The sequence below is a fragment of the Leptonotus elevatus genome, chromosome 19 (genome assembly GCF_054856555.1).
Source record: "Leptonotus elevatus isolate MCC_2025b chromosome 19, RoL_Lele_1.0, whole genome shotgun sequence".
Lineage (NCBI taxonomy): Eukaryota > Metazoa > Chordata > Actinopteri > Syngnathiformes > Syngnathidae > Leptonotus > Leptonotus elevatus.
In genome coordinates, this window is record NC_141257.1 from 12207283 (window position 1) to 12279170 (window position 71888).

The window sequence follows — 71888 nt, forward strand, 5'->3', positions numbered from 1 at the left end:
TTGACACTGAGCTAAAGATGGGAAAAATTCCAACAAAATGAGCTAAAATTCATATCAATCGGTTAACGTATGCGCGCGCAGCGTGTCTTTGAAAAAGGTGCTTGATGTGTGATTTTGTCTTTCCTTTTCCCATTCATTCCTATGGGACTTTTATTTGGGAGTTTTTTGGGAATAGCATCGCCATGGTAACTGGGAATTCTTAGAAAAATAATGCCGCACCGAGTCAGATCGAGCCGCATCGTTTGATACTTCATTTGTCCCGGTGCGATGTACGGTACGGGCTACATTCTTGCGGAAAAAACTGTGGAAGATTAAAAAATAAGAAAAAAATAAGAATAAAAAAAATAAACCCTTTTTCTAGGATAGTAATATGTGCCTGCTTGCTCCGCAAGCAGCAGCTTCGCTGCTGCTTGCTCCGCTTAGCAGGCCCATAATAAACCCTTTTCTAGGGTGGATAGTAATATGTGCCTGCTTGCTCCGCAAGCAGCAGCTTCGCTGCTGCTTGCTCCGCTTAGCAGGCCCATAATAAACCCCTTTTCTAGGATAGTAATATGTGCCTGCTTGCTCCGCAAGCAGCAGCTTCGCTGCTGCTTGCTCCGCTTAGCAGGCCCATAATAAACCCTTTTTCTAGGGTGGATAGTAATATGTGCCTGCTTGCTCCGCAAGCAGCAGCTTCGCTGCTGCTTGCTCCGCTTAGCAGGCCCATAATAATATACACTTTTCTAGGGTGGATAGTAATATGTGCCTGCTTGCTCCGCAAGCAGCAGCTTCGCTGCTGCTTGCTCCGCTTAGCAGGCCCATAATAAACCCAGTTTTTCTAGGATAGTTTTCTGTTAATCTGACTGAAGAACAATCTCGGTGGTATGAGATGGCGGAACCACCTGGTGAATCTGTGCTGGCATGGCATCTTCATATTTCACTGATGGTGTCATCCCAGCACACGGCAAAAGATTTGGGTCCATTTGTCCTGGCCTGCACAAGAGCAACGGATTGGCAACATTCTATACATACAGATTTACTATATTCCAAATCTCTTGATGCTTATTGGATTAAATCTGATTTGTTTATTTCCATGTCTGTTTTAGAACATCAGCTTTTGGACCGACATCATGGACGAGAGACATCTGACAGCGAGCTTGCTGGTGACATGTTACAATCCTTGCCTGCTGCACTGTGGTCTACTGACCCGACTGATGTGGGCCTGTGTAAAGTTGCTCCAGTAACTTTTGAATTAAAACCCGACTCCGTTTGGGTGCCGCAGTACCCAATGAAAAATGAAGGGCGACTTGGCATCTCAGTAACAATTGATGGTTTGCCAAAAGCAGGGGTTCTTTGTAAAATTGATCGGTCTAGCTACAATACTCCTATTCTCCCAGTAGTAAAGAAAAATACTGGTGAATTTCGTATGGTGCATGATCTCAGAGCTATTAATGCTAAAGTTTTGACACCAGCACTCCCGGTGCCAAATCCGCATTCTGCGCTGTCACAAATTACTCCATTGCATACGCATTTTACCTGCATTGATCTTGCAAATGCATTTTTTTGCATCCCTCTTGACCTGTCTGTGCAGAAGTATTTTGCATTTACGTGGAATAATGAGTGTTACTCCTACACCCGGCTTCCTCAGTGTTTTGTGTTGTCTCCTGGAGTTTTCAACGCTTCCCTTCAACAGCTGCTGTCACCTCTCCAACTTCCTCCTGATGTTCTTTTAGTGCAGTATGTGGATGATCTACTCCTAGCTGCACCATCCGAGGAGTCCTGCCTTCACGCTACACAGCTCCTTTTGAGCCACCTGGCTTCGGTGGGTTTGAAGTGCTCCAAAGGCAAATTCCAAATTGCCCGACCTCATTCCTGGGTCGACTTATCGAGGCATGGAACAGGTATTTCTCCATCACACAAAGATGACATTTTGCACCATCCCAAACCGACAAATGTTAAACAAATGTTGGCTTTTCTGGGTCTGTGCAACTATTCCAGACATCATGTTCCAGATTTCGCGGAACTGACTCATTCTCTCAGACAATTAGTGAATGAAAAAGGAACGAGAAACCTGTCACATAATCTTAATTGGACTCCAGCTGCTGAGAACTCTTTTGTTCTGCTGAAACAGTTTTTGTCATCAGCTGCGGCTCTTGTCGTCCCTGATTACACTAAAATGTTCTTCCTGGATGTTTCTGAAAAATCCATCAGTGTTTCGGCTGTTCTTTTTCAGAAGGGGGAAAATGGTAATAGACATGTTTGCCTTTATGCATCAACACCTCTTGAAAAATATGAACAACGTCATCCTCTGTGTGCAGCTTTTGCTTCAAAGAACAGAAATAGTGGCTGTGACAACGGCATTAAAAATAGCAAAAGATAAGATTGTGAACATTTACACGGTTATGCGTATGTAGTGATACATACAGCCATAAAAGAATGGCAATGAAATGACTTCATGACTGCTTCAGGGACGCCTATCAAACACCATCAAGACATCTTTGATTTGAAAGACGCCTTACTACTGCCTAAAGCAGTAGCTGTGATAAAATGTAAAGGACATTCAAAAAATAATGATTTTGTGTCAGTAGGAAATGATTCGGCAGACAAGGCGGCAAAACAAGCAGCGGGTTACAGCCCAACATTACAATTGATGGTGAGTGAAGGTGAATTAGGACAAGAAATAACCACAGAAACAATTAAGCTGTGGCAGGAGAAGGCCAGTCCGGAAGAACAAAGTGTGTGGCTGTCAAAAGGAGGTCAAAAGGATGGAGCAGGTATATGGCAGAAACAAGGTAAATATATCCCATCGCAGAAACAATTAAAAAAACTGATTTCTGAAGCCCATGGACTGTGCCATGTTGGTACAGAGGAAATATTGAGACGACTGCGCAATTGCTGGCATCCTTACATGAGACAAATTGTTAAAAGTGAACTGCAGGACTGCAGTGTTTGCAATAAATTTAACAGTATGCCTACATCTAAACCTACTCCGGGCACTCACGATCCAGAAGTGACTGCCCCGGGACAGGTAATTTCAATGGATTTTACTGACATGATAAGACCAGTGGAAGGATACCGATAATTGTTGTTAATTGTGGACTCCTTTTCCAGATGGCCTGAGGCATATCAATGCAAATCTGAAACAGCAGAGGTCGTGGTAAAACATTTGATTAATCATTACATACCATCACATGGGTTTCCCAGAAAAATTAGATCAGACAATGGAACGCATTTCAAAAACAAACATCTACAGGAAGTAGAAAAAGCATCGGGGCCAAGACATACATTCGGGTCAGTTTATCATCCCCAATCCCAAAGACAGGTTGAGCGAATGAATAGAAATATTAAAGAAAAATTTGCTTAAGCACTGGCCTCGTCAAATTTGAATTGGCTACAAGCTCTTCCTATTGCATTAATGAATGTGTGAATGTCACTAAACTCAGCCAAAGGCCGGACTCCGTTTGAAGGTCACAAAAACAGACCATTTCCGGCTCCTGTTGCACCGCTGGGTGAGTCGCACATTGCAGGACCTCCAGTACTCAAACAGTTAGCATCTATGTTCTCCAAGCTAACAAAAAAGTGTCCAGATGCGCCTTTAGAAATAAATGATTGTGAATATGTGTGGTTAAAAGTGACTAAAAGAAAATGGTCTGCTCCTAGATGGACCGGACCCCACAAGGTCACGGAGAGAACGTCTTGTGCAGTGCGCTTGCATAAAAAGGGGGACACCTGGTACCACATCTCGTCTACCAGGCCCGCCGGATCCGCCTCTGGCTCAGCGATCCCACCACCTGCGGACCAACGGACGACCCGACCTGAGGGCCACGTCTGCTGATCCAGTGATCCAGTGCCCGGTTGTCAAGCTGCCGTTTCAGAGGACATCATTCAACGGAGATTGAGTCAAGTGCCCTTTTTCTGGGCATCATTCCACGAAGAGTCACATTTGCGGGCAGAATAATCCCGGTGACCAATCCTTGCATCCCTGGCAGTTGACCAGGATCCTGACAAAAAACTAACACGCCACTCTTTTCATTCAACAAAGAACTTCATCACGAGATGGCTTCGAGGCGGTAACACATCTCCAAACGCTGTTACATCACGACACTTTTTCTCATGTTGATGTTGATGCTGATATGGTATTTCTGTAACCCCCTTGCTCCAACTTTGAGCGTAACTGCAACACATCGTATTAAGCGAGGTATTGATTCTCCACGCATTCCCTGGATCATATCCTGGACTTATGATAACTCAATTGCTGTGATAGTGGCTCCAAACACAAACACCTCTGTTAAAATTCCAATTAAATCTTTGAAGGGATTTAGGAGAGGGAAGCAGACAAAAGGGGGGGACTGGGTGAAATACTGGTGGTGTTTGACAGGACATTTACGGCGAGACTGGAGTGCTTTGATAACCACCCAGAACGGACGATACTGGCCTCCGGGAACTAGCGAGGAGGCAATTTTCTTTAGCAAAAGGATAACATTGCGTAAAATGGGAGGTTGACTCGATTTGACCTTTGCTCTTCCTGATGGAAATATATGGCCGCCTAATGCAACTCTATATAACACCTCCTGTTTTGGGCTATTGTTATGGGCATGGTTTTCCGGACCTGATCCATATTTTCCCATTTTTGTTTGTGTAAATAAGACTATGAGTAAGTTAGAACAACCAAAAATGACTAAATACACGATGGAAACCGGGGTAGAGGCTGTCAGCGTACCGATTGATGGTGTAGTTGAGTGGTTCCGTGTTATGACAGGATTGTCCGGCAGCAGTAACAATTGGCTACTGCTGGCTCGTGCCTCTGAAAAAAACTGTGTGGTATGCGTGGGACCACGACCTTTACTGAGAGTAATCCCTGCTAATATAGAGGATCACTGTGTAATGGAACTTATGAATAAGACTGTCCCCGATGTCAAATGCTCTCAATGGGATAAGGTGTATCCCCTCGTAAATTGGCAGACAACTAAACCAATATTTTCAAAAAAAGTTGCGAATGGTAATTTTTCATGTATTAAAGTGACGGGTACTGGAGAACAATTGGGAGAACTAAATCACATCACTCACTGCATTTCGGCAATAGATGTGGGACAAAAGTTCCAACCGCGATCCAGGGCGGATATTTGGTGGTGGTGTGGTGATAGCAGAATATTTGATAAGTTGCCTTTGAATACAAGAGGATATTGTGCTCTCATCACCCTCCTCCTGCCAGTACAAATCTACCCCACCTCTGTTGATAACCTTCTACAAATGATTGATAATTGGGAACCAAAATCTCCTCCTCCTTTTCAGAGAACCAAACGGTATTCTTGGCAAGAGCAGAATGTCCCCACCTACATTGATGCAATTGGAGTACCAAGAGGTGTGCCAGATGAGTACATATTAATTAAAATCGAATTGCACTAGATATGTTGCTGGCAGAAAAGGGCGGAGTTTGCTCAATGTTTGGAGATCAGTGTTGCACTTTTATTCCTAACAACACTGCACCAGATGGAAGTTTAACCATTGCAATTGAAGGACTGCGGACACTCAATAAGAAAATGAAAGAGCATTCCGGTGTGGATACTTCTGTATGGGATAATTGGATGGAAGTATTTGGGCGCTATAAAGCTTTAGTTTCCTCAATTTTGATATCTGTTGCTGTTTCCGCTGCTTTGTTAACCACGTGCGGGTGTTGCTGTATTCCATGTATTCGTTCTCTTTGCCAAAGAATTATTACCACTGCTATTGAAAAACAGGACGTACAAAATAAGTCGTCTTATATGATGGTTGATTCTGCTAACCCATTCATGCCCACTATTGCATCCAATGTGGGGGATGAAGATCCTGCTGGTATTTTCCTCGAAAAAAGAAAAAAAGTTTAAATGTTTATTGTGGGCTTTTTCGAGCCCAATTGAAGGAATGTTAACATTGTGAAAATATTTTACTGTTTCAATTTATATCTTAACCGTTTTGATTTTAGTTAGAGCTGTGTAAGAAAACAGTTTATTCAATTTTACTCATGTATAGTGCCTTTGTTTAGTCCCTGGGAAAGAAATGTCTAATAAGGTTTCTGTTCTTATCTAAAGGAGTATATGTCTGAAAATGTACGCAGAGTTCTGTCCATAAATTATCCGGTCCGGAAATCCGGACTTGATCTCAACTTTGAGTTTTATTTCAACACGCAAGAAAACAGAGAACGTTTTCTATCACTAGCCACCACAAAAAAAGGAGACGCGTTTTGTTAGCGACTAATTGGCTCAGCAGACGCCAAGTGTGAAAATAGAGTGTCGCCGATATCGTGAATATGTGTGCTGCAACGAACGTGACGTGCGAAAAAGAGCTTTGTGGAGCACAGGAGGTGAACGAGCGACAACGTCAGCTGCTGGACGCTGTGTGCAAGCAACCTTGTGTCTCTTGTGTCCCGCAGACGTCTGTGAAATATATCTTTGTCCTGAGCGGCAGGAGTCAGACTTCCCTGGCGTGAAAGAGGAGGACAAACTGGAGCCTCTGCAGGTTAAAGAAGAGGAGCAGCCACACCCTCCCAACATAAATAAAGAGGAGCAGCTGCCACTATACATTAAAGAGGAGGAGGAGGAGGAGGAGGAGGAGGAGGAGGAGTTCACAGAGTTGCCTGGGACTGATGTCCATTTGAAGACTAAAGATGAATGTCTATATGAAAACAACAAAGGGGCGGAGCCTTCAAGCAGCAGCTCAAGACAACTGATAACAACTGAAGATGATGAGGACCACCGTGGAGGATCACAAGCAGACAGCCGGTTAGCTCTAATGTCAGATGCTGAAGACGCGTCACACTCTTCTCACACTGATGGCGAACAGTCTGACGGTGACGTGACATGTCACACTGGCAGCAAATGTTGGAAATGTTCTCTATGTAAACAAACTTTTGGCAGCAACTTTCATTTGAGAAGACATATGATTTGCCACACTGGTGAAAAACCTTTTCCCTGCTCAGTTTGTGGCCGACGTTTCTCTTGCAAATCAAGCTTAAAAGTTCACACAAGAACCCACACTGGAGAGAAGCCGTTTGCTTGCTCAATTTGTGGTCACAAGTTTGCTCGCAAGGGACACTTAAGCACACACACAAAAACCCACACTGGAGAGAAGCCTTTTGCTTGCTCGGTTTGTGGTCAATGTTTTACTCGAAAAGGAACCTTAAAAACACACACAAGAACCCACACTGGAGAGAAGCCTTTTGCTTGCTCGGTTTGTGGTCAATGTTTTACTCTGAAAGGACACTTTAAAATGCACATGATAACCCACACTGAAGAGAAACCTTTTCCCTGCTCAGTTTGTGGCCGACGTTTCTCTTACAAAGCAAGCTTAAAAGTGCACACAAGAACCCACACTGGAGAGAAGCCTTTTGCTTGCTCGGTTTGTGGTCAATGTTTTACTCAAAAAGAACACTTAAAAGTGCACACAAGAACCCACACTGGAGAGAAGCCTTTTGCTTGCTCAATGTGTGGTCAATGTTTTACTCTAAAAGGACACTTTATAATGCACACGATAACCCACACTGGAGAGAAACCTTTTCCCTGCTCAGTTTGTGGCCGACGTTTCTCTTACAAAGCAAGCTTAAAAGTGCACACAAGAACCCACACTGGAGAAAAGCCTTTTGCGTGCTCGGTTTGTGGTCAATGTTTTACTCTAAAAGGACACTTAAAAATGCACACAAGAACCCACACTGGAGAGAAGCCTTTTGCCTGCTCCGTTTGTGGTCAATGTTTTACTCTAAAAGGACACTTAAAAATGCACACAAGAACCCACACTGGAGAGAAGCCTTTTGCCTGCTCCGTTTGTGGTCAATGTTTTACTCTAAAAGGACACTTAAAAATGCACACAAGAACCCACACTGGAGAGAAGCCTTTTGCCTGCTCAGTTTGTGGCCAATGTTTCTCTCACAAAATAAGCTTAAAAGCGCACACAATAACCCACACTGGAGAGAAGCCTTTTGCCTGCTCAGTTTGTGGCCAATGTTTTACTCAAAAAGGACACTTAAAAATGCACACAAGAATCCACACTGGAGAGAAGCCTTTTGCTTGCTCGGTTTGTGGTCAATGTTTTACTCAAAAAGGACACTTAAAAATGCACACAATAACCCACACTGGAGAGAAGCCTTTTGCTTGCTCAGTTTGTGGTCACAAGTTTGCTCGCAAGGGAGACTTAAGCCAACACACAATAACCCACACTGGAGAGAAGCCTTTTGCCTGCTCAGTTTGTGGTCAAATATATTCAAGTAATGCCAAAGCTAAGAGGCACAGGTGTGCTGGTGAGAATAGCCGTGATTAATGAAGCTTGATATGAACTCATTTATGCATTGACTTTTAAAATGGTGCAGAAATCCTGTCTACCGCTGAATGAACGAAGGATCTGTGTACTTGCATTGTATATTGTATGTGTCTTGACTTAACCCTGTTATAAGCGTATATTTTTCTTCATGTGCTGGGTCTGCTACAGACATCAGTGATCATGGCCCTCCATGCCTCTCTGTCATCCGTTTCCCTAATAAATTCGCTAATAGGGTTCTTCTTCCGTGTTGCAAAGTTATTTAAGTTGTCTGTATATTTTGCCGCCTTCTGTTTTTTTTACTCCACATATCTTGCCACGTTTAATTTGTTTTGCCATGATATTCTTTGCAAAAATATACCTATAGTAGGCTGCAATTACTTTGTATAGGGGCAAACAATTCTTTAAATGATTCACACAGCAAACAATCATATTTCTTCACGGCAGCCACTAAACTCTGACAAAGCCAGACTAGAAGCCGGCCACTTTGAAATTGCACTTTGCCCGATAAAACCTTTTAAAAAATAGATACAAGTTATAATTTGCTAAAAAGAGTAAATAAGTAAAAGGCCAATTAAATACATCTAGTCAGGGGGCTCAACAGTGACACAGAGCTCCTTATTGGGCACTCCTACCGCTGTACAGGTACTACACGAGTTTCTTATTCGTCCAAATGCAGATTTAATATGTCTCTTTTGTTCTCCTGGTAAATTTATCGTTCAGCGTGATATTTTTGTATATTATAAAATTTTGATTTTCCCCGGACATGAGATTTGTCCAACTGGAGTTGCCGTAGGTTTCACGTGACGATGATACTCCCTTCCAGGCCGCTTTTGCATAGACACGCACGCTGTCGGGCTTCACTAAATGATTCTTCTTGATCTCGGACTGAATGGACTTAAACCTCGACACTGTGCGTGTGTCGCTACTTTATAGAAGTCAAACATATTGTTAGAAATCATTCTTTAGATTTCCTGCATGTTCAAAATAAAACTCAAAGTTGAGATCTCGTGAAGAAGTTTTCTGGCCAGCTTTTATTATTCAGAAATTTCCAAGCCACTTTGGATCCTTGCTCAATCAGCAGTGACCACAAAGTGTGCCTGTCGCTCTCTGCTCCTCCACACTTATACAAAAACAGTGATTAGGAAGAATACCCCCCCACCCCCCCCCGTTCATCTTGTCCTGTCAGCAGAGTGAAATACACAACTTAGAATCCTACACCAGTTCCTATCTCAGTCCACTCCAGATGTGGGTAAACAATTGGATCCCCGGCACCTCCTTGCACCAGGAAATTTATGCACAGACCTCTGCTTATACTTTCAAACATCCACTCATTTAGATAAATCAGAAACCTTACTTTCCCAGGGAAGAGAACAAAGACTATAGATTGACTAACATATATGAATTGTCTTATTATTACACAGCTCTAACTAATATCAAAAACGGTTAAAATATAAATTGAAACAGAAAAACAATGTTAATAATCTAACATTCCCTCATTTGGGCTCTACAGAGCCCAACACATTTTAACATTTTTTCCCTTTCTTTTTCAAAAGAAAATACCAACTGGATCTTCATAATCGCAAACGGCAACGCAACATTAAGCAATGGTTGTGTGGGGGAAGTAGTTATCATTAAAACATCCCTTCAGCAGGAGAGGAGGTAGTTTAGCAGTCATATGGCATTAAAGAACAATTTGATACATTAAAAGATTTTTTAGTGGAATAAGCATTGCATGTGTGAGGCTTAACACAAAATGTTGTTGTTCAAGAAAGAGTGTCGCAATGTATCGGCAGATGCGTTCCCACTCTGAAGCCATCTTGTGATGAAGTTCTTTGTTGAATGAAAAGAGTGTCGTGTTAGTTTTTTTTTCTTTAAGAACCTCAGGGTCGACTGCCCAAGGTCCTTCGATTTGTCACCGGGATTATTCTGCCCGCAAATGTGACTCTTCGTGGAATGATTGCCCAGGAAAAGGCACTTGACTCGATCTCCGTTGCATGATGTCCTCATAGGGGCATCTGGACACTGGATCAGTAGATGTTGTTTTCCCAGTCGGGGGTGGTGAGATTGATGATCATCAGGTGGTGAGATTGCTGAGCCTGGGACGTTTCCGGCAGCCTTGTCTCCCCGTCCTTTGAACTCCGGATAACCTCTCCCTCACCTCCTGAGAGCCCAGTTCTCCTGAGTGCAGAACATTTTCATTTAGTCTCTCATAAACTCACATAAATTTTATTTGGAGAAAAAAACCCTCACTGTTTTTGTTAGTTGGGATTAGTAAATGTTATTTGATTACGATCCGTAGGTCCTGCGCTGTTGGAACAGGAATATATATTCTTGTGACATTGAAATAGAGCCCAGTCTTTGATTGAGTTGAATGACATCCACCCATTCATTAATACAACAGACAGAGCTTGTAAATATTTATTTTTCAAATGGGTTTCATATAATAGTAGGTAATGTTTTACCACGATATTTACTGTTCTAAATTTGCATGAATGTGCCTTTAACCATCCTGAAAGGAATAATTTTACGAGCATATCATATGACCTCAACCCAGAACCTCGCGACCGGCCGGACCGTGAACATCCTGGGGAGAGACTCATATATATTCATATCATATATAATCTTTTGCAAACACTGGGCTCCAAACATTACATTCTTCAATTGTTTCTGAGATAAAAGATATCATATAATATAATTACCTTCATTTGGCGATATGCTTCATCTTTTGTCTCCTCTGCCCAAACTTACTTTGTTTCTGTGCATGACTTGATTTCCTCCTGTAGATTTCTCACTTTCAGACTGTGGATTATCACTTCAAAACCTTTTCATTTTTTAATCTACTAATTCGTCTACATTAATTAATTTCTTAAACATGAACTTTCCTGTGTTCACTCACCCTCCTTTTGACAAAGATGAACACTGATCTATTCAAACACGTATGGTATATTAAAGGGAGGACACACCAAGACTCCGTAGCTCATAAATAAGGAATACCAGACTATAGCTTTCCGCAAAAGACGTCGTAAATAACACAACCCTCTAAATCAGGCGATTGTGAGGTAAACGAGAGAGCTGCAGGTCACTGCAACAAAAATGAGCACAAGCAGATACAATTTGAGACACTGGTATGTGAGCACTTTGGGGTCATGAAAAAATAGAGGTAACCACATTAATCTAATTCAGGATACGAATTACACAAAACCTACAAATATCTACCTTCTCAACGAGTAAAACAAACGTTTTATAATCAAAAGCAAAAAATAAATAAAAAATAAAAATACTCCTAGATTTAACCCGTGGGCGTTATTTTTTTTGGATTAAATTCTTGTAATTGTTGCCAAAATCTGGCATTTCCTTTGAAGTGTGATAACTTAGTCATTTATGAATATTTTTTTCACTTTCAACCGCTCAAAATGTTCACTGGCATCAGACCTATCTATACATATATAGTTAAAAAAAACATTTTTTTTAATGCCCTCTATGGACAATAATAGCAGTATTATGCTAACAGCAAAATTAACTATGCTGTATATACATGTAAAATAAAGGTCTAATTTGAATATTTTATGACATATTTAGAGGCTTGAATAAGTCCATAAGTCATAACAATATAATTTTTTTATGCATGCCCAGTTTTTCACAATGGCATTTTTCTGAATAGCACAAAACTCTATACATATATAGTTTTTTTTTTTTTTTTTTTTAATGCCCCCTATGGACAATAATAGCAGTATTATGCTAATATCAAGACTAACTATGCTGTATATATATATAAAATAAAAGACTAATTTGAATATTTCATATGACATAGTTAGAGGCTCAAACAAGGTCATAAATCATAACAATAAATTTTTTTTATGCATGCCCAGTTTTTACACAATGGCATTTTTCAAAACTCTTGTAATTTTGCCAAAATCAGGCATTTCCTTTGAAGTGAGATAACTTAAGTCATTTATGAATATTTTTTTCACTTTCAACCGCTCAAAATGTTCAGTGGCATCAGACCTATCTACACATATATAATTTTTATTCTTTTTTATTTTTTTAATGCCCCCTATGGACAACAATAGCAGTATTATGCTAATAGCAAGACTAACTATGCTGTATATATATATAAAATAAAATAATAATTTGAATATTTCATATGACATAGTTAGAGGCTCAAACAAGTCCATAAGTCATAACAATAGATTTTTTTTATGCATGCATTTTGTATTCATTAATTAGCCTTTGGCGCCACCTAGTGGATTTTTGTGTTAACACTCTCAACACACAAATTCCTCTATTTTCATGTTTATGACTCGTCAAAGAAAAGATTGCATCAGTAATCACGTAAAATGCATTATAACACATCAGGTTTACAGCATATCAAAAACTGTGATTTATAATGGGAGTCAATGAGCCAAAATCGGGCATTATTACAACAATTTAGTGTGAATCTCTCCCTCCTGTTTGGTAATAATTATAAATTACAGCATGGCGCCAATTTGAACTTCTACATTTTTAAACAATCCTGGTAAAATGTCAGGTCCCTAGTGTATTTTTTTTCAAATGCTTTTTCTTTGATAAAAAACAGAAAAACAGAAAAAAGCCAGAAAATGGACAAATAATGCCCACGGGTTAAGCAAACTAAAAATTATTCTCAAACTGCTAATCAACCTCACCTCTTGTACAGATTAGCAGGGCTTGTAAAAACAGAGGAAAAAAATATCTCTGGGATTCATAAATCACAGTGCTGTGAAAAAAAATCTAAAATTAACCAACAAACTCGCTGTTATTTGTTAAATTCCCATTGTACCAATTCAGAAACTGATTCTCTCAAGAAAATAGGTAACAATTTAGTAGGCTAAACCTAATAATAAAATAGAGTAATGAACTCTTTGACTGCCATAAACGTTATAAAACGTTTAGCATAAACCTAGGGAAGGGCGCCGAGGACGTTAAAAGACGTCCCCTATGTTTTTTTTTTTTTTTTTCAAAAACGGGTGCAGGAAAGCCTTGGGCAGCTGTGCTGAAAGAATCAGGCTGATCTGATTAGTCAAAGACTCGTTTTGGCCCCTAGAGGGCAGCGATGACTCTCTTTGCACAAGGTTGGATGGGCCGCCCACCGTGGGCGTCAGTAGAAGACGTGAGGCGGAGCTAGAGTGTTGAGGAGACAATGGCTGATCCAAGCCACAATGGCTTGACCAAGCAACCGGTTACAAGCAGCTCAGCTTGAGCATTTTTTTCAAAGACGGAAAGCATCAATCAATACTAAAAAGCGCATTGATGTCAACGATGATGATGACAACGAGCTCTACGCCAAAGTTGGAAGCTTTGGCGTGACTGTTATGAACACGTAGTAAGCCTCACGGCTAAGCGCGGCTAGCGCGGCTAGCACTGCTAAGGCCGGAAAACGCGCACAATAGCCGGCCGGGTACTTCTACACAATCGGACATTCGATCGGGCGATGGAGAGTTGGCATCGACCAATGCAGATTGATGATGATGATGAAGATGACTCTACGCCAACGTGACTGTTATGAACACGTAGTAAGCCCCACCGGCAAAGCGCGGCTAGCGCGGCTAGCGCTGCTAAGGCCGGAAAACGCGGAGCTGCACAAGCGGACATTCGATCGGACAATGAAGAGTACCCCGAGTCCAATGCATATTCATCGGAGGAGCGGGTACAGTCTGATCACGGAGAAGACACTGTTTCTGGACTACGATGCCACCATGAATGGAGTGGATGAAATGGATCAGAACATCTACCACTCGGTATAGCAACTGAAGGACACGGGGAAGCGAGACGTAACACCACCGTAACGTAACCGTAGCATGATCCTGATATTAGACTTGATGACACACTGCAGTATATACTTGCTATTCCCCGGAAAAAAACGGCCGGCAAGAAACGCGAAGAGGCAATCTGTTGTGCAAATGCTGTTGCGTCTCTTTGCACGCAGGAGAGTGTTACAAAAAGAAAAACTGTCGTTGAAACATCCACATATTTGTAAATAGCACCACAGTTGCACACATTTGTAAATAGTTTGCCAAATTGTTGTCAAATTGTTACACTGTTGAATGTAAATAAACGTATTTTGCTATCAAAAAACACTTTTTCATTCTTGGTGGTAGTGTTTTATAGAAGTAAAGCACTATTTAGGTGTTTGTGGCATCATTCATGGACAAAAAGAAGTGTCAAATTCACTAGAATGCATGAAATAATATCGTTTCACTAAAAGCTTGATTTCTCCGTATTTTGGTCCAACACGGGCGAAATTGGGTCAAACTAACCATTTTCTATTGTTGATTACTAAAGAACGGAATAAGGTAGAAACAAACTCTTTTTTTCTGATGAAAGATGAAAGTCCAATCTTTCATTTGGTAGTACGTGTGTTTCCATAGTCCAAACAGAACATTTTCTGTGGACCTTGAAAATCAGTCAAAATGCTTAAATCGGCTGGCACTGGCGGCATCCCTTTTCTGAAAACGTCTGGCAGTCAAAGAGTTAAGATTGAAATAAATTTTCCCAATCATCCCATTTCAAATTCACATGTCGTTTTCAATTTCCTGAAATACCTTGCTATAGATCACATTTCCCCATCCAACACATTAAAAATGCCTTGCATACAACCAGTGTAGCATATCAATGATCGAAGAGTCGCATCCCAGTCGGACCACCAGCTTTTAGTAGTCAATGTTCAGTCCTGGCCAGCAGGTGGCAGGGCGGCGGATGTCAGGCAATGTTCAAAGCAGGCATTGAGACATTCACTGGAGTCAAAACAGCCGTAGGGGAGATGTCTCTGTAATGAAGCTTGCACACAGTCACTGGGCATTGTGGAATTTGAGCACCATGTTAGTCTGTAGGCACAGGGAAATGACTTTGCTGCGGCGTGAAGCTCTTTGACCTCTGCCATGTCCACCCAGACGCTGGAGGTTGCTGTCTGCAATCGTGGACCCGATGACACATTTCGGCCCTCCCAGGCGCTCACCTGACCAATGAATGCACCCGCCTGATCCAATGCACTTCAAATGACAGACTGAGGAAGATGGGATCATAGCAAGATAGTTCACTTCCTGCTTCCTCAAAAATGTTTCAACTATACCATAGCTTGTTTTTTGGGAATGCCCTTCAAAATAGCCACTAGAAATACTTGCAAATACAACGTATCAGCAGCTGGGGCGCATCCCGTTCGCAGATTGTCATCAAACCCCCATCTGCTTTGGAACTTAAGCATCAGTTTCTGAAATGACACACTCAGAGAAAAAACAAATATTAAAAATCATTATTATTATTTCGACTTCAAAAACATTTATAACTTCTCATTCAACTATCTTAAATCTAGCCACAGCTGTACAGATGTAGGTATAATTATGTTAACTCAATATAGCTCAATACAAAATGCTATTATTCTCTCATTATTCTTTATTCATTTGCCCAGAAAAGAGAAAGTTAACAAGTTTATTTTCTGTATCAAAAGTAGTATACTGTAAAAGACTTTCTATCCAGTCACTAAAAAAAAAACGAATCTAATATTCTTCTACAAGAACTCAGCAATATCCTTCAAATACCGTTTTATTTTTTTATTATTATTATTTTTTTTATCATTCTTCTCTTACCCTAAAAAAGAGAAAAACTTACATCACGAGGACACATACTCTAACCCCCATCTCATACACACACAGCCCCACCCCTCTTTTTTCTTCTGTTTTTTAGAGACAGGGGGGGAGCGGAAAAAGAAAAAATCTTAGCATTATCACATCGCAAAACCTATTTTACTACATTCCCATTCGAAAAACAAACGCCATAATCACACCAGTCTTAACTACTCAAAACAACACCAAACATACAGTCAAAGATATTGAAGAAAAACAAATAAAATATCCATACGCACATTTCTCACTCACAATCACAACCCACCAGGGTTGCCCCCAGCTTTGGTATCTAGGTCACACACGGTTACTCAACAAGTCTCCCAAACTCTCAAACTTTTGCAAGCACATACGCACACACACTTCATTCATTTAAAAATAATAAACGAGTTTGTTCTGCCAATTCGTCGTCTGCAAATCTTGCAGCATTTGAACCACAGTTTTTTACGGTGATTCAGTAAACGGGTTAATAGCTTCAAACAAATCTCCCGTGAGCGGCTAAACATATACATGCGGAGCCGTTATATTAGCATCAAAATCAGCCACTGTATCATCACCAGCTTCTATCAAATTCCCCCGAGCGATTTTAACGGAACTGCCCAAAGCCAACATTCTAGCATTTCTCATCATTCGATCCACTTTTTTACACTTTCGTCCGACTCTTCTACCATTCAAAGAAAATACAAAAGTCCCTTGTACCATTTAGTCCAGCGACAGCCATTCATTCAAACAATTAATAGTTTTTTTTCGTCGACGTTTTTTTGGCATGGCTCCGACTGCAACCTCGGAAGCATTCTTAACTTGTGCATCCAAGAATAAGTTCCCACTATGAACCGGAAGCACTTTTAGGTCAAACCATTCGGTGTCGTGGTCAAAACCGCCCTCCATTATTTATTTTAATTATTCACCACTACAGTTAATATTCTATTCAAGTCGTATTAATATTTATCAATGCAGTGACGTCTCACTTGTAGTAAGATAGTTCAATGGGTTAAATTTATTCGACAACGTTAACAATTTCACAAGAACAACACAGACGCCCACAAAAACGTACACAGACAACAGACCTTGAACATACATAAATAACGAATCACGTGATCTCTCGATCGAACAAACAGCGGTACAAACCCAATCCCCGCTGCGTCAACCTGTCCAACCTCAATACTGCATAATTTATACAGGGCGCGCATATTTAAATTAACTCATCACGTGCTAGCGGACTCTTATCAGAGGTAAAATTAAACACTCTCGAGCGGTCCTGACCCAAAGAACTGTTAAAAAAACAGACGCGCCTACCATAACCTCTAGAATCCTTAGTGGAAGAAAAAATCTCCACGTCACTCCGTAGCCCTATCAAAATTCATAAAATAACCGTTATGGTCTAGCGATTTCTTCATAACGGGACGGAATAAAACAAAATAAAAACCGCTACTTCAACCTGTGATCCAAAAATGGCTTCTTCAGCCGCACATAACCTTCCCGGGCCAGCACTTCCGTCACCTACTGCTCCACCCCACGTACGTGGACAGTTCAATGTCGTGGTAAAAATCCCAAATCAAGGACTCTGTCCCTCTGTTAATTGAATGACATCAAACTACAACTTGTTCACACAGACCTCATGTAAAAATTTAGAAGACGAAATTCAGTTGCAGCGGACCCAAACAGACAGAACTTCCCTACGTGGATAAAAGTCTCCACCTACCGTAATTATTTATTTAGGCCTAGAAGTTCCGCCCGTAAGTGAACGCCGCAGCTTGTAAATCGTCAAAAACGTCGGGGTCACCATTTGTTAGAAATCATTCTTTAGATTTCCTGCGTGTTCAAAATAAAACTCAAAGTTGAGATCTCGTGAAGAAGTTTTCTGGCCAGCTTTTATTATTCGGAAATTTCCAAGCCACTTTGGATCCTTGCTCAATCAGCAGTGACCACAAAGTGTGCCTCTCGCTTTCTGCTCCTCCACACTTATACAAAAACAGTGATTAGGAAGAAAACTCCCCCCCTGTCATCTTGTCCTGTCAGCAGAGTGAAATACACAACTTAGAATCCTACACCAGTTCCTATCTCAGTCCACTCCAGATGTGGGTAAACAATTGGATCCCCGGCACCTCCTTGCACCAGGAAATTTATGGACAGACCTCTGCTTGCATTTTCAAACATCCCCTCATTTAGATAAATCAGAAACCTTACTTTCCCAGGGAAGAGAACAAAGACTATAGATTGACTAACATATGAATTAACTGTTGTCTTATTATTACACAGCTCTAACTAATATCAAAAACGGTTAAAATATAAATTGAAACAGAAAAACAATGTTAATAATCTAACAATATTTACTACATTTCGTGTCTGCTTACATTGGTATCAGGCGGTGCTCGTCAACATCTCTCGGCCCGGTTTAGCTTAGCTTTGCTTAGCTTGCTAGCCACCAAAAAAAAAAAAGGAGACGCGTTTTGTTAGCGATTCATTGGCTCAGCAGACGCCAAGTGTGAGCATAGAGTGTCGCCGATATCGTGAATATGTGTGCTGCAACGAACGTGACGTGCGAAAAAGAGCTTTGTGGAGCACAGGAGGTGAATGAGCGACAACGTCAGCTGCTGGACGCTGTGTGCAAGCAGCCTCGTGTTGTGTTGAACAGAGCAGGTTTGTCGCTTGCTTAATCAATACTTTTCAACAATATGTATGTATTTATTTTGAGAGGAATCTTCATCCGGCCACTTTGTTACCTTACGTTTACAGTTTTTGTCTGTCGCTTTGGTACTTTACTTAGATCTTAATTGAATTTCTCAGAACTGCTTTTTTAAATTTTCACATCGCTGTCACTTGTACACAGCACTAAGCAATTGCTCCTTTTTTTTTAACAAGCTGAGGCAAATCAGTTGTTTCTACACACATACATACATGTACGTTTTCCCGCTCACGTGGCCCATGTGATAATCTTAAATATAAAATACATAACCTCACAATAAAGTGAATTTACCAAACCTTGTTTCTCTTGTGTCCCGCAGGCGGCGGTGAAATATATCTTTGTCCTGAGCGGCAGGCAGGAGTCAGACTTCCCTGGCGTGAAAGAGGAGGACAATCTGGAGCCTCTGCAGGTTAAAGAAGAGGAGCAGCCACATCCTCCCAACATAAATAAAGAGGGGCAGCTGCCACTATACATTAAAGAGGAGGAGGAGGAGTTCACAGAGTTGCCCGGGACTGATGTCCATTTGAAGACTAAAGATGAATGTCTATATGAAAACAACAAAGGGGCGGAGCCTTCAAGCAGCAGCTCAAGACAACTGATAACAACTGAAGATGATGAGGACCACCGTGGAGGATCACAAGCAGACAGCCGGTTAGCTCTAATGTCAGATGCTGAAGACGCGTCACACTCTTCTCACACTGATGGCGAACAGTCTGACGGTGACGTGACATGTCACACTGGCAGCAAACGTTGGAAATGTTCTCTATGTAAACAAACTTTTAGCAGCAACTTTCATTTGAGAAGACATATGATTAGCCACACTAGTGAAAAACCGTTTGCTTGCTCGGTTTGTGGTCACAAGTTTGCTCACAAGGGACACTTAAACAAACACACAAGAACCCACACCGGAGAGAAGCCTTTTGCTTGCTCAGTTTGTGGTCAAATATATTCAAGTAATGCCAAAGCAAAGAGGCACAGGTGTGCTGGTGAGAATAGCCGTGATTAATGAAGCTTGATATGAACTCATTTATGGATCGACTTAAAATGGTGCTATATGCGTATATTTTTTCTTCATGTGCCGGGTCTGCTACAGACATCAGTGATCATGGCCCTCCATGCCTCTCTGTCATCCGTTTCCCTAATAAATTCGCTAATAGGGTTCTTTTTCCGTGTTGCAAAGTTATTTAAGTTGTCTGTATATTTTGCCGCCTTCTGTTTTTTTTACTCCACATTTCTTGCCACGTTTAATTTGTTTTGCCATGATATTCTTTGCAAAAATATACCTATAGTAGGCTGCAATTACTTTGTATAGGGGCAAACAATTCTTTAAATGATTCACACAGCAAACAATAATATTTCTCCTCGGCAGCCACTAAACTCTGACAGAGCCAGACTAGATGCCGGCCACTTCGAAATAGCACTTTGCCCGATTAAACCTTTTGAAAAATAGATACAAGTTATAATTTGCTAAAAAGAGTAAATAAGCAAAAGGCCAATTAAATACGTCTGGTCAGGGGACTCAACAGTGACACAGAGCTCCTTATTGGGCACTCCTACCGCTGTACACGTACTACACGTGTTTCTTATTTGTCCAAATGCAGATTTAATATGTCTCTTTTGTTCTCCTGGAAAAAATATATCTTTCGGCGTGACATTTTTTGTATATTATTATCTTTTGTTTTTTACCGGACATGAGATTTGTCCAACTGGAGTTGCCGTAGGTTTCACGTGACGACGATACTTCCTTCCAGGCCACTTTGGCGTAGACACACACGCTTTCGCGCTTCGCTATATAATCCTTCTTGATTTCTGACTGAATGGACTTAAACATCGACACTGTGCGTGCGTCGCTACTTTAGAGAAGTCAAAAATAATTACTACATTTCGTGTCTGGTTACATTCGTATCAGGCGGTGCTCGTCGACATCTCTCGGCCCTGTTTAGCTTTTTTTAGCTTTGCTTAGCTTAGCTTGCTAGCCACCACAAAAAAAAGGAGACGCGTTTTGTTAGCGACTAATAGGCTCAGCAGACGCCAAGTGTGAGCATAGAGTGTCGCCGATATCGTGAATATGTGTGCTGCAACGAACGTGACGTGCGAAAAAGAGCTTTGTGGAGCACAGGAGGAGAATGAGCGACAACGTCAGCTGCTGGACGCTGTGTGCAAGCAGCCTCGTGTTGTGTTGAACAGAGCAGGTTTGTCGCTTGCTTAATCAATACTTTTCAACAATATGTATGTATTCATTTATTTTGAGAGGAATCTTCATCCGGCCACTTTGTTACCTTACGTTTACAGTTTTTGTCTGTCGCTTTGGTACTTTACTTAGATCTTAATTGAATTTATCAAAACTGCTTTTTTAAAATTTCACATCGCTGTCACTTGTACACAGCACTAAGCAATTGCTCCTTTTTTTTAACAAGCTGAGGCAAATCAGTTGTTTCTACACATATACACACACACGTACGTTTTCCCGGCTTTGTTATTATTGCGCTCGTGTGGCCCATGTGATACTCTTAAATATAAAATACATAACCCCACAATAAAGTAAATTTACCAAACCTTGTGTCTCTTGTGTCCCGCAGACGTCTGTGAAATATATCTTTGTCCTGAGCGGCAGGAATCAGACTTCCCTGGCGTGAAAGAGGAGGACAACCTGGAGCCTCTGCAGGTTAAAGAAGAGGAGCAGCCACACCCTCCCAACATAAATAAAGAGGAGCAGCTGCCACTATACATTAAAGAGGAGGAGGAGGAGGAGGAGGAGGAGGAGGAGGAGGAGTTCACAGAGTTGCCCGGGACTGATGTCCATTTGAAGACTAAAGATGAATGTCTATATGAAAACAACAAATGGGCGAAGCCTTCAAGCAGCAGCTCAAGACAACTGATAACAACTGAAGATGATGAGGACCACCGTGGAGGATCACAAGCAGACAGCCGGTTAGCTCTAATGTCAGATGCTGAAGACGCGTCACACTCTTCTCACACTGATGGCGAACAGTCTGACGGTGACGTGACATGTCACACTGGCAGCAAACGTTGGAAATGTTCTCTATGTAAACAAACTTTTGGCAGCAACCTTCATTTGAGAAGACATATGATTTGCCACACTTGTGAAAAACCTTTTCCCTGCTCAGTTTGTGGCCGACGTTTCTCTTACAAAGGAAGCCTAAAAGTGCACCAAAGAACCCACACTGGAGAGAAGCCTTTTGCGTGCTCGGTTTGTGGTCAATGTTTTACTCTAAAAGGACACTTAAAAATGCACACAATAACCCACACTGGAGAGAAACCTTTTCCCTGCTCAGTTTGTGGCCGACGTTTCTCTTACAAAATAAGTTTAAAAGTGCACACAAGAACCCACACTGGAGAGAAGCCTTTTGCTTGCTCGGTTTGTGGTCACAAGTTTGCTCACAAGGGACACTTAAGCAGACACACAAGAACCCACACTGGAGAGAAGCCTTTTGCCTGCTCCGTTTGTGGTCAATGTTTTACTCAAAAAGGAAGCTTAAAAACGCACTCAAGAACCCACACTGGAGAGAAGGCTTTTGCTTGCTCGGTTTGTGGTCAATGTTTTACTCAAAAAGGACACCTAAAAATGCACACAACAACCCACACTGGAGAGAAGCCTTTTGCTTGCTCGGTTTGTGGTCAGTGTTTTACTCAAAAAGGACACTTACAAAGGCACACAACAACCCACACTGGAGAGAAGCCCTTTGCTTGCTCGGTTTGTGGTCAATGTTTTACTCAAAAAGGAATCTTAAAAATGCACACAACAACCCACACTGGAGAGAAGCCTTTTGCTTGCTCAGTTTGTGGTCACAAGTTTGCTCACAAGGGAAACTTAAACAAACACACAAGAACACACACTGGAGAGAAGCCTTTTGCTTGCTCGGTTTGTGGTCAATGTTTTACTCAAAAAGAACACTTAAAAATGCACACAACAACCCACACTGGAGAGAAGCCTTTTGCCTGCTCCGTTTGTGGTCAATGTTTTACTCAAAAAGGAAGCTTAAAAACGCACTCAAGAACCCACACTGGAGAGAAGCCTTTTGCTTGCTCGGTTTGTGGTCAAAATTTCTCTGACAGGCGAAAATTAAAAATGCACACAATAACCCACACTGGAGAGAAGCCTTTTGCCTGCTCCGTTTGTGGTCAAATATATTTAAGTAATGCCAATGCTAAGAGGCACAGGTGTGCTGGTGAGAATAGCCGTGATTAATGAAGCTTGATATGAACTCATTTATGGATCGACTTAAAATGGTGCAGAAATCCTGTCTACCGCTGAATGAACGAAGGATCTGTGTACTTGCATTGTATATTGTATGTGTCTTGACTTAACCCTGTTATATGCGTATATTTTTCTTCATGTGCTGGGTCTGCTACAGACATCAGTGATCATGGCCCTCCATGCCTCTCTGTCATCCGTTTTCCTAATAAATTCGCTAATGGGGTTCTTCCGTGTTGCAAAGTTATTTAAGTTGTCTGTATATTTTGCCGCCTTCTGTTTTTTTTACTCCACATATCTTGCCACGTTTAATTTGTTTTGCCATGATATTCTTTGCAGAAATATACCTATAGTAGGCTGCAATTACTTTGTATAGGGGCAAACAATTCTTTAAATGATTCACACAGCAAACAATCATATTTCTCCTCGGCAGCCACTAAACTCTGACAGAGCCAGACTAGATGCCGGCCACTTCGAAATAGCACTTTGCCCGATTAAACCTTTTAAAAAATAGATACAAGTTATAATTTGCTAAAAAGAGTAAATAAGCAAAAGGCCAATTAAATACGTCTGGTCAGGGGGCTCAACAGTGACACAGACCTCCTGATTGGGCACTCCTACTGCTGTTCAGGTACTACACGTGTTTCTTATTCGTCCAAATGCAGATTTAATATGTCTCTTTTGTTCTCCTGTTAAATATATCTTTCAGCGTGATATTTTTGTAAATTATTATCTTTTGTTTTTTCCCGGACATGAGATTTATCTAGCTGGAGTTGCCGTAGGTTTCACGTGACAATGATACTCCCTTCCAGGCCGCTTTTGCGTAGACACGCACGCTGTCGCGCTTCACTAAATGATTCTTCTTGATCTCGGATTGAATGGACTTAAATCTCGACACTGTGCGTGCGTCGCTACTTTATAGAAGTCAAACATATTCACTACATTTTGTGTCTGTTTACATTCGGATCAGACAGTGCTCGTCGAAATCTCTCGGCCCTGTTTTGCTTAGCTTTGCTTAGCTTGCTAGCCACCAAAAAAAAAGGAGACGCGTTTTGTTAGCGACTAATAGGCTCAGCAGACGCCAAGTGTGAGCATAGAGTGTCGCCGATATCGTGAATATGTGTGCTGCAACGAACGTGACGTGCGAAAAAGAGCTTTGTGGAGCACAGGAGGAGAATGAGCGACAACGTCAGCTGCTGGACGCTGTGTGCAAGCAGCCTCGTGTTGTGTTGAACAGAGCAGGTTTGTCGCTTGCTTAATCAATACTTTTCAACAATATGTATGTATTTATTTTGAGAGGAATCTTCATCCGGCCACTTTGTTACCTTACGTTTACAGTTTTTGTCTGTCGCTTTGGTACTGATGAGTTATTAACATTGTTTTTCAGTTTCAATTTATATTTTAGCCGTTTTGGATTTAGTTATAGCAGTATGGCTCAATGAATAGAATTGTATTCTTATCTGTGTTACTTTCATGAGAAAGGGCAACGGGTTTGTGTTTGCTATCTTTAATGGGAGGGCCGGTCTCTGCCGGTCGGAAGAAGGGAGTCACAGGCTTATTATTATTGTTTTTCTCTAATCTGATTTATACCTATGGGAACTTGCTGAACTTGCTGATGGGAGGAGAAGGGGGATTTTCTTGTATTCACTGAGTTGCAAATAAATGTACTGTGGGCTGAAGGAGGAGCACACTTTTGAACAGAACACTGCTTGGGTGACTTCAATTGTGTGATCAGAAGCTTCTGTTATAACTATACCTTTGCAAAGGGACTTCTTCACCAGGATCTCACCATTCAGTTAATTGAACACGCAAAGAGTACAATACTTAATATTGTCTACTCTAACAAATGGTGATCCCCGACGCTGAATTATAACGAATGGTCTCCTCCGCTGAATTCTAACGGATGGTGGTATTTTGACGTGGAGCAAGATGCGGCGTTCACGGACGGGCGGAACTTCTAGGCCTAAATAAATAAAGTACGGTAAGTGGAGACTTGTATCCACGTAGAGAGGTTCTGTCTGTTTGGGTCCGCTGCAACTGGTTTTTCGTCTTCCAAATTGTCTAAATTTTAAATGAGATCTGTGTGAACAAGTTGTAGTTTGATGTCGTTAGAGAGTTGGGATAATTCCGACGATATTGAACTAAACACGTCGTGGGGTGGTGCATTTAGAAGTGACGTGAATGCAGACTCAAAGAGATGAAGCTTTTTTTGTACAGGAAGAAATAGCGGTTACTTTTTTGATTTGTTTTGTTTCTCGTCACACTATGAAGAATCCTTAGACCATAATATATATTGAATAAAAGGGTTTGCCGGATGACGTAAAAAGTCTTTCTTTTTACTAGGGATCGCGAAGATTATGGTATGCGCTTCTGTTTTTTAAGCAGTTTTGGCCGAATTGGAGGACGAGTATCATAATTGTTCATGGCTCTTGGTGTGAAAGTTCTCGTACACGTAATATGTTTTTTGAAAAAGCGTCTGTTTGAAATTGAACAGTATTGAGGGGTCCAGGTTGATTACAGTAATAATTGGATTTATGTTACTGTATTTGCAATCGAGAGATTACGTGATTTATTTTATTTTTGGCGTTCCTACGATTGTAGTTTTGGGGTCAGGATTACCGTATGAATTCCTTTTGTTCTACGGTTGATTCGTTAGCGCGTGACAATTTAGTTTGAAAATGAGCGCCTTGCAAAAATGTTGCAATATATGGAGAACAGTTTAGCTCAGCGGGATTGGATAACCGCTGTGTATAAACGAGAGGTCACGTGATTCTTATGTGTGTCTGTTGTGTGGCCATATGTGTTAACCTATTGAACTATTATATTAAAAGTGAGACGTCACTGTATTGAAACCGAAAGTAAAATAGCCTATAAACAAAATGGAGGCGATTTCGACCCAGATACAGAATGGTTTGTCCTGAATGCGCTTCCGGTTTATAGACATGTGAGTCGCAGCCATGTGGAGAAAATAAAAAAAAAAGCGTCGATGAAAAATGAAAGAACAAACTATGGATCGATTGTATGAAAAGCTTTCGCTGGACAAAATGGTACGTCAGACTTTTGTATTTTCTTTGTTGGTAATGATGTAGTGACTGAATTTGATGCTAAAATGACTCCAGCATTTGTGGAGCAGTTTACGGGTGGTTTGTTCGAAGTTAACCCGTTTATTGAAATCACCGTACAAAACTGCGGTTTAAATGCCATAAGATTTGTAGACAACGAATTGATAGAATAAAACCGTTTATTATTTTCTAATGATTAAAGAGTGTGTGCGTATGTATTTGAGTGTGTGACCTAGCTTCTAAAAGGTGGGGGTTTGTGAGTGAGAAATGTGCATATGGGGATTTTGTTTGTTTTTCTTCAATATTTTTAACTAAGTTTGGTGTTGTTTTGTGTTAGATGAGACTGTTGTGATAGTGGCGTTTGTTTTATTAATGGGAATGTGATAAAATGGGTTTTGCGATGTATAATGTTAAGATCCCCCCCCCCCCCCCCGTTTCTAGGTTAGAAGAAAAGGAGGGGGCTGTGCGTTAGAGCATAATGTGTCCTCGTAATGGGACTTTTTCTTTGTCAAAATGGTAAGAGAGGAATGATAAACAATATAAAATAAGTAATAGTATTTGAAAGATATTGTTGAGTTTTTGTAGAAGAATATTAAATTAGTGTTTTATTTTTATTTATTTATTTATTTATTTTAGTGACTGAGCCAATAGTCTTTACACTTTAATGATTGATGAAGATGGTTAATTTGTTAACTTTCCCTTTTCGGGACAAATGATTAAAGAATAATGATAAAATAAGGATATTTTGTTTGAGCTGTGTTGAGTTGACATAATTATGCCTACATATGTATAGCTGTGGCTGGAAGTAAGATAGTTGAATAAGGAGTTATAAATGTTTTTGAAATTGACATAATGATAAGGATTTTTAATATTTGTTTTTTCTCTGAGTGTGTCATTTCAGAAACTGATGTTTGAGTTCCAAGGCAGATGAGGGTTTGATGGCCTTCACTGATTACAAACTGCGAACGGGATGCGCCCCAGCTGCTGATACGTTGTATTTGCAAGTATTGCTAGTAGCTTTTTGGAAGGGGTATTAAAATTAAAAAAAAAGAGGCTGTTTTTTTACGAAACATTTTTGAGAAAGCAGGAAGTGAACTGTCTTGCTATGATCCCATAACCTCAATCTGGCATTTTTAATGCATTGTATCAACGAGTGTGCATTTTTTGGTCAGGTGAGCTCTCAGAAAGAAAATGTGTCATCGGATCCACATTGCAGACAGCGTCTGAATGGATGTGGCAGAGATCAAAGGTCAAAAGCCCAGAGCAACAGTCTTCTCCTCCTGTGCCTAAAAAAACATGATGCTCAACTTCCACAATGCCCAGTGACTGTGTACAAGCCTCATTACAGATGTCTCCTCTCATCGAACTTTGTCTGACACAGCCCCGCCCTGAACATTGACAACAGCTGCCGTCCTGCCTTCTGCTGGGGGACTGGACTAAGAAAGTTGGTGGTCGGAATGGGATGTGATCCTTGTTCAGAGATATGCTGCACGGTGTATGCAAGGCATTTTTAATGTGTTGAGTGGGGAACTGTGATCTATAGCAAGATATTTCAGGAAATTGAAAACGACATATGTAAATTTGAAATGAGGGATTGAGAAAATTTATTTCAATCTATAGCCTACTAAATTTGTGCCTATATTTTTGGGAGAATCAGTTTCTGAATTGGTACAATGGGAATTTTATTAATATGATATGATACGATATATTTTTATTTCCCCCGTGAGGAACTTTTTTGGACTTCGTCCAGCTGCAGCTATAGTATAAAATAAATTATAGAATAACATGAGTGGTAACACGTAAAAGACTAACTAAGAGTTTGATGGCTAAGTTTGATTTTTTTTTTCACAGCACTGTGATTTATGAATCCCAGAAATATTTTGTGTGCTGTGTTTTTTATGAGCCCCGCTAATATGTAAAAGATTAGCAGTTTGAAGATAATTTTTAGTTTGATTAAATCAAGGAAATGGTAGATATTTGTAAATTTTGTGTAATTTTATCCTCAGCCCCACTAATCTGTAAAAGAGGTGAGGTTGATTAGCAGTTTAAATAATTTTTAGTTTGCTTAACTCTAGGAGAATTAGATTAATATGGTTACCTCTATTTTTATGGTCCCAAAGTCATCATATATTAGTGTCTTAAATTGTATCTGCTTGTGTTCATTTTTATAGTGTTTTGTGCTCTTTTGTTTATCTCATAGCCTGATTTAGAGGGTTGTGTTATTTATGACGTCTTTTGAGTTATGAGGTCTCTATTTTTATCCTCCCTTTATCTTGACGTGTTTGAAAAAATCAGTGGATCTTTGTCAAATGTTTATGTTTAAGAAATTAACCAATGTAGACGAATTAGAAAATTAAATACAAAATTAAAAAGGTTGTGGGGTATCGGCCTACACTCCAATTGACAGGATGAGTTTGAATGGGATAATTCACAGTTTGAGTTTGAAGAAATCTACAGGGAACAAAACAAGAGTGGAAGAAAGGTAAGCTTGCAGCGGGAAAGAGGACAATAATGCATATTCGCCGGATAAAGGTAATTATATTATATTATATCTTTTATCTCAGAATCACATTTGAAAAATGTAATGTTTGGAGCCCAGTGTTTGCAAAAGAGTATAGATAATATGAATATATGTGAGCTTTTTCCAGGATCATCATGATTCGGCCGGTCATGGGATTCTGGGAAGAGAATATATGATATGCTAGTAAAATGATTACTTTCAGGATGGTGAAAGGCACAGTTATGCAAATTTAGAACAAATTTAGTCGTGGTAAAAAATTACCTATTATTGAACAAAACCTATTTGAAAAATAAATATTTACAAACTCTGTCTTATATTAATGAATGAGCGAATGTCATTCAACTCAATCAAAGGCTGGGCTCTATTTTAATGTCACAAAAATAGATATTTTCCTGTTCCAACAGCACAGGACCTACGGATCTTAACCAAATAACATTTACTAATCCCAACTAACAAAACTATCAGGGTTTTTCCTCCAAATAAAATTTATGTGGGTTTATGAGAAGACTAAAAACATATTACGCTCTCAGGTTGAAAGGAGAGACGCTCTCAGGTTGAAAGGAGAGACGAAATTCCACAACTGGTCTACAAGGCTTCCGGAGACGTGCCAGGCTCAGCTATCTCATCAACTGATGATCATCAATCTTATCACCTCCGACCTGGGAGCCACGTCAGCTGACCCAGTGTTCGTTCTGGAGCGGCCGTTTCGACATCATTCGACATCGTTTTGACATCATTCAACGGATCAAGTCAAGTGCCTTTTTTTTTGGGCAATAATTCCACGAAGAGTCACATTTTCGGGCAGAATAATCCCGGTGACAAATCGAAGAATTTGGGTAATCTACCCCAGATTCTTAAAGAAGAGAAAAACTATTGCGTCACTTTTTTCATTCAACAAAGAACTTCATCACGAGATGGCTTCAAAGAACACATATTCGTCTGCCGATACATTGCGACACTTTTTAATGAACAACATTTTATGTTAAGCCTCACATATGCTATGCTTATTCCACTAAAAATCTTTTAAATGTATCAAATTGTTTTTTAATGTCATATGATTGCTAAACTACCTCCTCTTTTGCTAAAGGGATGTTTTAAGGATAATTATTTTTACCACACAACCATTGAAAAAAATGTTTTAATGTGTTGAGCTCTCAAGAGCTCAAATGAGGGAATGATGAGTTATTAACATTGTTTTTCAGTTTCAATTTATATTTTAGCCGTTTTGGATTTAGTTATAGCAGTATGGCTCAATGAATAGAATTGTATTCTTATCTGTGTTACTTTCATGAGAAAGGGCAACGGGTTTGTGTTTGCTATCTTTAATGGGAGGGCCGGTCTCTGCCGGTCGGAAGAAGGGAGTCACAGGCTTATTATTATTGTTTTTCTCTAATCTGATTTATACCTATGGGAACTTGCTGAACTTGCTGATGGGAGGAGAAGGGGGATTTTCTTGTATTCACTGAGTTGCAAATAAATGTACTGTGGGCTGAAGGAGGAGCACACTTTTGATCAGAACACTGCTTGGGTGACTTCAATTGTGTGATCAGAAGCTTCTGTTATAACTATACCTTTGCAAAGGGACTTATTCACCAGGATCTCACCATTCAGTTAATTGAACACGCAAAGAGTACAATACTTAATATTGTCTACTCTAACAGTACTTTACTTAGATCTTAATTGAATTTCTCAGAACTGCTTTTTTAAATTTTCACATCGCTGTCACTTGTACACAGCACTAAGCAATTGCTCCTTTTTTTAACAAGCTGAGGCAAATCAGTTGTTTCTACACACATACATACACTTATACACACATGTACGTTTTCCCGGCTTTGTTATTATTGCGCTCACGTGGCCCATGTGATAATCTTAACTCTTTGACCGCCAAAAACGTTTAGTAAAATCCAAATGAGTGCCGCCAAAGACGTTAAAAGACGTTCACTATGGGGTTTTTTTTTTGGAAACGGGTGGAGGAAACCCTTGGCAAGCTCTGCTGAAAGTATCAAGCAGCTCGAGTTCGTATGACTATTTTTGGGCACTAGATGGCAGCGATGACTCTGGACAAGATCGGGTAGGAGTCAGTAGAAGACGTGAGGCGGAGCTAGAGTGTTGAGGGGAGAATGGCTAAGGAAGCGAAAATGGTGACCGGTTGCAAGCAGCTCACGCTTGAGCATTTTTCTCAAAGGCGAAAAGCATCAGCCAATGCTAAAGAGCACATTGATGATGATGATGATGGTGACTCCGAGGTTGACGCGGCGGCTTCGATCACGTCGTAAAGCCTCACCGGCTAGCGATGCTAACGCCGGAAAACGTGGTGCACAACCGAGCACTTCTGCACAGGCGGACGTTCAATCGGACGATGAAGAGTACCCCGAGTCCAATGCATATTCATCGGAGGAGTGGGTACAGTCTGATCACGGAGAAGACACTGGTTCTGGACTACGATGCCACCATGAATGGAGTGGATAAGATGGATCAGAACATCTCTTACCACCCGGTATAGGAACTGAAGGACATGAGGAAGCCAGACGTAACACCAGATCACCGTATCATGATCCTGAGAGTAGACTTGATGACAACATGGCCAAACACACACTGCAGTGTATAAACCTGCTACTCCCCGGAAGAAAAGGCCGGCAAGAAAGTGCACTCGAAGGGGCAATCACAGTGAAACTAATCTGTGGTGCAAATCCTGCTGCGTCCCCTTGCACGCAGGGGAGTTTTACACAATATACTTCACAAAAAGAAAAACGGTGTAGTTGAAACATCCACACAATTGTAAATAGTACCACAGTTGCACACATTTGTAAATAGTTTGCCAAATTGTTTTGTCAAATTGTTACACTGTTGAATGTAAATAAATGTATTTTGCTATCAAAAAACACTTTCTCATTGTTGGTGGTAGTGTTTTATTGAAGTATAGCACTGTTTAGGTGTTTGTGGCATCATTCATGGATAAAAAGGGTGTCAAATTCACTAGAGTGCATGAAATAATATCGTTTCACAAAAAGCTTGATTTCTCCGTATTTTGGTCCAAAAAAGAGCATTTGGGGAAACTAACCTGTTTTCTATTGTTGATTACTGAAAAACGAAATAAGGTAGAAACTAACTTTTTTTTCTGATGAAAGATGAGTGTTTAATTTTTCATTTGGTAGTATCTGTGTTTCCATAGTCCAAACACAAAATGTTCTGTGGACCTTGAAAGATCAGTCAAAATGCTTAAATCAGCTGGCACTCACATGTTCTCTTTTCTGAAAATGCTTGGCAGTCAAAGAGTTATATATAAAATACATAACCTCACAATAAAGTGATTTTACCAAACCTTGTGTCTCTTGTGTCCCGCAGGCGTCGGTGAAATATATCTTTGTCCTGAGCGGCAGGAATCAGACTTCCCTAGCGTGAAAGAGGAGGACAACCTGAAACCTCTGCAGGTTAAAGAAGAGGAGCAGCCACATCCTCCCAACATAAATAAAGAGGGGCAGCTGCCACTATACATTAAAGAGGAGGAGGAGGAGTTCACAGAGTTGCCCGGGACTGATGTCCATTTGAAGACTAAAGATGAATGTCTATATGAAAACAACAAAGGGGCGGAGCCTTCAAGCAGCAGCTCAAGACAACTGATAACAACTGAAGATGATGAGGACCACCGTGGAGGATCACAAGCAGACAGCCGGTTAGCTCTAATGTCAGATGCTGAAGACGCGTCACACTCTTCTCACACTGATGGCGAACAGTCTGACGGTGACGTGACATGTCACACTGGCAGCAAACGTTGGAAATATTCTCTATGTAAACAAACTTTTGGCAGCAACTTTCATTTGAGAAGACACATGATTAGCCACACTGGTGAAAAACCTTTTCCCTGCTCAGTTTGTGGCCGACGTTTCTCTTACAAAGCAAGCTTAAAAGTGCACACAAGAACCCACACTGGAGAGAAGGCTTTTGCCTGCTCAGTTTGTGGCCAATGTTTCTCTCACAAAATAAACTTAAAAGCGCACACAAGAACCCACACTGGAGAGAAGCCTTTTGCTTGCTCGGTTTGTGGTCAAAGTTTTGCTCAAAGAAAAAACTTAACATCGCACACTAGAACCCACACTGGAGAGAAGCCTTTTGCCTGCTCAGTTTGTGGCCAATGTTTCTCTCACAAAATAAGCTTAAAAGCGCACACAAGAACCCACACTGGAGAGAAGCCGTTTGCCTGCTCGGTTTGTGGTCAATGTTTTACTCAAAAAGGAGACTTAAAAATGCACACAAGAACCCACACTGGAGAGAAGCCTTTTGCTTGCTCGGTTTGTGGTCAATGTTTTACTCGAAAAGGAGACTTAAAAATGCACACAAGAACCCACACTGGAGAGAAGCCTTTTGCTTGCTCGGTTTGTGGTCAATGTTTTACTCAAAAAGAAAGCTTAAAAATGCACACAAGAACCCACACTGGAGAGAAGCCTTTTGCCTGCTCAGTTTGTGGTCAATGTTTTACTCGAAAAGGACACCTAAAAAGGCACACAAGAACCCACACCGGAGAGAAGCCTTTTGCCTTCTCGGTTTGTGGTCAATGTTTTACTCAAAAAGAAAGCTTAAAAACGCACACAATAACCCACACTGGAGAGAAGCCTTTTGCCTGCTCAGTTTGTGGTCAAATATATTCAAGTAATGCCAAAGCTAAGAGGCACAGGTAGGCTGGTGAGAATAGCCGTGATTAATGAAGCTTGATATGAACTCATTTATGGATTGACTTTTAAAATGGTGCAGAAATCCTGTCTACCGCTGAATGAACAAAGGATCTGTGTACTTGCATTGTATATTGTATGTGTCTTGACTTAACCCTGTTATATGCGTATATTTCTTCTTCATGTGCCGGGTCTGCTACAGACATCAGTGATCATGGCCCTCCATGCCTCTCTGTCATCCGTTTCCCTAATAAATTCGCTAATGGGGTTCTTCCGTGTTGCAAAGTTATTTAAGTTGTCTGTATATTTTGCCGCCTTCTGTTTTTTTTACTCCACATATCTTGCCACGTTTAATTTGTTTTCCCATGATATTCTTTGCAAAAATATACCTATAGTAGGCTGCAATTACTTTGTATAGGGGCAAACAATTATTTAAATGATTCACATAGCAAACAATCATATTTCTCCTCGGCAGCCACTAAACTCTGACAGAGCCAGACTAGATGCCAGCCACTTTGAAATAGCACTTTGCCCGATTAAACCTTTTTAAAAATAGATACAAGTTATAATTTGCTAAAAAGAGTAAATAAGTAAAAGGCCAATTAAATATATCTAGTCAGGGGGGCTCAACAGTGACACAGATCTCCTGATTGGGCACTCCTACCGCTGTACAGGTACTACACGTGTTTCTTATTCGTCCAAATGCAGATTTAATATGTCATTTGTTCTCCTGGTAAATATATCGTTCAGCGTGAAATTTTTGTATATTATTAAATTTTGGTTTTCCCCGCACATGAGATTTGTCCAACTGGAGTTGCCGTAGGTTTCACGTGACGATGATACTCCCTTCCAGGCCGCTTTGGCATAGACACGCACGCTTTCGCGCTTCGCTATATAATCCTTCTTGATTTCTGACTGAATGGACTTAAACATCATCACTGTGCGTGCGTCGCTACTTTAGAGAAGTCAAAAATAATTGCTACATTTCGTGTCTGCTTACATTCGTATCAGGCGTTGCTCGTCAACATCTCTCGGCCCTGTTTAGCTTAGCTTTGCTTAGCTTGCTAGTGTTAAGTTATTAACATTGTTTTTCAGTTTCAATTTATATTTTAGCCGTTTTGGATTTAGTTATAGCTGTGGAGCTCAATGAATGGGATTGTCTATTGTATCTGTCTCACTCTCCTGAGAAAATAAGGGAGTGTATGTAGTCTGGTACCTGTCTCTGTCGGAAGAGACAGGCGGATGTATGATTGTTTTTCTCTAATCTGATTTATACCTATGGGAACTCGGAGAGGGAGTAGAGAGGGATTTTCTGGTATTTACTGAGTTGTAAACAAATGTACTGTGGGCTAAGGGAGGAGACTTTTCGTATTCACCCACTTTTCAATAAATAATGATGTGCCGGAGGAGAGAAGACACACAATCTGAACACACTGCTTGAGAGAGTTCAATTGTTGTCATCAAAAGCTTTTGATACCTTTGCAAAGGGACTTCTTCACCAGAATCTCACCATTCAGTTAATTGAACACGCAAAGAGTACAATATAAATATTGATTACTCTAACACTAGCCACCACAAAAAAGGAGACGCGTTTTGTTAGCGACTAATTGGCTCAGCAGACGCCAAGTGTGAGCATAGAGTGTCGCCGATATCGTGAATATGTGTGCTGCAACGAACGTGACGTGCGAAAAAGAGCTTTGTGGAGCACAGGAGGAGAACGAGCGACAACGTCAGCTGCTGGACGCTGTGTGCAAGCAGCCTCGTGTTGTGTTGAACAGAGCAGGTTTGTCACTTGCTTAATCAATACTTTTCAACAATATGTATTCTTTTTTTTCTTTTTTCTTTTAAGTAATCTTCATCCGGCCACTCCGTTACTTTACGTTTACAGTTTTTGTCTGTCGCTTTGGTACTTTACTCAGATCTGAATTGAATTTCTCCGAACTGCTTTTTCAATTTTCACGTCGTCGTGTCACTTGTACACAGCACTAAGCGATTGTTCCTTTTTTTCTTTTCTTTTTTTACACGCTGAGGCAAATCGGTTGTTTCTACACACAAATATGTACATACTGAAGAGGGTCTTCTGCCCAGATTTAGTCATAACTCTTTTAATTTATTTATTTCCTCAGTAGAACTTTTATCTGCGGATGTGTCTTTGTGAGTGATGTCGCAATTTCTGCCAAGTGTCTGTAATCAATTATGTGTTTAAAATCTTATCGTCATGACTGGGATCTCATCAATTTCCACAACAATGGGCCATTGTCTGTGGTTCAAGTGTCTGTAATCAATGATGTTTTTAAAGTCTTATCTCATGTCCGGTGAACTCCAGGTGGACTGTTTGGAACCGCCCTTCAAGATAGTATAAAAAAGTTCTAAGTGTCTGTAATCGACACACTTGCGAGAGACTCCCACCATTGCTGGGAGCTCGCTTGTGTCCGGAATATTCTGTAAAATAAATCCTTCGAAGGACCTGTTCACCGATCTCCAGTCTGTATTCAGAAAATCAACATTCTCTCTACCCAAAAAACAACATACACGCGGAAGACAAAGGAGTCTTCTAACAATCCATACACATACGTTTTCCCGGCTTTGTTATTACTGCGCTCACGTGGCCCATGTGATAATCCTAAATATAAAATACATAACCTCACAATAAAGTGAATTTACCAAACCTTGTGTCTCTTGTGTCCCGCAGGCGTCGGTGAAATATATCTTCAGGAGTCAGACTTCCTCTCCAGGTTAAAGAAGAGGAGCAGCCACACCCTCCCAACAAAAATAAAGAGGAGCAGCTGCCACTATACATTAAAGAGGAGGAGGAAGAGTTCACAGAGTTGCCCGGGACTGATGTCCATTTGAAGTCTAAAGATGAATGTCTATATGAAAACAACAAAGGGGCGGAGCCTTCAAGCAGCAGCTCAAGACAACTGATAACAACTGAAGATGATGAGGACCACCGTGGAGGATCACAAGCAGACAGCCGGTTAGCTCTAATGTCAGATGCTGAAGACGCGTCACACTCTTCTCACACTGATGGCGAACAGTCTGACGGTGACGTGACATGTCACACTGGCAGCAAACGTTGGAAATGTTCTCTATGTAAACAAACTTTTGGCAGCAACTTTCATTTGAGAAGACATATGATTATAAGTTATTTAAGTTGTCTGTATATTTTGCCGCCTTCTGTTTTTTTTACTCCACATATCTTGCCACGTTTAATTTGTTTTGCCATGATATTCTTTGCAGAAATATACCTATAGTAGGCTGCAATTACTTTGTATAGGGGCAAACAATTCTTTAACAGATTCATGCAGGCAAACAATATTATTCTCTCGCGGCAGCCACTAAGCTGGCAGAGCCAGACTGGATGCCGGCCACATCTAAATAGGGATGCTGAGGGGTGGAAATCAGTAAAAGGCCAATTAAATAAAACGGGTCAGGGGGATAAACAGTGGCACAGAGCTCCTGGTTGGGCCCTCCTACAAAGACAAACATTGTTTCTTGCATTGTGTAACTGAATGCATCCATCCATCTACCGCTCATCCCATTATTATAATACTTAAATAATAATAATGAAGGTAAATATAGATAAAAGACTCTTGATAGGAGAATTGTATTCAATTAAGTAAACAGATCATATCTTTTGGACAATGCTCCCTCCCAAATGCTACCTTGCTTCCGGGGTGTTGCGCAGGTGCCGGTAGGCTGAAATGGAGCCCTAATTGTATGTGAGAAATATCAGCGGGTAGTAAACTTATGACAGGTAATTTTATTATATGCTTACAGTCTTGACGGATTCCCTGCTACTTTGAGCAGCTTACTCGACAGGCGTCTAGATTCTCTTGTGCAATATGTTGGGCGTCCTCGTGTCTGTGGCTATGTGGCCACATGCGCACCTGCAGCAATCAATGTGGGATCTCACGAGCGCTACTCCTTCCTTTCCCCAGGTCCCAGAGCCCCTATAATGTTCCCCCGGGTCCTCAAGCCCACCATTTTACGCACGCACACACACACCTATATTTAGAGGTCATCAAACTGTTGTAACTCTTCTTGTTTTCGCTTCAGGAATACAGCTTTATTTTTACGTGTCATAAGTGCTCAGGTTCGTGGATGCGCTGCTCTTGCGCTGATTAGCAATTTTGTTGAGGTGCACGATTTTACAGCTTTAAAACAACGCTGTACAGGTACTACACGTGTTTCTTATTCGTCCAAATGCAGTTTTGATGTGTCCCTTTTGTTCTCCTGGTAAATATATCGTTCCGCGTGTTATTTTTGTTTATTATTACATCATGGTTTTCCCCGGCAATGAGATTTGTCCAGCTGGAGTTGCCGTAGGTTTCACGTGACTTTGATACTCCGTTCCAGGCCGCTTTGGCGTAGACACGCACGCTTTCGCGCTTCGCTATATAATCCTTCTTGATTTCTGACTGAATGGACTTAAACATCGACACTGTGCGTGCGTCGCTACTTTAGAGAAGTCAAACATAATTGCTACATTTCGTGTCCGCTTACATTCGTATCAGGCGGTGCTCATCAACATCTCTCGGCCCTGTTTTGCTTAGCTTGCTAGTGTTAACATTGTGAAAAAAATTTACTGTTTCAATTTATATCTTAACCGTTTTGATTTTAGTTAGAGCTGTGTAAAAATAAGAAAACAGTTTATTCAATTTTACTCATGTATAGTGCCTTTGTTTAGTCCCTGGGAAATACATGTCTAATAAGGTTTCTTTTCTTATCTAAAGGAGTATATGTCTGAAAATGTACGCAGAGTTCTGTCCATAAATTATCCGGTCCAGGAGGTGCCGGGACCAATCATTTTCCTACATCTGGAGTGGACTAAGATACGAGCTGAAGATTTATTATCTGTTTTTGTATTTCACTCTTACCACAAGGACAGGAGACAGGAGGGGGAGACTATTTTCTGTAAACATTGTTTTTGTATAAGTTGGGATGAGTCCAGAAGGAGGACATATTTGGAGACCACTTCTGATTCAGTAAGGGTCCTGAATGACTTTAGAAATTTCTAAATAAAATCTCTTGCAAGAAAGCCTCTTCACTTGATCTCAACTTTGAGTTTTATTTCAACACGCAAGAAAACAGAGAATGTTTTCTATCAGATGGTGACGCCCGACATTTTGACGATTACAGGCTGCGGCGTTCACGGACGGGCGGAACTTCTAGGCGCCTAAATAATTAATTACGGTAAGTAGAGACGTTTATCCACGTAGGGAAGTTCTGTCTGTTTGGGACCGCTGCAACCGGTTTTCGTCTTCTAAATTGTCTAAATTTTACATGAGGTCTGAGTGAACAGGTATTAGTAGAGTTTGAAGTAGTTCGCTTAACGAAGGGACGCGAAGTCCTTGATTTGGGATTTTACTACGACATTGAACTATACACGTACGTGGTGACGAGGTCATTGTTTACGGAAGTACCGTCACGTTGGTTTATGTGCAGCTGAAGAAGCATTAAGAATTTTAAGATATACAGGTTGAAGCAAGCGGTTTTATTTTGTTTTTGGGACGGGAGTCTCACCGCTGTGAAGAAATTGATGGATCATGATGGTTATTTTATGAATTTTGAGAGGAAAACGGATAGACGCGGGGGTTTATTACGCTGCCGCTAAGAAATCTAGAGATCATGATGGTTATTTTATGAATTTTAAGAGGTACAGGTTGACATAGGGCTTTATTACGCTACTACTAAGAAATCGCTGGATCCGGATATAAGTTATTTTTTATTATTTTTAACGAAGGCACGTTGTATTTTGTGAAGTGTGTCCGTGCGCTTCGGAGGTATTTCCTGTTTCGTACTGTACTTGTTACGTGTGTCCGTGTTCTTCGGAGGCGTTTCATCTTTGTCTGTATTTGTTAAATGTGTCAGGGTTTTTTTCGGAGTTATTTCTTTTATCTGTGGTTAATTTTATTAGTTTGTTTATTTTTTGAGGGGAGGAACGAGTAACGTTGTCGAATAAATTTAACCTATTGAACTATCATACTACAAGTGAGACGTCACTGAATTGATAAATATTAATACGACTTGGATATAATAATAACTAAAGAGGTGAATAATTAAAATAAATAATGGAGGGCGGTTTTGACCGCGACACCGAATGGTTTGACCTAAAAGTACTTCCGGTTCATAGTCGGAACTTATTCTTGGATGTACAAGTTAAGAATGCTTCCGAGGTTTCAGTCGGAGCCATGCCCGAAAAACATCGACGTAAAATGAAAGTACTATTGAATGATTGGATGACGGCTTGCTGTGAAAAAGGTTGGTTTCCACCGTTGACATCCGCGGTTTGCTTGATATCTTTGATGAAAGCGGTGGAATTGGCATGCGTGAAAAAACGGCAATCGCTGGACGAAATGGTACGAGAGACTTTTGTATTTTCTTTAAATGGTAGAAGAGTCAGAGGAAATTGTAAAAAAGTTGATCGAATGATGATTAATGCTAGAATGTTGGCTTTGGGCAGTTCCGTTAAAATCGCTCGGATGGCTATGATAGAAGCTGGTGATGACAAAGTGGCTGATTTTGATGCTAAACTAACAGCTATATTGGCTGTAAATGGCGGTAATCTCAATGTGGATTGGAATGGTGAAAATTGTGATGCGAATCCTCGACCGCATCGATCTATTTTGCAGGCCGCGGCTGACGGCTTGGCAGCTAGCGTAAACGCCTCTGTGAAACAATTGGAGGAAAAATTAGACGAAATATTGGCTATGAAGGATGACCCGCAGAAAAAATTTAACCAGGCTAGAGCTTTCGGTTTGGAACTGACTAGACACGCTGAAGTGCCCCAGGTAGTTTGCAGCAAATGGCGTACAATTCTTTCTCGCTTTGAAAAAGCTGCAGACGACGAATTGACAGAACAAAACCGTTTATAAAAAGGCGGAACGAGACGAATTGTTTCGGCAACGTGAACGTGACATGACTAATGAAGCTTCTAATGCATTGGCGAATAGCTATCAAATTGTAGAAATTCAAAAAAAGCTAGCTGATCTAACATGTGCCGTTGGGGATGTTATGGGAATACGTGACACTAGTGCGACCGACAGACTCCCAGACAGTACTCCTAAAAAACCTGCGACTCGTTCTAAAGTAGGTTTGCAAGCACCCATGTTAGCGAAAGTTGATCCAGCCACCGGGAATTCGGCTACCGTGTATAAGCCTTATTTGCCTTCTGACTTGAGCGTACTTTTGCATAATCTTCCCCCACTGCCAGCGGGGGGTGAAAACTGGCTGAGGTCTCTGCAGAGAGAGTTGACAGGTCAGATTTTAACTGCGGGAGATGTGCGTGCACTCTTAACGCAGGCATGCCCTCTCTCTCAACTTGAAGTGCTGATGACGAATTCAGGAATATCATCTTTAATGGATGGTGAGGCACTATCACGTGACAATTATTTAACGCTGTTTGAAGCGCTTGGCGGGTTGTTCCCACTCCCGGAAGTTGTCATATCTGACTTGGATGTTTGCTCCAAAAGCTGATGAGGAGGCTGCGGCGTTTATTGACCGAGCTCTTGTGGAATATTCGTTGAAAACTGAAAGGAGTCCCTAGGTCTGTTGTGCAGGCCATGGAGGTGAATCCCGATTTGCCCGATCTGATCACGCCAGGTGGTTGTCTCATCTTAACTCTTTGACTGCCAGACGTTTTCAGAAAAGGGATGCCGCCAGTGCCAGCCGATTTAAGCATTTTGACTGATTTTCAAGGTCCACAGAAAATGTTCTGTTTGGACTATGGAAACACACGTACTACCAAATGAAAGATTGGACTTTCATCTTTCATCAGAAAAAAAGAGTTTGTTTCTACCTTATTCCGTTCTTTAGTAATCAACAATAGAAAATGGTTAGTTTGACCCAATTTCGCCTGTGTTGGACCAAAATACGGAGAAATCAAGCTTTTAGTGAAACGATATTATTTCATGCATTCTAGTGAATTTGACACTTCTTTTTGTCCATGAATGATGCCACAAACACCTAAATAGTGCTTTACTTCTATAAAACACTACCACCAAGAATGAAAAAGTGTTTTTTGATAGCAAAATACGTTTATTTACATTCAACAGTGTAACAATTTGACAACAATTTGGCAAACTATTTACAAATGTGTGCAACTGTGGTGCTATTTACAAATATGTGGATGTTTCAACGACAGTTTTTCTTTTTGTAACACTCTCCTGCGTGCAAAGAGACGTAACAGCATTTGCACAACAGATTGCCTCTTCGCGTGTGCCACTTTCTTGCAGGCCGTTTTTTTCCGGGGAATAGCAAGTATATACTGCAGTGTGTCATCAAGTCTAATATCAGGATCATGCTACGGTTACGTTACGGTGGTGTTACGTCTCGCTTCCCCGTGTCCTTCAGTTGCTATACCGGGTTGGTAGGAGATGTTCTGAACCATTTTATCCACTCCATTCATGGTGGCATCGTAGTCCAGAAACAGTGTCTTCTCCGTGATCAGACTGTACCCGCTCCTCCGATGAATATGCATTGGACTCGGGGTACTCTTCATTGTCCGATCGAATGTCCGCTTGTGCAGCTCCGCGTTTTCCGGCCTTAGCAGCGCTAGCCGCGCTAGCCGCGCGTAGCCGGTGAGGCTTACTACGTGATCGTAAACACGTCCAGGCTTCCAACTTTGGCGTCAAACTCGCAGTCATCATCATCATCATCATCAATCTGCATTGGTCGATGCCAACTCTCCATCGCCCGATCGAATGTCCGCTTGTGCAGAAGTACCCGGCCGGCTATTGTGCGCGTTTTCCGGCCTTAGCAGCGCTAGCCGCGCTAGCCGCGCGTAGCCGGTGAGGCTTACTACGTGATAGTAACAGGCCAAAGCTTCCAACTTTGGCGTAGAGCTCGTTGTCATCATCATCGTTGACATCAATGCGCTTTTTAGTATTGATTGATGCTTTCCGTCTTTGAAAAAAATGCTCAAGCGTGAGCTGCTTGTAACCGGTTGCTTGGTCTAGCCATTGTGGCTTGGATCAGCCATTGTCTCCTCAACACTCTAGCTCCGCCTCACGTCTTCTACTGACGCCCACGGTGGGCGGCCCATCCAACCTTGTGCAAAGAGAGTCATCGCTGCCATCTAGAGGCCAAAACAAGTCATTAAACTTACCTGATCTGCCTGATATTTTCAGCACAGCTGCCCAAGGCTTTCCTGCACCCGTTTTTGAAAAAAAAAAAAAAAAACATCTTTTAACGTCCTCGGCGCCCTTCCCTAGGTTTATGCTAAACGTTTTATAACGTTTATGGCAGTCAAAGAGTTAAAGATCATCTGAGAAGGTATGCGAAAGATATTGATTCAAAAACTGAAAAACATAGGAATACTGAATTACAATTGGCAACTAGAAACATTTCCGCGGAAATTTTGAATGGGCCTGCTGACTCTTTTAAATGAGCTGAACAGTTTAAAATTTAAACCATTGAAATCGGTCAAGAAATGTGGAAGTTAACCATAATCAACAAAGTATTACTACCCCTTTAAGAAACATGCACATTCACGCACACACATTTGATTTGAACTAACATTGAAATGAGCTGAACAGTTTAAAATTCAAACCATTGAAATCGGTCAAGAAATGTGGAAGGTAACCATAATCAACTAAAAGTATTACTGCCCCTTTAAGAAACATTCACGCACACACATTTGATTTGAACTAACATTGAAATGAGCTGAACAGTTTAAAATTTAAACCATTGAAATCGGTCAAGAAATGTGGAAGTTAACCATAATCAACATCAACTAAAAGTATCTTACTGTCCCTTTAAGAACGCATACACATTTGATTAACTTGAGTGTTGGGAGACGTCACGCACCAACATTCCATTGATTTTGTATAGGATACGCACACCTCAAACAAAAGCCTCTCACGACTTAACGGTTAAAGATGCAGATTCCAGAAATGGCTCGTTAGAACGGCAAGGGTTTGGGGAACGCGAGCATGTTCTCAGTTTTTTAATCAGATGAAAAATGACCAAATGAGAGCAGGTTGAAAACTTATGATTGATCGAAAAGGAAGAGGGAAAAACGCCAAAATTAACATGGAAAAAGAGGCGAAATAGTCCGACTTCTCCTCGCTTAAAGTGAAAATAAAGATACTAAATGACACCTTAGCCAAATAATGTCAGAAACTAGACACTTGTGGCTACAAAATGTGCGAATTTGATGTCTAGTGAGCAAAGATTGTGGCCATGGTGACGAGTTGAAGTGAAACTTGGAAATCAATTTTTTCCCTGTCTACACTCTGATTCTTAATTGGTCCGCTCAAGCCGATCCAATACACACAATGTTATAAGGCTATTTCACTCACTGTCTTTGAACCCGCACAGGGGGGAGAGCTTTCATTCCTTAAAATTTTTGACACTGAGCTAAAGATGAGAAAAATTGCAACAAAATTAGCTAAAATTCATATCGGTCGGTTAACGTATGTGTGTCTTGGAAAAAGGTGCTTGATTGGAGTTGATCTCTTTCGGTTTCCCATTCATTACTATGGGACTTTTTTTGGGACTTTTTTGGGAATAGCGTCGCCATGGTAACTGGGAATTCCTAGAAAAATAATAGCGCAGCGAGTCAGATCGAGCCACATCGTTTGATACCTCATTTGTCCCGGTGCGATCTACGGTACGGGCCGCATTTTTGCGGAAAAATCCGTGGAATAAAATAGGTGTAAAATAATAAACCCAGTTTTTCTAGGATAGTTTTCTGTTAATCTGACTGAAGAACAATCTCGGTGGTATGAGATGGCGGAACCACCTGGTGAATCTGTGCTGGCATGTCATCTTCATATTTCACTGATGGTGTCATCCCAGCACACGGCAAAAGATTTGGGTCCATTTGTCCTGGCCTGCACAAGAGCAACGGATTGGCAACATTCTATACATACAGATTTACTATATTCCAAATCTCTTGATGCTTATTGGATTAAATCTGATTTGTTTATTTCCATGTCTGTTTTAGAACATCAGCTTTTGGACCGACATCATGGACGAGAGACATCTGACAGCGAGCTTGCTGGTGACATGTTACAATCCTTGCCTGCTGCACTGTGGTCTACTGACCCGACTGATGTGGGCCTGTGTAAAGTTGCTCCAGTAACTTTTGAATTAAAACCCGACTCCGTTTGGGTGCCGCAGTACCCAATGAAAAATGAAGGGCGACTTGGCATCTCAGTAACAATTGATGGTTTGCCAAAAGCAGGGGTTCTTTGTAAAATTGATCGGTCTAGCTACAATACTCCTATTCTCCCAGTAGTAAAGAAAAATACTGGTGAATTTCGTATGGTGCATGATCTCAGAGCTATTAATGCTAAAGTTTTGACACCAGCACTCCCGGTGCCAAATCCGCATTCTGCGCTGTCACAAATTACTCCATTGCATATGCATTTTACCTGCATTGATCTTGCAAATGCATTTTTTTGCATCCCTCTTGACCTGTCTGTGCAGAAGTATTTTGCATTTACGTGGAATAATGAGTGTTACTCCTACACCCGGCTTCCTCAGTGTTTTGTGTTGTCTCCTGGAGTTTTCAACGCTTCCCTTCGACAGCTGCTGTCACCTCTCCAACTTCCTCCTGATGTTCTTTTAGTGCAGTATGTGGATGATCTACTCCTAGCTGCACCATCCGAGGAGTCCTGCCTTCAAGCTACACAGCTCCTTTTGAGCCACCTGGATTCGGTGGGTTTGAAGTGCTCCGAAGGCAAATTCCAAATTGCCCGACCTCAGGTTTCATTCTTGGGTCGACTTATCGAGGCATGGAACAGGTATTTCTCCGTCACACAAAGATGACATTTTGCACCATCCCAAACCGACAAATGTTAAACAAATGTTGGCTTTTCTGGGTCTGTGCAACTATTCCAGACATCATGTTCCAGATTTCGCGGAACTGACTCATTCTCTCAGACAATTAGTGAATGAAAAAGGAATGAGAAACCTGTCACATGCTCTTAATTGGACTCCAGCTGCTGAGAACTCTTTTGTTCTGCTGAAACAGTTTTTGTCATAAGCTGCGGCTCTTGTCGTCCCTGATTACACTAAAATGTTCTTCCTGGATGTTTCTGAAAAATCCATCAGTGTTTCGGCTATTCTTTTTCAGAAGGGGGAAAATGGTAATAGACATGTTTGCCTTTATGCATCAACACCTCTTGAAAAATATGAACAACGTCATCCTCTGTGTGCAGCTTTTGCTTCAAAGAACAGAAATAGTGGCTGTGACAACTGCATTAAAAATAGCAAAAGATAAGATTGTGAACATTTACACGGTTATGCGTATGTAGTGATACATACAGCCATAAAAGAATGGCAAAGAAATGACTTCATGACTGCTTCAGGGACGCCTATCAAACACCATCAAGACATCTTTGATTTGAAAGACGCCTTACTACTGCCTAAAGCAGTAGCTGTGATAAAATGTAAAGGACATTCAAAAAATAATGATTTTGTGTCAGTAGGAAATGATTCGGCAGACAAGGCGGCAAAACAAGCAGCGGGTTACAGCCCAACATTACAATTGATGGTGAGTGAAGGTGAATTAGGACAAGAAATAACCACAGAAACAATTAAGCTGTGGCAGGAGAAGGCCAGTCCGGAAGAACAAAGTGTGTGGCTGTCAAAAGGAGGTCAAAAGGATGGAGCAGGTATATGGCAGAAACAAGGTAAATATATCCCATCGCAGAAACAATTTAAAAAACTGATTTCTGAAGCCCATGGACTGTGCCATGTTGGTATAGAGGAAATATTGAGACGACTGCGCAATTGCTGGCATCCTTACATGAGACAAATTGTTAAAAGTGAACTGCAGGACTGCAGTGTTTGCAATAAATTTAACAGTATGCCTACATCTAAACCTACTCCGGGCACTCACGATCCAGAAGTGACTGCCCCGGGACAGGTAATTTCAATGGATTTTACTGACATGATAAGACCAGTGGAAGGATACCGATAATTGTTGTTAATTGTGGACTCCTTTTCCAGATGGCCTGAGGCATATCAATGCAAATCTGAAACAGCAGAGGTCGTGGTAAAACATTTGATTAATCATTACATACCATCACATGGGTTTCCCAGAAAAATTAGATCAGACAATGGAACGCATTTCAAAAACAAACATCTACAGGAAGTAGAAAAAGCATCGGGGCCAAGACATACAATCGGGTCAGTTTATCATCCCCAATCCCAAAGACAGGTTGAGCGAATGAATAGAAATATTAAAGAAAAATTTGCTAAAGCACTGGCCTCGTCAAATTTGAATTGGCTACAAGCTCTTCCTATTGCATTAATGAATGTGTGAATGTCACTAAACTCAGCCAAAGGCCGGACTCCGTTTGAAGGTCACAAAAACAGACCATTTCCGGCTCCTGTTGCACCGCTGGGTGAGTCGCACATTGCAGGACCTCCAGTACTCAAACAGTTAGCATCTATGTTCTCCAAGCTAACAAAAAAGTGTCCAGATGCGCCTTTAGAAATAAATGATTGTGAATATGTGTGGTTAAAAGTGACTAAAAGAAAATGGTCTGCTCCTAGATGGACCGGACCCCACAAGGTCACGGAGAGAACGTCTTGTGCAGTGCGCTTGCATAAAAAGGGGGACACCTGGTACCACATCTCGTCTACCAGGCCCGCCGGATCCGCCTCTGGCTCAGCGATCCCACCACCTGCGGACCAACGGACGACCCGACCTGAGGGCCACGTCTGCTGATCCAGTGATCCAGTGCCCGGTTGTCGAGCTGCCGTTTCAGAGGACATCATTCAACGGAGATTGAGTCAAGTGCCCTTTTTCTGGGCATCATTCCACGAAGAGTCACATTTGCGGGCAGAATAATCCCGGTGACCAATCCTTGCATCCCTGGCAGTTGACCAGGATCCTGACAAAAAACTAACACGCCACTCTTTTCATTCAACAAAGAACTTCATCACGAGATGGCTTCGAGGCGGTAACACATCTCCAAACGCTGTTACATCACGACACTTTTTCTCATGTTGATGTTGATGCTGATATGGTATTTCTGTAACCCCCTTGCTCCAACTTTGAGCGTAACTACAACACATCGTATTAAGCGAGGTATTGATTCTCCACGCATTCCCTGGATCATATCCTGGACTTATGATAACTCAATTGCTGTGATAGTGGCTCCAAACACAAACACCTCTGTTAAAATTCCAATTAAATCTTTGAAGGGATTTAGGAGAGGGAAGCAGACAAAAGGGGGGGACTGGGTGAAATACTGGTGGTGTTTGACAGGACATTTACGGCGAGACTGGAGTGCTTTGATAACCACCCAGAACGGACGATACTGGCCTCCGGGAACTAGCAAGGAGGCAATTTTCTTTAGCAAAAGGATAACATTGCGTAAAATGGGAGGTTGACTCGATTTGACCTTTGCTCTTCCTGATGGAAATATACGGCCGCCTAATGCAACTCTATATAACACCTCCTGTTTTGGGCTATTGTTATGGGCATGGTTTTCCGGACCTGATCCATATTTTCCCATTTTAGTTTGTGTAAATAAGACTATGAGTAAGTTAGAACAACCAAAAATGACTAAATACACGATGGAGACCGGGGTGGAGGCTGTCAGCGTACCGATTGATGGTGTAGTTGAGTGGTTCCGTGTTATGACAGGATTGTCCGGCAGCAGTAACAATTGGCTACTGCTGGCTCGTGCCTCTGAAAAAAACTGTGTGGTATGCGTGGGACCACGACCTTTACTGAGAGTAATCCCTGCTAATATAGAGGATCACTGTGTAATGGAACTTATGAATAAGACTGTCCCCGATGTCAAATGCTCTCAATGGGATAAGGTGTATCCCCTCGTAAATTGGCAGACAACTAAACCAATATTTTCAAACAAAGTTGCGAATGGTAATTTTTCATGTATTAAAATGACGGGTACTGGAGAACAATTGGGAGAACTAAATCACATCACTCAATGCATTTCGGCAATAGATGTGGGACAAAAGTTCCAACCGCGATCCAGGGCGGATATTTGGTGGTGGTGTGGTGATAGCAGAATATATGAGAAGTTGCCTTTGAATACAAGAGGATATTGTGCTCTCATCACCCTCCTCCTGCCAGTACAAATCTACCCCACCTCTGTTGATAACCTTCTACAAATGATTGATAATTGGGAACCAAAATCTCCTCCTCCTTTTCAGAGAACCAAATGGTATTCTTGGCAAGAGCAGAATGTCCCCACCTACATTGATGCAATTGGAGTACCAAGAGGTGTGCCAGATGAGTACATATTAATTAAAATCGAATTGCACTAGATATGTTGCTGGCAGAAAAGGGCGGAGTTTGCTCAATGTTTGGAGATCAGTGTTGCACTTTTATTCCTAACAACACTGCACCAGATGGAAGTTTAACCATTGCAATTGAAGGACTGCGGACACTCAATAAGAAAATGAAAGAGCATTCCGGTGTGGATACTTCTGTATGGGATAATTGGATGGAAGTATTTGGGCGCTATAAAGCTTTAGTTTCCTCAATTTTGATATCTGTTGCTGTTTCCGCTGCTTTGTTAACCACGTGCGGGTGTTGCTGTATTCCATGTATTCGTTCTCTTTGCCAAAGAATTATTACCACTGCTATTGAAAAACAGGACGTACAAAATAAGTCGTCTTATATGATGGTTGATTCTGCTAACCCATTCATGCCCACTATTGCATCCAATGTGGGGGATGAAGATCCTGCTGGTATTTTCCTCGAAAAAAAAAAAAGTTTAAATGTTTATTGTGGGCTCTTTCGAGCCCAATTGAAGGAATGTTAACATTGTGAAAATATTTTACTGTTTCAATTTATATCTTAACCGTTTTGATTTTAGTTAGAGCTGTGTAAGAAAACAGTTTATTCAATTTTACTCATGTATAGTGCCTTTGTTTAGTCCCTGGGAAAGAAATGTCTAATAAGGTTTCTGTCCTTATCTAAAGGAGTATATGTCTGAAAATGTACGCAGAGTTCTGTCCATAAATTATCCGGTCCGGAAATCCGGAAATTTCTAAATAAAATCTCTTGCTAGAAAGCCTCTTCACTTGATCTCAACTTTGAGTTTTATTTCAACACGCAAGAAAACAGAGAACGTTTTCTATCACTAGCCACCACAAAAAAAGGAGACGCGTTTTGTTAGCGACTAATTGGCTCAGCAGACGCCAAGTGTGAAAATAGAGTGTCGCCGATATCGTGAATATGTGTGCTGCAACGAACGTGACGTGCGAAAAAGAGCTTTGTGGAGCACAGGAGGTGAACGAGCGACAACGTCAGCTGCTGGACGCTGTGTGCAAGCAGCCTCGTGTTGTGTTGAACAGAGCAGGTTTGTCTCTTGCTTAATCAATACTTTTAAACAATATTTATTCATTTATTTTGAGAGGAATCTTCATCCGGCCACTTTGTTACCTTACGTTTACAGTTTTTGTCTGTCGCTTTGGTACATTACTTAGATTTTAATTGAATTTCTCAGAACTGCTTTTTCAATTTTCACATCGCTGTGTCACTTGTACACAGCACAAAGCCATTGCTTTTTTTCTTTTTTTTTACTAACTGAGGCAAATCTGTTGTTTCTACACACACACACGTACATACATACATACACATCTACACACGTATGTTTTCCCGGCTTTGTTATTATTGCGCTCGCGTGGCCCATGTGATAATCTTAAATATAAAATACATAACCCCACAATAAAGTAAATTTACCAAACCTTGTGTCTCTTGTGTCCCGCAGACGTCTGTGAAATATATCTTTGTCCTGAGCGGCAGGAGTCAGACTTCCCTGGCGTGAAAGAGGAGGACAAACTGGAGCCTCTGCAGGTTAAAGAAGAGGAGCAGCCACACCCTCCCAACATAAATAAAGAGGAGCAGCTGCCACTATACATTAAAGAGGAGGAGGAGGAGGAGGAGTTCACAGAGTTGCCTGGGACTGATGTCCATTTGAAGACTAAAGATGAATGTCTATATGAAAACAACAAAGGGGCGGAGCCTTCAAGCAGCAGCTCAAGACAACTGATAACAACTGAATATGATGAGGACCACCGTGGAGGATCACAAGCAGACAGCCGGTTAGCTCTAATGTCAGATGCTGAAGACGCGTCACACTCTTCTCGCACTGATGACAAACAGTGTGACGGTGACGTGACATGTCACACTGGCAACAAATGTTGGAAATGTTCTCTATGTAAAAAATCTTTTGGCTGCAACTTTCATTTGAGAAGACGTATGATTAGCCACACTGGTGAAAAACCTTTTGCCTGCTTAGTCTGTGGCCGACTTTTTTTCGTACAAATCAAGCTTAAAAGTGCACACAAGAACCCACACTGGAGATAAGCCTTTTACCTGCTCCGTTTGTGGTCAATGTTTTACTCAAAAAGGAATCTTAAAAATGCACACAAGAACCCACACTGGAGAGAAGATTTTTGCTTGCTCGGTTTGTGGTCAAAGTTTCTCTGACAGGCAGAAATTAAAAAGGCACACAAGAACCCACACCGGAGAGAAGCCTTTTGCCTGCTCCGTTTGTGGTCAAAGATATTCAAGTAATGCCAAAGCTAAGAGGCACAGGTGTGCTGGTGAGAATAGCTGTGATTAATGAAGCTTGATATGAACTCATTTATGGATAGACTTAAAATGGTGCAGAAATCCTGTCTACCGCTGAATGAACGAAGGATCTGTGTACTTGCATTGTATATTGTATGTGTCTTGACTTAACCCTGTTATATGCGTATATTTCTTCTTCTTGTGCTGGGTCTGCTACAGACATCAGTGATCATGGCCCTCCATGCCTCTCTGCCATCCGTTTCCCTAATAAATTTGCTAATGAGGTTCTTCTTCCGTGTTGCAAAGTTATTTAAGTTGTCTGTATATTTTGCCGCCTTCTGTTTTTTTTTTACCCCACATATCTTGCCACGTATATTTTGTCTTGCCATGATATTCTTTGCAGAAATATACCCTTAGTAGGCTGCAATTACTTTGTATAGGGGAAAACAATTCTTTAACAGATTCACGCAGGCAAACAATATTATTCTCTCGCGGCAGCCACTAAGCTGGCAGAGCCAGACTGGATGCCGGCCACATCTATATTGCACTTTGCCCTATAAAGCCTTTATTAAATAGGGATGCTGAGGGGTGGAAATCAGTAAAAGGCCAATTAAATAAAACGGGTCAGGGGGATAAACAGTGGCACAGAGCTCCTGGTTGGGCCCTCCTACAAAGACAAACATTGTTTCTTGCATTGTGTAACTGAATGCATCCATCCATCTACCACTTATCCCATTATTATAATACTTAAATAATAATAATGAAGGTAAATATAGATAAAAGACTCTTGATAGGAGAATTGTATTCAATTAAGTAAACAGGTCATATATTTTGGACAATGCTCCCTCCCAAATGCTACCTTGCTTCCGGGGTGTTGCGCAGGTGCCGGTAGGCTGAAATGGAGCCCTAATTGTATGTGAGAGATATCAGCGGGTAGTAAATTTATGACAGGTAATTTTATTATATGCTTACCGTCTTGACGGATTCCCTGCTACTTTGAGCAGCTTACTCGACAGGCGTCTAGATTCTCTTGTGCAATATGTTGGGCGTCCTCGTGTCTGTGGCAATCAATGTGGGATCTCACGGGCGCCACTTCTTCCTTTCCCCAGGTCACAAACCCACTATTTTATGCACGCGCACACAAACACGTACACACACCTATATTTGGAGGTCATCAAACTGTTGTAACTCTTTATGTTTTCGCTTCAGGAATACAGCTTTATTTTTACGTGTCATAAGTTCTCAGGTTTGTGGATGCGCTGCTCTGCTCTGCGCTGATTAGCAATTTTGTTGAGGAGCACGACTTTACACCTTTAAATGCAGTTTTAATGTGTTCCTTTTGTTCTCGTGGTAAATATATCGTTCCGCGTGATATTTGTGTTTATTATTACATCATGGTTTTCCCCAGCAATGAGATTTGTCCAGCTGGAGTTGCCGTAGGTTTCACGTGACAATGATACTCCGTTCCAGGCCGCTTTGGCGTAGACACGCACGCTTTCGTGCTTCGCTATATAATCCTTCTTGATTTCTGACTGAATGGACTTAAACATCGACACTGTGCGTGCGTCGCTACTTTAGAGAAGTCAAACATAATTGCTACATTTCGTGTCTGCTTACATTCGTATCAGGCGGTGCTCGTCAACATCTCTCGGCCCTGTTTTGCTTAGCTTTGCTTAGCTTGCTAGCCACCACAAAAAAAGGAGACGCGTTTTGTTAGCGACTAATTGGCTCAGCAGACGCCAAGTGTGAGCATAGAGTGTCGCCGATATCGTGAATATGTGTGCTGCAACGAACGTGACGTGCGAAAAAGAGCTTTGTGGAGCACAGGAGGAGAATGAGCGACAACGTCAGCTGCTGGACGCTGTGTGCAAGCAGCCTCGTGTTGTGTTGAACAGAGCAGGTTTGTCTCTTGCTTAATCAATACTTTTCAACAATATGTATGTATTTATTTTGAGAGGAATCTTCATCCGGCCACTTTGTTACCTTACGTTTACAGTTTTTGTCTGTCGCTTTGGTACTTTACTTAGATCTTAATTGAATTTCTCAGAACTGCTTTTTTAAAATTTCACATCGCTGTCACTTGTACACAGCACTAAGCAATTGCTCCTTTTTTTTAACAAGCTGAGGCAAATCCGTTGTTTCTACACGTATACACACACGTACGTTTTCCCGGCTTTGTTATTATTGCGCTCGTGTGGCCCATGTGATACTCTTAAATATAAAATACATAACCCCACAATAAAGTAAATTTACCAAACCTTGTGTCTCTTGTGTCCCGCAGACGTCTGTGAAATATATCTTTGTCCTCAGCGGCAGGAGTCAGACTTCCCTGGCGTGAAAGAGGAGGACAACCTGGAGCCTCTGCAGGTTAAAGAAGAGGAGCAGCCACACCCTCCCAACATAAATAAAGAGGAGCAGCTGCCACTATACATTAAAGAGGAGGAGGAGGAGGAGGAGTTCACAGAGTTGCCCGGGACTGATGTCCATTTGAAGACTAAAGATGAATGTCTATATGAAAACAACAAAGGGGTGAAGCCTTCAAGCAGCAGCTCAAGACAACTGATAACAACTGAAGATGATGAGGACCACCGTGGAGGATCACAAGCAGACAGCCGGTTAGCTCTAATGTCAGATGCTGAAGACGCGTCACACTCTTCTCACACTGATGGCGAACAGTCTGACGGTGACGTGACATGTCACACTGGCAGCAAACGTTGGAAATGTTCTCTATGTAAAAAATCTTTTGGCAGCAACTTTCATTTGAGAAGACACATGATTAGCCACACTGGTGAAAAACCTTTTCCCTGCTCAGTTTGTGGCCGACGTTTCTCTTACAAAGCAAGCTTAAAAGTGCACACAAGAACCCACACTGGAGAGAAGCCTTTTGCCTGCTCAGTTTGTGGCCAATGTTTCTCTCACAAAATAAACTTAAAAGCGCACACAAGAACCCACACTGGAGAGAAGCCTTTTGCTTGCTCAGTTTGTGGCCAATTTTTCTCTCACAAAATAAACTTAAAAATGCACACAAGAACCCACACTGGAGAGAAGCCTTTTGCCTGCTCGGTTTGTGGTCAATGTTTTAATCAAAAAGAAAGCTTAAAAACGCACTCAAGAACCCACACTGGAGAGAAGCCTTTTGCTTGCTCGGTTTGTGGTCAATGTTTTACTCAAAAAGGAAACTTAAAAATGCACACAAGAACCCACACTGGAGAGAAGCCTTTTGCTTGCTCGGTTTGTGGTCAATGTTTTACTCAAAAAGGAGACTTAAAAATGCACACAAGAACCCACACTGGAGAGAAGCCTTTTGCTTGCTCGGTTTGTGGTCAATGTTTTACTCGAAAAGGAGTCTTAAAAATGCACACAAGAACCCACACTGGAGAGAAGCCTTTTGCCTGCTCAGTTTGTGGTCAAATATATTCAAGTAATGCCAAAGCTAAGAGGCACAGGTGTGCTGGTGAGAATAGCTGTGATTAATGAAGCTTGATATGAACTCATTTATGGATAGACTTAAAATGGTGCAGAAATCCTGTCTACCGCTGAATGAACGAAGGATCTGTGTACTTGCATTGTATATTGTATGTGTCTTGACTTAACCCTGTTATATGCGTATATTTTTCTTCATGTGCTGGGTCTGCTACAGACATCAGTGATCATGGCCCTCCATGCCTCTCTGGCATCCGTTTTCCTAATAAATTCGCTAATGGGGTTCTTCCGTGTTGCAAAGTTATTTAAGTTGTCTGTATATTTTGCCGCCTTCTGTTTTTTTTACTTCACATATCTTGCCACGTTTAATTTGTTTTGCCATGATATTCTTTGCAGAAATATACCTATAGTAGGCTGCAATTACTTTGTATGGGGGCAAACAATTATTTAAATGATTCACACAGCAAACAATCATATTTCTCCTCGGCAGCCACTAAACTCTGACAGAGCCAGACTAGATGCCGGCCACTTCGAAATAGCACTTTGCCCGATTAAACCTTTTAAAAAATAGATAAAAGTTATAATTTGCTAAAAAGAGTAAATAAGTAAAAGGCCAATTAAATATATCTAGTCAGGGGGGCTCAACAGTGACACAGATCTCCTGATTGGGCACTCCTACCGCTGTACAGGTACTACACGTGTTTCTTATTCGTCCAAATGCAGATTTAATATGTCTCTTTTGTTCTCCTGTTAAATATATCTTTCAGCGTGATATTTTTGTAAATTATTATATTTTGTTTTTTCCCGGACATGAGATTTGTCTAGCTGGAGTTGCCGTAGGGTTTCACGTCACAATGATACTCCCTTCCAGGCCGCTTTTGCGTAGACACGCACGCTTTCGCGCTTCGCTATATAATCCTTCTTGATTTCTGACTGAATGGACTTAAACATCGACACTGTGCGTGCGTCGCTACTTTAGAGAAGTCAAAAATAATTGCTACATTTCGTGTCTGCTTACATTCGTATCAGGCGGTGCTCGTCGACAGCTCTCGGCCCTGTTTAGCTTTGCTTAGCTTAGTTTAGCTTAGCTTGCTAGCCACCACAAAAAAAAAAGGAGACGCGTTTTGTTAGCGACTAATTGGCTCAGCAGACGCCAAGTGTGAGCATAGTGTGTCGCCGATATCGTGAATATGTGTGCTGCAACGAACGTGACGTGCGAAAAAGAGCTTTGTGGAGCACAGGAGGTGAACGAGCAACAACGTCAGCTGCTGGACGCTGTGTGCAAGCAGCCTCGTGTTGTGTGGAACAGATCAGGTTTGTCTCTTGCTTAATCAATACTTTTCAACAATATGTATGTATTTATTTTGAGAGGAATCTTCATCCGGCCACTTTGTTACCTTACGTTTACAGTTTTTGTCTGTCGCTTTGGTACATTACTCAGATCTTAATTGAATTTCTCAGAACTGCTTTTTCCATTTTCACATCGCTGTGTCACTTGTACACAGCACTAAACAATTGCTCTTTTTTTTCCTTTTTTTTTTTTACAAGCTGAGGCAAATCTGTTGTTTCTACACACATACATACACGTATACACACGTACGTTTTCCCGGCTTTGTTATTATTGCGCTCACGTGGCCCATGTGATAATCTTATATATAAAATACATAACCTCACAATAAAGTGATTTTACCAAACCTTGTGTCCCGCAGGCGTCGGTGAAATATATCTTTGTCCTGAGCGGCAGGAGTCAGACTTCCCTAGCGTGAAAGAGGAGGACAACCTGGAGCCTCTGCAGGTTAAAGAAGAGGAGCAGCCACATCCTCCCAACATAAATAAAGAGGGGCAGCTGCCACTATACATTAAAGAGGAGGAGGAGGAGTTCACAGAGTTGCCCGGGACTGATGTCCATTTGAAGACTAAAGATGAATGTCTATATGAAAACAACAAAGGGGTGAAGCCTTCAAGCAGCAGCTCAAGACAACTGATAACAACTGAAGATGATGAGGACCACCGTGGAGGATCACAAGCAGACAGCCGGTTAGCTCTAATGTCCGATGCTGAAGACGCGTCACACTCTTCTCACACTGATGGCGAACAGTCTGACGGTGACGTGACATGTCACACTGGCAGCAAATGTTGGAAATGTTCTCTATGTAAACAAACTTTTGGCAGCAACTTTCATTTGAGAAGACACATGATTAGCCACACTGGTGAAAAACCTTTTGCCTGCTCAGTTTGTGGCCGACGTTTCTCTTACAAAATAAGCTTAAAAGTGCACGCAATAACCCACACTGGAGAGAAGCCTTTTGCTTGCTCTGTTTGTGGCCACAAGTTTGCTCAGAAGGGACACTTAAGCAGACACACAAGAACCCACACTGGAGAGAAGCCTTTTGCTTGCTCGGTTTGTGGTCAATGTTTTACTCAAAAAGGACACTTACAAAGGCACACAACAACCCACACTGGAGAGAAGCCTTTTGCCTGCTCCGTTTGTGGTCAATGTTTTACTCAAAAAGGAGACTTAAAGAAACACACAATAACCCACACTGGAGAGAAGCCTTTTGCTTGCTCGGTTTGTGGTCACAAGTTTGCTCACAAGGGAGACTTAAGCAGACACACAAGAACCCACACTGGAGAGAAGCCTTTTCCCTGCTCAGTTTGTGGCCGACGTTTCTCTTACAAAATAAGCTTAAAAGTGCACGCAAGAACCCACACTGGAGAGAAGCCTTTTGCCTGCTCCGTTTGTGGTCAATGTTTTACTCAAAAAGGAGACTTAAAAGTGCACGCAAGAACCCACACTGGAGAGAAGCCTTTTGCTTGCTCGGTTTGTGGTCAATGTTTTACTCAAAAAGGACACCTAAAAATGCACACAACAACCCACACTGGAGAGAAGCCTTTTGATTGCTCGGTTTGTGGTCAAAGTTTTGCTCAAAGAAAAAACCTAACATCGCACACTAGAACCCACACTGGAGAGAAGCCTTTTGCCTGTTCAGTGTGTGGTCACAAGTTTGCTCACAAGGGAAACTTAAACAAACACACAAGAACCCACACTGGAGAGAAGCCTTTTGCTTGCTCGGTTTGTGGTCAATGTTTTACTCAAAAAGGACACTTAAAAATGCACACAACAACCCACACTGGAGAGAAGCCTTTTGCTTGCTCGGTTTGTGGTCAATGTTTTACTCAAAAAGGAATCTTAAAAATGCACACAAGAACCCACACCGGAGAGAAGCCTTTTACCTGCTCCGTTTGTGGTCAAAGATATTCAAGTAATGCCAAAGCTAAGAGGCACAGGTGTGCTGGTGAAAATTGCCGTGATTAATGAAGCTTGATATGACCTCATTTATGGATTGACTTTTAAAATGGTGTAGAAATCCTGTCTACCGCTGAATGAACAAAGGATCTGTGTACTTGCATTGTATATTGTATGTGTCTTGACTTATCCCTTTTATGGTTTCCTAATAAACTCGTAAAACTTTTCTAACTGACTAGATAGCTTCACTAAGCCCTTGCTATATATATTTTTTTACTCCTTTAAGTGATGCTCTTGGTTTAAAGATGCAATGGAAATTAAGTTCCCACTGCATCAACCAAGAATGCCATTCAGATCAATAAATAAAATATATATCACAAGTGCTTGTCATTAACCAGGGCCAAGCTAACAAAAGGTTAATGACTTTTTAGCATTCGTGCGGTACCCCATTGAGCTGCAGGCCTGATCAGACGCCAATCTGCTTTGCGTGTTAGCGCCACCCGGTGACCTGTCCTAATGATTGGCAGGTCTTACTGCAGAAACTGTTGCCTTTCAAAGTAGATCACAGGAACAAATATGCCTAAATAAACTATTCGTTACAAAAATAAAAGTGAAAAATAAAAAGTGATATCTAAATAGATTTCTAAATTCTAATACTACAAATAAATATGATTGTTCATTCAACAACAATAAATAAATAAATACATTAGAGTCTAAATAAATAAAACATTAAAAAAGGACACTCAAATAAATTTTAAATAAATGTGGAATAATTACAGTATATTAGTGCATTAACACTGTATAGTGGAGTGCTGCTGACCTCGACTCGCGACGTCGTGAATCGGTGGGGAGAATACTTCGAAGACCTCAATTCCACCGACACGCTTTTCCTTGAGGAAGCAGGGTCTGGGAACTCTGAGGTGGGCTCCCCTATCTCTGGGGTCGAAGTCACTGAGGTGGTTGAAAAGCTCCTCGCTGGCAGGGCTGATGAGATCCGTCCGGAGTTCCTAAGGACTCTGGATGTTGTGGGGCTTTCGTTTTGGACACGCCTCTACAACATCGCGTGGACATCTGGGACAGTGCCTCTGGATTGGCAGACCGGGGTGGTGGTCCCCCTTTTTAAGAAGTGGGACCGGAGGGTGTGTTCCAACTATAGAGGGATCACACTCCACAGCCTCCCAGGTAAGGTCTATTCAGGGGTACAGGAGAGGAGGGTCCGTCGGGAAGTCGAATTTCTGATTCAGGAGGAACAGTGTGGTTTTCGTCCCGGCCGTGGAACAGTAGACCAGCTCTACACCCTCGGCAGGGTCCTCGAGGGTGCGTGGGAGTTTGCCTAACCAGTCCACATGTGCTTTGTGGACTTGGAGAAGGCGTTTGACCGTGTCCCTCGGGGAGTCCTGTGGGGGGTGCTTCGGAAGTATGGGGTACCGAGCCCCCTGATACGGGCTCTTCGGTCCCTGTACGACCGATGTCAGAGTTTGGTCCGCAGTAAGTCAAATTTGTTTCCTGTGAGGGTTCGACTCCGCCAAGGTTGCCCTTTGTCACAGATTCTGTTCATAACTTTTATGGACAGAATTTCTAGGCGTAGCCGAGGCGTTGAGGGGGTCCGGTTTGGTGGCCTCAACATTGCATCTCTGCTTTTTGCAGATGATGTGGTGCTGCTGGCTTCTTCAAGCCGTGATCTCCAGCTCTCACTGGAGCGGTTCACGGACGAGTGTGAAGCGGTTGGGATGAAGATCAGCACCTCCAAATCCGAGACCATGGTCCTCAGTCGGAAAAGGGTGGAGTGCCCTCTCCGGGTCGGGGATGAGATCCTGCCCCAGGTGGAGGAGTTCAAGTATCTTGGGGTCTTGTTCACAAGTGAGGGTAGGTTGGAGCGGGAGATCGACAGGCAGATCGGTGCAGCGTCTGCAGTGATGCAGACTCTGTATCGGTCCGTTGTGGTAAAGAAGGAGCTGAGCCGGAAGGCAAAGCACTCGATTTACCGGTCGATCTCCATTCCTGCCCTCACCTTTGGTCACGAGCTGTGGGTCGTGACCGAAAGAACAAGATTCCAGATAGAAGTTTCCTCTGCAGGGTATCCGGGCTCTCCCTTAGAGATAGGGTGAGAAGTTCGATCATACGGGAGGGACTCTGTGTCGAGCCGCGTTGAGAGGAACCAGTTGAGGTGGCTCGGGCATCTGGTTCAGATACCTCCTGGATGCCTCCCCGGGGCGGTGTTCCGGGCATGTCCCACCGGCGGCAGGCCCCGGGGACGACCCAAGACACGCTGGAGAGACTACGTCTCTCGGCTGGCCTGGGAACGCCTTGGGATCCCGTCGGAGGAGCTGTCTGAAGTGGCTGGGGAGAGGGAACTCTGGGCTTCCCTGCTAAAGCGGTTGCCCCCGCGACCAGACCCCGGATAAGCGGTAGTTGATGGATGGATGGATGTGGAATAATTAATCAAGTCAAACCATAAATAGATTTACATCAATAAATAAATGGGCTCTGCCCTTAAATTCAAATTTTTCATGCTGCAGATTGACTTTAATGATGTTTTTGTTTTTTAATAAACAAAATGGCTAACAGCAAACTTCATATGACCTGACAAGTAATAACCTAACACCAAAATTAAAAAATATAAATTTCTTAACTCATGGGTGTTTTGGCATGATTAAGCCATTGATAAATTTGCTGATTTAAATTGATGATGGATGATTTCTATTTGAAATCACACCAGTGACAATTGTTGTTAGGCCTTTACCTATCTAAATTGTCCAGCAGGTGGCGGTGGTGTCACAAGAACCAAACCCATGTGAAAATACATTAAGGTGCTGGTTTAATTGAAAATTCTGCCTGTCACCAGTATCTGCTGCCTCTCTGTTTAACCATCTCGTCATTCAACTCTCATCAAATTATCATTTCATCACTAAACAATGAATATTGCACAAATGTAGAATAAAAGATACAGTAACTACTAAATAAACATTTTCTATTGCCAGTAGGGGGCTGTTCTAAATAGAGTCGACGAAGCCTTCACTTCACTGCTGTGTCATTGACCTACAATGCAAGTTAAATGCAGATAGTTGCCCCATGGGATTATATTATTTTCTATAAACCTTTTCTTGTCATTGCATGGTGGTTTTCTTGTCTAGTAGTATTTAGTTTTTTTCGTTATTTCGATGACTCAGACAAAGTCATTTGGTTTAAGCCATTGAGCTTTCGGCGCATAATTATTATTGCCTTCTTTTTTCTTTTTTTTTTTTAACTTTCAAATAACCACACAAGAACTTGCATATACAGAACTAGTCATTTATGTTGCAAATAGACAAAAATCCATGGACAATGCATTTTGCTCGAAATTGGTGGCTTATTTGTGTTATTTTTGTGCCCAGTCAAGTTTAGTGCAGAGTAACCTTGCACGTAGGTGACGTTTTATTAGCACTTGTGCCGCCATGGGAGGGAACACAGCGGACTCAATTCCTAGCCAATGAAAGCGCCTCCACTTTTCCCTTGAAATTCAGCACAGGAAAGACATGCACAGTATGTCTTTGTGAAAGCAGAAATAGACTACATAAAAGATCGAAGCGCTCAATGAGATAGAGGGCATGATGTACTGTTGTCATATTCCTGAATGAAATATGATATTGATCAAATCCGCCAAAATGGCGTTAGGATACCCATGCCGCAATTTAGACTTGCTTTTAGCTGGTTGTAGTATTAGTTTTGTGCGCTGAAGTTCAATCTGGGGATTGATGGCATGAGAAATCTGGTTAAGATTAGGCTGCAGTAGGACACAGACTTAAAATGTGCAATTCCCTTTGAAATTTCATACAAATGCAGAAAAAAATAAAAACTACAAACAAAGCAAAAAAGCTACATTAAAGGATGAAAACAATGTGCATCAATACAATACTGCACTTTACGACCTATCGTGTTGTGGCGCTGACTGATTGAAAACGCAGAGTCATTTTGCCTGACGAACGAATGAGCTCACCCTTGACTAACCAGTTAAGTAATTTTCCAATCATTACCAAACTGGCAGCGTTATGAACGATCATTAAACCAACATAAAAAGAATAATAGGAATAGGAAGAGTAACAATTGGCCTGGAAGATGATAGGGTAAGTACGAACATTTATAAGAACGGAAATGTTTGACTGAAGGGAGAGGAACAAAAAAGCTGGCAGTAAGCTATGACTATTCCAAACAGTCGGGCATTTCGGATATTTCCGCAATGCAAATGCTTCCTTTACACGGTGAAGACAAATGGCCTATTGTATTGCTTTTGCCTGGGACTGGCATACCAACGACACAATGACTGTGCTGGACAGAGTGCTGTCAATATTACACATAGATAAAAGTTATGCAAAATCTGATGATTCAGTGCGCATTTCTTCAGTTTACATCATGGAAAAAAAGCTATTGCTGTGACTTTTTAAAGAATGATACAAATGTTTAAGTGCTAGCTAAAATCGTTCTTTGCTATTTAGCCTTTAGCAACAGCGCCCCAAAAGTTGGACGCTAGCACAGTGGATACCAAAACTGATGATACTCACATGGCTCTTTGGCTTTTTTTGTGTGTGTGGGTGTGGCTTGTCTGTCTTCATTTTTTATGTGGTCTTTAAAGGTTTCAAACTTTCTTAAAAGCTACAGCAATATATTTTTTTTATCATAATGAGATCAAGTGTAATAGCTTACAAGACACTCGTGGGCCCCATGTGGGTTGGATATGGGCTGGTGAATGGATCCCATCTGGGCTGCCCAGTTGGGTCCCAGTTAGATTTGGCAAAGGATTTCATGTGGGCAAACTCAGATGGGTTCTACGCGGGCCTCACATGGGCCCTAGCTAAAACCTACATTGGTTTAAAGGTGGACATCGTATTGGCCCTAGCTAAAACCCACGTGGGTTTGGAATGACTGGTGAATGGGCCCCATCTGGGCCGCCCAGCTGGGTCCCAGTCAAAAGTTGATTCCTAAGAGATGGGTGCCATGACAGGGATTTGAACCAGAGTACCATGGAACCAAAGTCAGATACCCTAATCACTGAGCTATACAGCCACATGACTAAATTGGTGTTTTAAACACATTTAACGTGACATCAGCCTATCACATTAAGATCCTAATTTTAATAGTCCAGTTTTTGGGGAAGTCTCTCTTGAAAGTGCAAATTACTTCCAGTGGCCAAATTCCTTTTGTTCGAATCAAACAGTAAACAAAATTATTCATTTTCCAACTCAAATTAACCTGGAGCCTGAAGTACTTGTTGAGGTGGCAAAACGTTACCAGTTGGCAGACTTCATTTAATTGGCTCTATGGGGGACGTTTTTTCCCCATATCATTTTGGAATGCTGTGCAGCGCTTTCTTCCAGGTTGAATATAAATCTTGTGCTATCAAACTTGTATGAAATACCCTAGTCATTTTTTTTTTTGCAAAAAATTAATAATATTTTTTTGCCTAAATCATCTCTTTGTGATGCAAATGCTTCCATTTGTGTTTCCTGAAAAATATGAAATAAATGACAGGCTATTATTTGAAGGTGTCAATATTAAATAGAAATATAGATTTTTGTTTTCAAACAATAAATCTTACTTAATTGACATATAGGCCAAGTAATAAGCTCTTTCGCGCATGCTGTTATTGTGCAAAATTTGAATATTTTGGAGTGAAGCCCAGCCAGAGCCCACTTATTGCCCATACTTAGTTTCACCCATTTACTGCCTATGTGGGGCCCAACAACAAAGCCCACTCCAAGCCCATGCCAAGCCAAAACCCAACTGGACCAAGTGGCGCCCATATGGGCCCCAACTGTACACGTTTGCTGGGTATGTTGTCCGTGTACTTTCTTTAGCTTGTCTAAGCACTTCCTTTTTCTCAACGTTTAGACAACTTTCTTCTCTTGTTTTTGATAGCACTTGTTGCTGGTGAGCTAGCTATCCCACCCGACTTTGGACAATTTAGAGTACTAACGTTTGTAGAATGTGGGACAAAGTCAAAGAGGAGAGCGGGCGAGAAAACAACATGTCGGGAGGGTGTGTATCGGAGATTATTGCCTCGCCCTGAAGTCCAGCAAAACACAACAAAAACTGAGATCCAGACATGTAATCTGTCTAATCCACAAAGCTGTGAAAACGACTGGGGTGAAAAGGGGGTGGGAAGGAAGAGACAAACATTAGACGGGGAGTTAGCAAGAGGGCTAATTTCAAACTAATTTGGCTAAGGTGATTAAGTGAGACTGGCTTGATGATAAAATATGATGTAACAAGGCTTCTGACCATATATTATATTTTTTTAACTAATTCTCCCCAGGTATGAATAATGTCAGCAAACATGTTCAATTTCAAGGGAAGAAAAAGTTAGTCATTCAGTTACTCATTTAAGCTCATTATGGATGCCACTTTGCTGAACGACAGTATGGCAAACGGTGCTTTAATTGGCTGTCGGGATGAAAGTGGACCAGGCCGAGCCAAAAGCAGATGGACTGTTACGGAAGCAGATCTTTGTGGCCTCAGACAGCCTGAGCCATTGCTGAGCTTTTCCAGCGGGGATGACTGCTTGACTGGGCCCCTACGGTGCCTGCGTAGCTTTGACCTGGCCTGCATAGCGTGCTGTGCATATGGGCCCCTAATTGGCTGGAGAGTACCTGGTAGTTTACTAGTCTGAGGAGACTGAGCGATGAGATTAGCCATGTCAGATTACAGCTAGAGCGCAGTCAGATAGTGTCATCCCAGACTCGCCCACTGAGCGAGCGAGCGAGCGAGCGAGCAAGAGAGAGACACTGGATACAATAGTATACAATACTCATTCATTCCAAGTTGAAATAATGGGCATTTGACTTTCATAGCCGTCAATGGCTGTGAATGTTAACAGCTTTATTAGACCAGCATCTAATGAAAGGTTTATTATTGTATTTATAATTACATTCAAATGTACTTATTCCTCGCAAGCTTCTGAGTTTTTTTTCTCTCGATAACCTGTGAGTTTATTTCTTATTAATTTATGGGGGGGGGGGGGTGGGGGGGTTCTCACAAAATTGCCACCTTACAATGTTGCAATTATACATGTTTTTTTTCTTGCTAAACTGCCAGTTCATTTCTCATAAATTTATGAGATTTTTTTTGTTCTCACAAATTTGCCACTTTATAATTAGTGTTGTTCCGATACCGTTTTTTGGCCCCTGATACCGATACCCAGTTTTGCGGTATCCTTCCCATACCTGGGTTGTTGTTTTTTTCAACATGAAAAAGCTGCCCTGCCATTGGTTCGGCGCCTTCAACGGCCAATAGGATATCCTAGCTTGGCATGCAGTGAACACGTCACACATCAGTGAATGTTGTGCACAAGTAAAACACAAGATGTTGCATCCAAAGTCCTATATTAGCTTTGGAAATAATAGTATCGGCGTGTTACTTTTTTAGTACTTACCGATACCACTGTTTTTATGCTGCATCGGGGCCTCTGCCAGTACCAATATCAGAACAACACTATTTATAATGTCACTAATTTGAGAGTTTATTTCTTGTACACTTGTGAGTTTTTCTCACAAATTTGGCACTTTATAATGTCTCAAATTTGCTAGTTTATTTCGGGTAAATTTGTGCGTTCTCACAAATTTGCCACTTTATAATGTTGCAATTATGCATGTTTTTTTCTTCTTGCTGCCAGTTTATTTCTCATTAATTTGTAAGGTTTTTTTTCTCACAAATGTGCAAGATTTAAAAAAAAAAATGTTAAAGTTTTTTTCTCACAATTTTCCCTATTTATAATGTCACAAATATGCAACTTCATAATGATGCAAAAAGTACAATTTTTTTTCTTGCAAAATTTGTGAGTGTTTCTCATAATTTTATGAGATTTTTTTCTCTCATAAATTTGCCACTTTATAATGTTGCAATTATACATATTTTTTTCTTGCTTAACTGCCTCATTAATTTGTGAGTTTTTTTTCTTGCTAATTTACAACTTTATAATGTTGCAAATATACATGTTTTTTTCTCATAATTTTGTGAGTTTTTTCTCAGACTATAACCTCTTAAAAAACATATTTAAACACGACCCTAATATGCCGTCGGATAAATGTGTATGTATATATTTTTTTAATATATAATAATAATTAAAAATATATATATATACAAAACATATTTTAATGACACCGTAAAGTGACCTGGGAAAAAAATATTTAAATATGCTTCTCATTAGGATGAGATAACTTTCTCGCTCGTACGAGACAGTCTCCTGTTAGGATAAGAAAGTTGTTGTTAATGTAAGAATGTTAATGTTTGATTATTTTCTAAGAAACCCAGAGAATCTGTTGAAATGCAATGTAATTGAAATTTCTGCATGGTGATGGTCTAAAATGTGTTCACTGCTGTAATAAAGACATTTGGCTTCTTTTATAATCTAACCTAATCTTATTGTACATAAAAAAATATGATATTATGTATGCTTAATATATGCTGCCTGACTGGTAAACACATATAGAGCCTCGCGCGCACACACACACACACACACACACACACAGTGAACATCATACCCTCGTCGCCTCTCAACAGATGGAGCTGCTTCTGAACCGGATAATCCGTTATTGTTCTGCATATTTTTTGATTATCGTCACGGTTGTCATTTCAAAGCATATACGCAAATCACCCCCTAACCTTATCTTGATCCAGGTTTTACTGCCAAGCTAATATCTTTGGCTCACGGCCCATATAGTCATATAAATGAGAGTTCGGCGTAAGCTTCTCGTTTGACGACCTAAAGATTTGTTTTTTTAGATAGGAAGCATAAAAAGAGGATTTGCGGTGAGATTTGAAATGTGTTTACATTTGTTGCTTCCTGGTTGTATTTAATCCACAGGCGCTTAAGATGATATTTCTTCAAAACATCTTACTAGCTCTTTTCAGTGAATGTTGTCGACTACAAACCGATACAAAGATTTTATGAACCGTTGCACCCGCCCTTCTTTCATCATGATCGATCGAGGCCGTCCAGCTAGTTGTGGCCTGTTGCCAGATATCGATTGGTGGTGGTTCCTGTTTTTGTTCTGCGGTCCGCGTGACGCCCCGCGGACAATAAAAGACGAGCGAGATTAAGACAATTAGGGAGTTGATCGTTATCCAAAAGACGAGAAGGAGAAGATTAAATGAGGAGATTTAGGTCAAAGAGGGCATGCCCAGAAGGAGGAGGGCCAAGAAAAGGTGGGAGGATTGGGGTCAGAGAAACCGATCGCTGCAGCATGCAAGGTTGCTCTGATTGGGGAAGAGAGTGATCCTCGGAAAAACTTCATTGGATTGACCTGAAGAGTAAGACAGGTTGAACTTCACCCGATTTCCACAGTAGGCACGCCCGTCTGGGGATCGTCTTGATCTGCCCACGCTTGTGAATCAGCATCGACTGCTCTTGTTTTTTCCTGCCTTCTGTATCACTGTCATCCGGCCGCCCCCTCCTCCTTTTGACAAGAGCCTAATTAGCAGACATTTTTATTGATCCGCTGGATTTGGTGCTGAAATCCCCTTCGCTGTCTGCCAGACAGATCCTGGCTAAAGTCTTTCTCTATCTGGTGGTCTGGGAGATTGGGGGAAAGGGGGTGGAGGTGCCAGGTCCACCTGTTGACCACAAGCCAGAAGCGTGCAGACTTTGCTACACCCTTACATCACCCTTTTCTTATCCGCTGTTATGCTCTGCCACCCCATAGGCCAACCACCAAATCCTTCAATCCTCCGTCACCCCCCAATAGGTTTTCATGAGTCTGATCTGACAGATTTGAATACCTTTGCTAAGAACGAATAATGTGAGTGCAAAAGGTGTCGTTTTGATCGTCACTTTTTGTTTGGGAGTTGGTGAAAATCTGCATAAAAATGGAGCTCAATCACGGGTCGGCATTTTAGGCCAAATAAATCATCATCTGTCCGGAGCCGCAAAATATTTGAACATTGTGATGAAGGAAACTTTGTGTTAGTCTAACATAACTGAGAGCCAAAGAGCTAATTAGAGCTACACCATAACAGAAAAATATGCAACATCCAATATGTAAAGATTCATTTTCTTCTACCTTTCATCTTGCATTTTTTGGGGGTCATTTTTATTTGTTTTTCATACCTTTTTAGACTTTGCTGCCTTTCTGTCAAATTTCTGACATTTTTTGGCTATTTTTTGGGACATTTAATGGCTTTTTTTCTGCCTTTTAACTATCAATTCTGGATATTTTATAGTTACTTTTTAAATGTTTCCGTTCATGCATTTTTAAATATACATTTTTAAGTAATTTGTTTGCCTTTTGTTTTTGGACCTTTTATGGTTACTTTGTGAAAGTTTTATTTTCTGCCTTTTTTATTAAATTCTCTGACTTTGGTAATTTCATGGACATTTCATAATAATTGTCCTCTCCCTTTTTGGATAATTTATGGTCGCTTTTTGGACATTTTTAGGTACTTTTAAAGACTTTTTCATCTACCTTTAGTCTTTCTTTTTCTGACTTGAAAATTTGGACTCTGGAGTATTTGGATTCTTTATTTTTGTTAATCTAAATCAGTGCTAATCTAAATTATCTATTCATTTCAAGTATATTTGACCTAAAAACAAAAAAATTAATGTGTTTTTTTAGAGATCCACAGGGGAGGAACTAAAGGTTGCAGACCACTGAAATAGATGCTCGTCAACTATTAGCTTAGCATTAGCTACATTAGTTCCAACTCCAACAATTATCTTCGCGTTAACATTAGCTAGCATTGTGCTCCACATATACTATTTCCCAACAATAAACATGTCATGATTTGAGTTGATGAGTAGACTTCTTGTTTTTGTTGTGTTCCTGTCGTTACCCTTCCTGTTCTGTATTTTGCGTTAGCATTCAGCCTCACTTATAGCTTCCATTAGAATTTGTACAAGATTCTGCAGTAATGGGACTGAGGTCCATTCATAATGAAGATCATTTGTGAGGTTGATGGCCATTGGTGTTGAGTCTGCCTCACAATATTTGTCCATCTAAAAGGTGCTAGATGCTGCATCTCCTCACCCTCCAAAAGTATGGGAACAGTGAGGTGAACTCCGGTATTGTTGCTGTAGTCAGGAAATAATTGGGACAGCAAACATTTTGAGATTTGAAGAGACTTTGGAGCATCAGTAACTCCACTTGAGCATATGAAAAAGTACACATGCAAAACGCTCATTAGCAAAAATAATAGACAATCCGAAAACATTCTTGGTATGTGTTCATGGAATGTAGAGACAAAAAGTAACCTTAAGTGAATGACTGGCAAACGCTCAGAGAAAGAACAAAGCACCTCTGTGGAACTCAGTAGAGGTTGGATCATGGCTTCTCCTTGGATGATTGAAAGTGTGTTGCACAAGTATAACAAAACAAACAAATAAAAATACGCCCCCAGATGACATTGCTCCTATGCAACGATTTTGCAATGCTATGTGCTTTTCCTTTTTTTGAAAAATTAATACAGTAGATAAAATAAATTCCAATTAATTGTATTTGAATTGTGAATAGACAATTATTATTTATATGTTTTGATTACATTTACAATGTACAACCTTGTACACAGGTATATATAAAAAAAAAAAAATGAAGTAAATAAAACTACAAATAAAATAGTCAGTATTTTAGATTTTTTATTTATTTTTTAAACTACAAGCCACCCCGAAAAAGTATTAAAGCTCGTAATATTCTGTCTACTGCCAAAATAATGTACCTCAAATAAAAAATAAATCTGTGTTGACAACTCCCTCAGTGCACAATCAACTGCAGCTTTAACATGCAATGACAATATATCTTGACTCGAGGATTTATGGTTGACCCGTTGAGATAAAAACCTTCACAAAACACAGATGCTTGTAGGAAAACAACTAACGTAATAATGCCATCTTACATATTTAAGGTTTGCAGTCAGTGAGGATAATCCGTGTGGTTAAAGGGATCTGATGGAAAACTAGGCTGACCAGTCAGTAAACAACAAGGCAGTTGAAAAGCGACAATGTAGCAACAATTCATCAACAGTCCATAATCCTCTTTTTTTTTTCTGTGTGTAAAGATCAGCTTTTACAGTTTAGCAAGACGTGGACCTTGATCAAAGCCTACAAACAAAAACTGATGAGAGAGAAACCAAAATGGCCTGTCAAGTCATTAGGAGCAGTTCGAAAGTCAGAAATAAACAGTTTGACTGCTGGTTGCATTTCTTCCCGCAATGGTTTCTTTTTCACTTTCTTTTTCTATGAAAGAAAATCGCACCAAATCAACAAATGAGCAGACTGATGTCCTCTTTCCCCACGGGCAGAAACTACACGCATGATTTCTCAATCAACAATGTTTACATCACTTCAAAATCCTACATCCCAAACGTGATTATATAGATTTATAGTGAACAGTCACTATGACGTGCACACTGTACATACGGACTCTTTCTGAGTCTTTTTTTCCCCATGACTCAACATTTTTCCACACACACTACATGACAAAGGAGCATTATGAAGAGTGTGCGTAAGAATTATGTCAGCCTTAATTCACCTTCAAAACTTTGTATTGTTGTACATATAATTGACAGACACCAATAAGTTGATGTACTGTATTTTTGTTGTTAGTTTTGTTGCTTAATATTTATCAGAACATTAAACATAACATTACAAAAAAAAGTTGTCTTTTAAGTTTGCCTTTGTCTTGGTTGCACCACATTTTACTTTTATGTTGTTGTTTTTTAAGTTACTTTAACGACACTCTTTTTAGTAACGCATGATTAATGACCGCCCCCGTATTTGGAAAACCTGTACTGGGGGAATTCCAGTCGCAACGCAGCAGACACGTCCACGCCAAAATTTAGCAGTAATAAATTTCATTATAATGAATGTTGAAGATAAGAAAGAAAAGAAAAATGCACTGTCATCACCAATGTCTTACAAATGCAATTATGCCATCTAGTAGCAAAAAAATTACCGACACAAATCTATATTACACTTGTTTTTTACAGTACAGTACATCTTTTGAATTTTAACTAAATTTTATGAATTATTATGAAATTATAGTATCAATAACTAAAAGATGCAGCCAAGCCAAGTGTGCCATGTGACAGTTAGCTTGTATTAGTTGCACTTTCATCATTTGCCCTTTTCACATGTTCACATTTAGTCTAACTGGATTTTCAGCATTAACCTGAGGTAGACCAGACAGAAGCTTTCTCTGCACAGCATTTGTACAGTAAAAAAGCGAACAGACGGGTGCGCAAAGCACTCAGGTAGTGGCAACACTAAGTGTCAGGTCACCCTTTGTCTAAATTTGCTACTCTCAGACAGCTTCAGTATAGCTGACCTAACAACTTTTCTTCACTTTATCCATTCATCCTGTCTGGACCATTAGCTGCCCCCACCCTGGGTCAAGTTATCCAACAAGAGTTTCCTCTCTTGAAAAGTGTGTCTGGACAACCCCATGTGCCAGATTTAATAAGATCTCCACGAGTCAACTCGCCACTTGTCCCGGAGTTTGGAGACTTGAGCTTCTGAGCCTGAGCCTAGACTGTCTGCAAACTAGAGAAATTAGCCCAGTCGGGCTCCAGCCAGTGAAAGACCCACACGCGCACGTTTATAGACACACGCGCACGCACACACGGATTCATCCCCCACGCCACACTCCGTTCCTAGAATAAGCCAATCTCGCCATATGGCAGCCAATTTCCTACCTCAGTTAAGACTAGAGGGTGGGGGGCTTTTGAAAGACACAGATGCATAACAATCATTTTTATATGTAGATTTTCAAACTGGGAATTTTAAATAAAAGATGCATTATTACTCTTGTTATTATGTTATTACAATATTTATTATTATTATGATGATTATTATCTCTCTCATCATTATCATTATTAGTAGTAGTTACAAAATCAATACTGTTATGTTATTACCAATTTTTATTGTATTCTTGTTATTTATGATTATCATTATTGCCATTATTAGTAGTAGTTATAGTTACAAAATCAAGTCCATTCACCTACTATTGAAAATTATATCACTTTTAAAACAATATACTCGAGTTGTTCCTGATACTTTCTTCGCTATTTATAACCGGCAGGTGAGTTGACCGTTTGCGTGTCTAAAAGTAACCGGGATGCTCACCAGACAGGTCTCTTAAGTCGCTTTTCCTATGCACTTAGGTGACCTGGCCTACATCTTCAAGTAAAGAGCTCAAGTCAGTGTACAAGTTGTGCTAATTGTATATCAATGAAAGACAAGAATAGTATACTTTCTAAAAAATATTAGCAATTTTATGAAATCCATAGCGGACTACTTTGGAATATGTTCGCCCACTTAGTTGTTCATCAAGATATAGGTCAAGGAGATACAGTGGCAGCAGATTGCTCATTAAGTGGCAAACCAAGCAAAATTCTCCGAGTGTGTTTTCCAGTGGCAACAGGCCGGCCATCTGCTCCTCTTTTATTCATTCATTATCATCTCGTCTTTGTGTGCGCGCGCGTGTGTGTGTGTGTGTGTGTGTGTGTGTGTGTGTGTGTACGTGTGAGGATACATCACAACAGTCACTCGCTTGACCATGTGTACAACGTCGCCGATGTTGTTGTCCGAAACCAACAGTTGTGTGTCAGATGGTTCAATCACGTGACCGCCGGCGCTCGCCATTGGCTGCGCCGTCTGGCTAAAACGCTTGGCGCAATCTGGGCTCAAGA

The 71888-nt window shown here is 41.1% G+C and overlaps 4 protein-coding genes and 2 pseudogenes across 5 annotated transcripts; all 6 read left to right on the top strand.

The window, feature by feature from the left end:
* Positions 1 to 6265: 6265 nt before the first annotated feature.
* Positions 6266 to 19594, top strand: LOC147158004 (uncharacterized). The gene is made up of 4 exons (XM_086063338.1): positions 6266 to 6370; positions 6454 to 6829; positions 7502 to 8064; positions 19475 to 19594. Exons 1-4 carry the CDS (start codon positions 6266 to 6268, stop codon positions 19592 to 19594), a joined length of 1164 nt encoding a protein of 387 aa, XP_085919464.1.
* Positions 19595 to 20334: 740 nt separating this feature from the next.
* On the top strand, positions 20335 to 23032 carry LOC147158005 (uncharacterized). Its single transcript, XM_086063421.1, has 2 exons — positions 20335 to 20780; positions 21168 to 23032. The coding sequence occupies exons 1-2, from the start codon at positions 20657 to 20659 to the stop codon at positions 22796 to 22798; spliced, it is 1755 nt and encodes a 584-aa protein (XP_085919547.1). The 5' UTR covers positions 20335 to 20656; the 3' UTR covers positions 22799 to 23032.
* Positions 23033 to 23859: 827 nt separating this feature from the next.
* Positions 23860 to 33063, top strand: LOC147158006 (uncharacterized). Its single transcript, XM_086063422.1, has 2 exons — positions 23860 to 24046; positions 31733 to 33063. Exons 1-2 carry the CDS (start codon positions 23923 to 23925, stop codon positions 33061 to 33063), a joined length of 1455 nt encoding a protein of 484 aa, XP_085919548.1. The 5' UTR covers positions 23860 to 23922.
* Positions 33064 to 46980: 13917 nt separating this feature from the next.
* LOC147158007 (uncharacterized) lies at positions 46981 to 49820 on the top strand (annotated as a pseudogene).
* Positions 49821 to 51727: 1907 nt separating this feature from the next.
* On the top strand, positions 51728 to 54275 carry LOC147158008 (uncharacterized). The gene is made up of 2 exons (XM_086063426.1): positions 51728 to 52469; positions 52851 to 54275. Exons 1-2 carry the CDS (start codon positions 52346 to 52348, stop codon positions 54041 to 54043), a joined length of 1317 nt encoding a protein of 438 aa, XP_085919552.1. The 5' UTR covers positions 51728 to 52345; the 3' UTR covers positions 54044 to 54275.
* A 541-nt stretch (positions 54276 to 54816) lies between these two features.
* On the top strand, positions 54817 to 57465 carry LOC147158009 (uncharacterized; annotated as a pseudogene). The gene is made up of 2 exons (XR_015091436.1): positions 54817 to 55306; positions 55702 to 57465. The product of XR_015091436.1 is annotated as an uncharacterized LOC147158009 (transcript).
* The last annotated feature ends 14423 nt before the right edge of the window (positions 57466 to 71888 follow it).

Coding starts and splice junctions, on each gene's coding strand:
- LOC147158004 (XM_086063338.1), top strand. CDS start 6,266: ATGTGTGCTGCAACGAACGTGACGTGCGAAAAAGAGCTTTGTGGAGCA. Junction 6,371..6,453: donor CTGTGTGCAAGCAACCTTGT/GTCTCTTGTGTC, acceptor GTGAAAGAGGAG/GACAAACTGGAGCCTCTGCA. Junction 8,065..19,474: donor CTCAAAAAGGACACTTAAAA/ATGCACACAATA, acceptor GGACACTTAAAC/AAACACACAAGAACCCACAC.
- LOC147158005 (XM_086063421.1), top strand. CDS start 20,657: ATGTGTGCTGCAACGAACGTGACGTGCGAAAAAGAGCTTTGTGGAGCA. Junction 20,781..21,167: donor TGTTGTGTTGAACAGAGCAG/GTTTGTCGCTTG, acceptor TGTGTCCCGCAG/ACGTCTGTGAAATATATCTT.
- LOC147158006 (XM_086063422.1), top strand. CDS start 23,923: ATGTGTGCTGCAACGAACGTGACGTGCGAAAAAGAGCTTTGTGGAGCA. Junction 24,047..31,732: donor TGTTGTGTTGAACAGAGCAG/GTTTGTCGCTTG, acceptor TGTGTCCCGCAG/GCGTCGGTGAAATATATCTT.
- LOC147158008 (XM_086063426.1), top strand. CDS start 52,346: ATGTGTGCTGCAACGAACGTGACGTGCGAAAAAGAGCTTTGTGGAGCA. Junction 52,470..52,850: donor TGTTGTGTTGAACAGAGCAG/GTTTGTCTCTTG, acceptor TGTGTCCCGCAG/ACGTCTGTGAAATATATCTT.